At 35.2% G+C, this 57,564-nt stretch overlaps 2 protein-coding genes across 2 annotated transcripts; one reads left to right on the top strand and one right to left on the bottom strand.

Moving 5' to 3' along the window:
- Positions 1-2,135: 2,135 nt before the first annotated feature.
- LOC128558863 (ras GTPase-activating protein 1-like) lies at positions 2,136-29,889 on the bottom strand. Its single transcript, XM_053549090.1, has 12 exons — positions 29,832-29,889; positions 28,760-28,857; positions 28,073-28,311; positions 27,467-27,713; positions 25,350-25,506; positions 23,167-23,309; positions 19,393-19,508; positions 16,461-16,547; positions 13,834-13,901; positions 12,077-12,243; positions 10,795-10,917; positions 2,136-2,207 (listed from the first exon to the last, which is right to left on the bottom strand). Exons 1-12 carry the CDS (start codon positions 29,887-29,889, stop codon positions 2,136-2,138), a joined length of 1,575 nt encoding a protein of 524 aa, XP_053405065.1.
- Positions 29,890-41,747: 11,858 nt separating this feature from the next.
- On the top strand, positions 41,748-48,545 carry LOC123565432 (uncharacterized). Its single transcript, XM_053549091.1, is given in 7 exon segments — positions 41,748-41,910; positions 42,115-42,374; positions 42,819-42,940; positions 43,306-43,340; positions 43,343-43,414; positions 44,259-44,377; positions 45,255-48,545. Coding segments are annotated over 7 exon segments (1,542 nt in total). The 3' UTR covers positions 46,026-48,545.
- The last annotated feature ends 9,019 nt before the right edge of the window (positions 48,546-57,564 follow it).

The following is a 57,564-nucleotide window of genomic DNA, read 5'->3' on the forward strand; positions in this document are numbered from 1 at the left end:
TTTCGCAATTACCTAATAAAAACGAAGTATTGTACAATATACCAGAGAGCAATGTATCACTCCACAATCAAGTTTGAACCTTTTCCTTGGTAAAACAAAATTTAAGACTTCAGAGACGATTTAAGATTATTCTTCAATAATTCATTTTAACTAGTCTGATACATTTTTTCTTCTGAAAATCTCATAATACTTTTCAAGGAAAGTCTTCTCTCTCACCAGACACAACATCCAGCTCAGTCCATCAATCTCACTGATTTATAATATACCAGTCTGTCTTACTCACTGATTTATTGCAAACCAGTCTGTCATATTCACAGATTTATTGCAAACTAGTCTGATTTATAATAAACCAGTCTGTCATACTCACTGATTTATTACAAACTAGTCAGTCATACTCTCCTGTTATTTTACAAACTAGTCTGTCATACACACCAACTTTTCTATTCCAAACCAGTCTGTTATACTCATGACTAAATTCCAAACAGGTCTGTTATACTGACTTGTTCTACATCAGTCTGTCAAACATACTGACTTACTCCAAACCAGCCTGTTCTACTAAAAGATTACTCCAAACAAATCTGTCATACTTAGTGACTCTTTCCAAATCTGCCTGTCATATTCACGGACTTATTCCAAACCAGTATGTCATACTCACAGATTTATACTGCCTTTTTCCAACTAGTCTGTCATACTGACTTAATTTCAAACCTGTCTGTCATAACCTTGACTTATTTTATATAAGTCCGTAACACTGACTTACTCTAAATCAGTCAGTCATACTCAATGATTATTCCAAACAAGTCTGGAATACTCTGACTTAAAACCAGTCTACCATACTCATTGACTAATTCCAAACCTCCTTATCATATGAACAGACTTATTGCTTATCTATACAAATAATACACAATGTATCACTGAAACAATCACTAAACCATTATCAATACTCTTATCACAAAACAACTCACCATTTTTACTAAATCGGACACCAAACAACCACAATAAAGTCTCTAAAACACCAGATTACCAACACTCTGATCGCAGACACCAAACAATCACAACTTATTCACAAACAGAAATTCACCAATACCAACACAGACAACATATATACTACACAATCACAAAACTGAAATCACCAATACCAACCCGCAGACACCATGCAATCACAACTAAATCAAAAACACAAAATCATCAATACTAACACACAGAGACCATGCAATCACAACAAAATTACAAAACTGAAATCACCAATACCAACACAGACAACATATATACTACACAATCACAACTGCAACACAAAGGTATAACTGGATCAGAATAAACACAGATTCACAAATGCATCAAATACATGACTGAACCTCTAACACAACACAACTACACGAGAAAGCGCACAATCATGACTGGATTACAAACATCACAATCACAATGGAATTATTTATTTGATTTGACCTAATGACCTAGTTTTTGACCCCAGATAACCCATATTCAAATTTGACCTAAACTTCATCAATGCAATCATTCTGACCAAATTTCATGAAGATCAATTGAAAAATACAGCCTCTCTCACATACACAAGGTTTTTCTTTGATTTGACCTAGTGACCTAGTTTTTGACCCCAGATGACCCATTTTTAAACTCAAGGTAACCTAATGTTTGACCCCAGATGACCCATATTCGAACTTGACCTAGATCTAGGCAATCCTTCTAACCAAAATTCATGAAGATTAATTGAAAAATACAGCCTCTATCGTATATACAAGGTTTTTCTTTGATCTGACCTAGTGACCTAGTTTTTGACTCCAGATGACCCTTTTTCAAACCCGGCCTAGATTTCATCAAGGTAATCATTCTGACCAAAATTCATGAAGACTTATTGTAAAATACAGCCTCTATCGCATACACGAGGTTTTTCTTTGATTTGACCTAGTGACCTAGTTTTTGACCCCAGATGACCCATTTTTAAACTCAAGGTAATCATTCTCACAAAATTTGATGAAGATCAGTTAAAAAATACAGCCTCTATCGCTAAATGTTGACAGACAGACAGACAGACGACAGACGACGGACGCCGGACATCGAGCAATCACAAAAACTCACCTGAGCATTGCTCAGGTGAGCTAAAAACGGACAGGCAAATATCAAGTGTCGCCCATGTATTGCTTCTTGTGATTTGTCGCTATGTCAGTCACAGCAATAAGCCTCTTCAAAGCCTGAAAATAGAAAATATTTACCATGAAAACATTTAATTGTGCAACAAATTTTGCATTTAGTCTGCCAATATCTTGGGAAAATGTGACTTCTGATGGCATTTTTTGTTAATGCTCGGATATTAGTATAAAAGTAATCCTTAGGATCGAACATGAAATTTAAAAGGGGCTGTCGCCTTCTATGGTCCCTCATTTAAGTACAATGGGGTCAAAAGTCAAATAAGTGCATTTACAAATATACTATGCCGCTGTGCACTCGTTTCAATTTCATATACCATCTAAATTGGTTTAAATATTGTGTCTCAACGCCCTTTAGTATTTTATAAATAAAACTGATGATATATATATATATATATATATATATATATATATATATATATATATATAATATATACGAGTATAATATCATATAGAATAATATATAAATCTGGGGAAAATGGCATACGATGGCAAAGTGTGTTTTACTTGACATGTTTGCTAATCTTTATATGTGGATGAACTAGAGAGATATTTTGAAACTGTCGTATCCAAGGGTTATTTCAATGTAATTTTAAAGTCACAGACATGTCAAGGTCAAAACTGAACTTTTAAAAATGACTCTATGTTACTAAAGGTAGCAAAATGGTGCGTATATTAATAACATACACAACAAATTTTTTAACTCCACAACTGTTTTTTCCCTATATCGCCAAATTTTGACAGATTTGAATGAATGTTTTACATAATGTTAAATGATTATTTTATTATAATATAACATATAAACGATCATAGCCTGATGTAAATTCATTTAACTCTAAGGGTAACAATAAGGTAATCCTTTAATCAAAAGTCACATAAAAAGCAGATTCCAAATCACAGTAGTACACTTTGATCCTATTGATTCAATGAAATTCAAATAATTATTGTTCCTTCTCAAGGGTAGGAACACTTATGGTGAACATGTCACACTTGACTGAGCATGTAATGGATACAAGGGTATCGTCAAAGGATACCGATTTCCCGTAGGGCGCCGCCATCTTGGACTCATGCATATTCATTACAAATAGCCTCTAGCCCAGTATGTGTTTACGCATCTTTATTTCAGTCTTTAGTGCAATACAACTACGTAAAATAACAGAACAACAAGACACAATAATAAAGTTTAAATCATGTAACTCCTCAATTGAATATATCATAGGAAAGAATCGAGATCAATGAAATGAATATGCATCATCTAAAAATAGACTCCCGCCAAAAAAAAATTACGTAATGAAATTGTCCCTGGTCACGTGATTTTTTTTAGCTTCTAAGGTTATAACACACTAAATAGTTTTTGTTCTTTATTCTATATAAAATCAAAGAACTTATAGCTCTTTGATAAAATTGACCTATTTCCAATGGCCGCAGCACACACCAGGACCCATTATAAATGTCTGTAACCTACATTTTCTTGAAGAAAATTGTTAGTGCTAAAGAAAAATCAAAAGAAAAGTAGGGGTCATGTTTGATGCAAGAAAAATAATTTCAGTCAAGCACACAAACTACAAAATCAGCTAAAAAATGAGACCCCAAATTATACTAGTGGTGTATGATCTAAGTTTCCATGAAAAATTTTGTCATGTTGTTATTTCATTATGAAAATGCTACCTACAAGTCAGTCATAGATCTGTCATGTGATTTTAGCAAAAACATTGCAAAGAAAATAATGAAAATAGCTCTACAGAGCAAAGAAACTGAGGACTATTTGTGTCCGCCATTATGCGACTACCATTTTTTTTCGCGCCATTTGTCTATTTAGTGTCTGTATGCCTCTAACGTTTCAGATTTGCAAGTGCTTTCTCGTACTTTTTTACTCTTCCTGATTTGTTTTTCGACTCGTAAATGCATTATGAAATTTCTTTGTGTTAAGTGTGCAGGTACTCGCTGGTGTAGTCGCGTGATGAAAACATCCGGAATTGAAATACGGACTGCAAGACAAATGCTTCCAAATAGCATAATATGTACTGCACTTGCTTATATCTAAAAGGAAACAACTTTGGATTATGATAAAACTGTTTATACTCAGATTAGTTTTTAAATAGTTAAGTTTGCACCAAAATTGACAGAACATATTTTTCTCATTGCATTATTAAACATTTGTAACATTATGCTAAAACAATATCCATTAAAAAGAATATTTTATATGCGCTAGAAGGAACCTTTTGGTTAGCTAAATCTTGTATTTTGAATGTTCAACTCCGTTTATTTGAAATGGAACATTCGTCAATATTTTCAATATGAACATGTTAATTTTTTTCACAGGTTTGTGACGTCATTAATAACACCACATTAATGACAAAATTGATAAGCCCGCAGATGGCAGTACTTACGCATACATAGACCAGCACCAAGTTGCATTCATTTTGTTTATTCTTTATTTTTTTGGGGCGGGGGGGGGGGGGGGAGAGGGGACGGGGTACCTTATTTGATTTTTATTATATGGCACAACGAATGTGCGTACAATTGATATCTCTATTTAATTGAACTGGTCGGTCATTAAACAATGTGTCCAATTTTTATTCAAATCTGTCAAAATTTGGCAGAGATAAAAACAAATGTCTGGTGATGAGTTAGAAAAATTGTTGAGTAAATGATTATAAAATGACACTGCAAATGCATTTTTTTTTTTTGCATTTCAGGCAGCAATAAAATTTGAATTTAAGCTTTGAACTGACTATAAGAAGAATATTTACATATTGTACACCTTTTGAGAAATTTGTGCGATATTGAAAATATGATAGGTTTTGAGGAAGAAGACTACAGCGGAAATGAATTATATATAAATGTATACATGTACAATTCTCAGGTAAATAGTCAAAATCATTTTACTGTCATGTATACAAACAAGTATTTTTAGCTCAATCGGTAGAGCGCAGATCTAAGGGTCGCGGGGTCGTGAGTTAGATCCCGGGAGAGGTGAATGTTCTCCATGACGATTTGATAATAGAAATTGTCAAGTGTAATTTCGTCCTCCACTTCTGAATCATATGGAGAAGTTGGCAGTTACTTGCGGGGAAAAGGCTACTACTTGTAGCGACTCCAGAACACTGATTAGGTTAATTGACCGCCGTTAAAGACACTGATTCTGGTATGCAAGGTATGTGGCCTATGGTCTGCGTATTGGCAGTAAGAGCCAATATACAAGACTGGACGATTGATAGACTTGCTTCTGTTTATCATATTAAGCTACTGTATAGTTACTGTGCAGAACATAGATTGCATGTGATATTTTTCACTTTTATAGCAAACCAGTTCTCACTTTTATAACGTGTTTAGAAAGCCTGATTATATTGGGACTAAACAAAAAAAAAGTGATTCAATACAACAGCATATTTTTTTCCAGTTAATCAAGCTTTATAAACAATTATATCTCATTATTGCTTGATATTTTTAAAAAAATAAGAAAATGCATTCAGGCACATTTTTAAAAATAATGAATAATTCATCTATAAATAAATTATGTGTATTTTGAACAATGGTATCTGTTTATTGCTGGATTTTATCACTGGCGCCAGATCAGAAAGAAAATGCCTCTGTACATGTTATAGCCTACCCCTAAGTATTCTATAAGAACCATGGTCGTGAACGGGAAAATATACTAACCCATTTCAATCGCATATTTCATACCTAAAACACGCAGTTCAGTAAATGTGTACTATTTATATTAAACAAGTGGTAATTTATCTTCCATTGTGTACCGGTCACATTTCTTCAATACTTCTTATCTTAGAAAAACAACGTGTAGTTTACTGTTTTTCAACGTTACACAAAAAAAACTTGCTTGAACTTCCCTGGTGAAGTCCCGTTCTAGATTACAAAACCATTCTGATTGGCTGATGTGAAAATGTATATCAGTCGTCATTTTACTACACGTGTACGCTAAAATGTTTATATGCAGTATAAATGTGCAAAAAGAATTAAATAAACAGAATAGATGTATACTAATGTATGATTTCAAATTCAAAATCATATACAAGATGAATTTCATTCATCATCTCGAGTCTTATCGTAAAACTGTGAATATATTGCATTCTGTTCTTGTTTGTTTACATTTCGCTTAACATGTGCACACTGCCGCGACCTCTAGACCGGATGTTCATTAGGGGAGTTCACGCTGGTTTTTTCTGTAACGTTGACTAAAGCATAAAATATATGGAGCATCTCTGCAATATGGAATATTGAGACAATGTGACTGGTGCACGATGGAAGATAAATTATCGCTTGTTTAATATCAGTAGTACACATTTAATGAACTGCGTGTTTTAGGTATGAAATACGCCATTGAAATGGGTTAGTATATTTTTCCCGTTCACGACCATGGTTCTTATAGAATACCTAGGGGTAGGGTATAACATGTATAGAGGCATTTTCTTTCTGATCTGGCGCCAGTGGATTTTATCATGAAGGTTCATTTTTTTCATTTATTAATAATGCAACTGAGCGCTTGTTTCATTTCTAATAAAATCCAGCAATATTAAATTTTTCTGTTTTTATTTTGTTATTTAGATGAAAAGATCATAATAAGTTAATAATTGAAAATTTTTTTTTGTCATTTCTCTTATTGAGTTTTAAATAATTATTTCATTTTTCATTAAATAAAGGTGAGAGTTTTCTAAAATGGTGAGAATTGTCCTGATGTAAGTTTTATAATTTAATTTGCCAGGACATTACTCAACAAGAATGAGCAATTACAATTAGTATATTATCAATTAAAATAATTTTGTGTATAATCTTAAAAAAAGCTGCATTTCAATCAGTGAAATGAATAGCACTGAAAATAACCAACTATCTTTACATATCAATAAAATTTATGATCTTCTGACATGGACTGCATGTCAAGTCTACAGGGGTTTTATGGACCTTTACCAGACTGGACCAGACAGGATCCTGTTTATTGGGGATTGAAGTGTCTGGCTTTTATGGTGGAGGTGGGGGGGGGGGGGGTCACTTATATAGGAGATTTTCTTTGCCTTTAAATGACTGAAATACTGTTGAAAGTAACATATATAATATTATATGGAATCCTTCGCAAGCCCCTAAAGAAATGCTTTCAAATCTGATGATGATTCATTATATGATATATATTAATGTTAATTTGTCCACGCGGTGATGGTTAAATAGGACCTTTTTAGAAGAATAACTGAAATACTGGACACAACCTAGGTGTACACAGTACATGTACGGTAATAAACTAAACAGAACAGATTTGTAGGATTTCAACTAGTTAATCTATACACTATTCCCTTGATTTGCTGTATTATAGTTCTTTCTTTTTTACTGTCCGTCAGCCATTTATCGTCATATTTTATGTATGTGCAATTAAGTAGCAAATTTCAAGAACTAGATTTTCTATCACCGAAGCTCTTAATGCGATATTTGCATCATTTTATTCTGAAAGTTCAGTACGCTATTTCTGTTTCGATTCTTTTTGTCTTTGGCTTTGCTTCTGCACTCTCACTTCCTGTTCAAAACAAAAGATCATAACAATTTGTACATCTGACACTTGGTTTCAGACAGGATGTCCTTCAAAAACAAAGCTTGTGTCTTGACACTGAAACAGTAGTCCAGTAGTCATTCAGATCTTCTACAAATAAGAATGTAAAAATAAAGGTATAAAAACATCAGAAGGTTGATATAATTTTTTTCATAATAGTAACATTGAGGCTCATTCAGTGAAATATTGAAGTTATACCCTCCGATATTTTCATGATTACTGACAGATGATGGTTCAGCTAATCAAAATGATGAAATATGGTGGTTCGATAGTTACCAAGAGATATACAATGCGCAAAAATAACTTCCTGCAGGATGAGAAGAGCTTGAAGAAGAGATTTGAAATTCAAAACGATGGATTTATAATAAACAAATAATGCCGATTGAATATGTCAGGCTAAAACGTCTATAGCTTGAGAAGTGATATGGGGTTTATTCATTTTTTATAATAATTATAAGGGTAAGAAGTTATATCTATATAAGGGTAGTTCATTCTAGCATTCCGCACTGAATTTAATTGACAATATATTTATTTTTACACGTTTAAGGCTACAAAAGCGTAAGCTCACATTTGTTTATTTTATAACATCAGTAGATTCCTTCTTGATACATTGGTAAATTTGCTCTACTCGGTTCTATAACCAAGGAAAACAAAAATGCTTTGCCCCTATATTCACAGTCATAAAGATCATTCTAAAAACATTCGATATACTATCAAATTCACTAACAGTTATCAAGCCTTTTTGAAGTATAGACCAACATAAACAAATAGTTACAAAGTTGTAGATATTGAAAACACTTGAAGAGCGGTTACCAGTTCTTATTAGCTGATTCCAAAATATGAAAAGTACCATTCTCATGCTAATGGAATGAAAAGAAAAAAATATAAAAAAATAAACACACAAAAACATAACATTTGCGGTTATCTAATATTTCTATTTACATTTTGATATCGCTTGATTTTTATGCATAGGTAGTATTTCTAAACGCTCATACATTCATGAAATTGCTACAGCACAAGCGTAAACACCTGAAAAAGAGTTTTGATTGACAACATAGATCATTTTAGATAATGCTTGCGAGTAATTGCACAGTTCATACTATCTCACAAACAGACTTGATCAAACCGAGCTTGCTATTTTACGTCCTTGAGTTCTGTGCTTCCGAAGAATTCTTTAGATCTGTCAACAGTTAAAACAGTCAAACTATGTTCGCTGGAGCTCGACGAGACAAGTAAAATGTGTTCGAGATATAAGTAGTACAAGCCAACGTGAAGTATACATTATATAGACCTGACGCTGTTCGAGCCAAAAGTAGTAATTGGATAATCCGAATTCGGGCAAACGAAGTTAGACTGTACTAGTCTTTATAAAATACGCGCCTTAGATTATTTTTTACCTCTACTGTTTATACAGACAATCATACAGGTAACCAACCAGTCTTTATAGAAATTGTTAGCCTGAAAACTTTAGAAACATGAGAAAGATAACTTCCATAAATGAACAAAATATCAGAGCGTACGAAAAGTTAAGCTTATTCTATAGAAATAACTTTAGTCGTTTTGAAGTTTGCCAGTCTCAAATGCAATAAATCTATTTGAAGTAATTTAGTTTACTTCTCAGATTCATAATTATCACCGAAAAATTGAATGTTTGTAATTAGAATGTAGCAAATATGGCGAAAATCTGAAGTTTCGAACAAAACACATGCACTTATCGACCTTTGACCTTGTGCTGTGACCTTACTATGACCCATAGAAGGCGACAGCTCCCCTGAAAAGTTTCCAAGTTTTATAAAGTTAACAATGAATGTATCTGTCGGGCATTAACAAAAAATGCCATCAAAGGCAATTTCTTTTTTTTATATATAGGCAAACTAATTCTAACACACAATGTAAAATATATGGGGATATGAAGTTGTGATTTCGTATTTAAAACTGGAGATGCTTTTGAGAAAAGCGCATGTCTCCAACAACTGCCCCTATGAAAAATGTCGTTTTCCTGGACGGTCTAGATGAATGGATTCAAATAGATGGTCTGGACGAGTGGATCCAATCCGTAATTCTAGGGCCATAATTTAAAAGTGCATTGGCCGATTTGGCTAGTTGTCGACCTTGGCCGAGGTCTTATGGTCAAACACATTTTGTTCAAGTTTGGTGAAGATCGAAAGAGAAATATTCGACTTAGAGTGCGGGCAAGCTTTGTGACAGACACACAGACTGGAGTAAATCAATACGTCTTCCACACCACTGTGTGGTGGGAGACATAAATATGCACTATTACTGCAGATAGTTCATTTAGAGGTTACTATGTAGGACTGGTGTGTCTTAACCTTTATCCTGCTAAATTTCTAAAATGGACTGGTTTATCATTCAATTTGGGCAGTACCACTTATTATTCTAAGGGGTTTTGGGCAGTACCACTTCTTATTCTAAAGGGTGTTCACTGAAAATTTACTGGATGAAAAGCGAACAGTTCAGCAGCAGACCATGATCAGACTGAACATCCGTGGTCTACACTTGTCGCAAAGGCAGTATCCCTTGACAACAGCAGGCTAAAGGTTAACATTTTCATTGGGTATGTTCCACTCTATTGTTAAGGTAAAAAAGAAATTAAAATAATTCAACGTGGCAGTGTCATTGAATGTTCATGTAATGCGTGGGAGTGTTTACGCTGTCTGAAAACAATGACTTCATTCATGCTTTCTAGGAGCCGTACTTTCTTGTGTTAGCCTTGTTCAACCACATTAGAAGAGGAAGCTAGCAGAGTTATGTTAATTTACTATGCTTTCTTTTATAAAATAAATATTAGTTTGCATGACACCATGACAGTGGAAGTTTAAAATCTGGTTGTTTTGGTCACTTCCGAAAGAACATTTGTGTGAAATTATTTCAAATTATTTAGAGCAAAGTTTCAGCTCTATAAATACACTGTAGTTTCAAGGTAGTGTTCTGCTTAAATTTATGCATGCCTTTCAATTCCTCTTCCTAAACAATCACACAACATTTGCACGACCCAAAATTTATCACTCCATATTCCTTTAATCTAATTGCTCGAGATAAAGGCATTTAGCAGCAAACCTGTGAATCTGAGCGTTTCCTGAGCTCTTCAACATGTGTGGCACAAATCTGATGTATAGTGGCTAAATCACGAGACAGATCACTTATAGCATTATCATGGATTTCTATACACTCCGAAACATTCTGAAAAAGAAATAGTATTTGATATTATATTGATCATTATCTTGGATTTCTACACACTCAGACACATTCTGAAAATAAACAGTATGTAATATGTCAATTACCCTAGGCTAAATCAATTATCAGTATCTTGGATTTCTACACAGACAGACACATTCTGAAAATAAACAGTATGTAATATGTCAATTACACTGGGCTAAATCAATCATCAGTATCATGGATTTCTACACACTCCAACAAATTCTGAAGTAGAACAAGAGCTGTCTCACAAAGTTAAATGGATTTTCTAAGAACAGGTAGATCTATATTGTCCAAATTCTAGTAAGAGTTATTGGACTTGATGCTGAAATGATCTTGTTCAACTGCACCCAACAATTATGTGGAGTTACAACCAAGTACCTGCATTATTTTTGGAGATAAAGACAGATGAACAGACTGCAAGACAGCACTAAATCAATGTTGGAGACATGATTATGTAACTTTTTATTTACACTAGGCTTCATTTTAAGCCAGTTTACCTACAGCATAACCATGCATTTCCTAATTTTCTGAAACAGAAACATGTGGGAAGTTATTTACTATAATCATAAGAGAATTACAATGGATTTCTACACACTTCAGAAAATAAATGAAAACACAGCATATCTGTAACTCCTACACTAAGGTCAAGGGTGAGATTAGAGCAGCATATATAAAATACAATGTTTTTACATCTGCTAAGTGCTCTGTTCAGCATTTAAAGACACTTGCTGCAGTTTCTTATATGAGAGATGGGGCAAAAATTTCCCAAATAATAGTATTTGTTCAAACTTTGCATATGAACACAGTTTCATGTTGGAAATAGAGAAATGCAAAAAAACCTAAGAAAAACAATATCAATTATAGGTCACCTTGCTTGTTTAGGAGTTATCTGCCCTTAAAACTGAATTTTTCTTCAAACTTTCTTTAAAAAATCCTTCAATCATTCTTGAAGATGCAATTCAAGAAAAACAGGTTACAAATAAGGTGGAACAACCACTAGTTTATCTATTTACCTGGACAAACGATACGAAGTTGGGGTTTCTGGTTAACATATGGGCAGAACCACCTTATAAAAGGAGTCATCTCTTCAAATGAACATCAAAATACAAACCCAAATTGCAAAAAAAAGCAGACAACTTACAGACAGTTTATCTAGAAACTCCACCATTCTTGCCTTGTTGTTCTTAATGAACGGATTTACGCAAGTCATAAACTGTTCTTTCACACCAAACTCTACAAGGTTTGCCAGATTCTGTAAAGCTTTCGCAATCAACTTTAATGTTCGTACAGCTGTTTCTGACGGAGTTTCTGAAGAGAAAAACAATTTCCATCTTTTAAATTACAGACACTGCTGCATTCTTATAAATATAATCTTCTTTATCCTCTATCATAATTGAGCCACGTCATGAGAAAAACAACAAACTGGGGATGCGACCAACATGGATCCAGACCAGCCTGCCATATCTATAGTACCCTATATAGTTAACACTAGAAACTTCTAAGGGCCATAAGTCTGGTGTTACTTGAGCGATCTGACTGAAACTTGATAGGCCTCATAACCTCATAATGGTGAACAAGTATATGAAGTTTGTTTGAAAAAAAAATTAAAATAAGGAATGATTTATTTTTTTGTGGGGGGGGGGGGGGGGGGGGGGTGTGATCAAGGTAAGGGGGTGACATGCTTACAATAAATGTTCATGCAAAAGAATGAAAGAAATTTAATAAAATTCTACCAGATGGTAAATTCTTAAGTACAAATATGTGGATTTTTATACAATTAAAGGGCAATAACGCTTAATTTACAGAATAAATCAGAACGAAATTGTGTGTACACAACCACATTATGGAGATCTAAATTCTGTTTAAGTTTCATACTTGTATGTCAAATATATCAAAAATTGTGATGCAGAAATTGCCATATTTATAGTACCCTATACAGTTAATACTAGAAACCTCTAAGGACCATAACTCTTGTGTTACTAGGGCAATCTAACTGAAACTTGGCGGGCCGCAAAAACACATAGTGGTGAACATATATATGAAGTTTTATTTAAAAAGTTCTAACCATTTCCTAGCTGGCTCCGGACGGACGAGAAGACGGAAGGACAACGCCAAAACTATATCCCTCCGACTATCGTCGGGGGGTATAAAGGGGCATAACTTTGCCAAATTCAATGCAGAGTTACTGGACATGTATCTTTCACCATGTTTTTTTCAATATAAATAATTTGGATAATGTTTCAATTTAATATCTGCATTGACTTTGAAGAGAAATATTTCAATCTTGATTTTCGAAGTCCAAGAAGGGTTAAGTGTAAGAGACGGAGAAGAAGGGTTAATGTAAGATATGGGACTTGATGCTAGAATGTCGTGTTACTGGTTGGAAGACAAGTGTATAGTTTTAATATAATATCCGTACTGGTTAAAAACACAATATTTATTATTTGTATTATTTGAAAAACTTTATAATCAAAATTACTAAGTGAAAAAGTGGCATAACTCTGTAAATACTGCAGGCAGAGTTACACATCTTGTCTCACTAATGAAGAATTGTCACTATTAGCAAGTACAGCCATTAAGCTTCAATTGAAGAAGCAATGAAGAAGATACTGGACTCTATAAATCTTTAACTAAAATTCTAGATTAAAGGGGCATAACTCTGGACATTTTGCAGGTAGAGTTTAACAACCTGTCACAACAATCAAGTACAGCAAGCCTGAATAAAATATTTTAATGAAGAAGATATTGGACATCAGACAAAAAAAGAACTTGAGGACACAGATGCCAAGGCAAGTGCAATTGCTCTCATTCTTTGAAACAACCGAGCTAAAAATAGACTTTTTCAATCATTAAATTACAAAACAATACCATCTTTATTAAGCACGAGAACTAACTTACCAGTGATCAGATTAAAAGACTTTGGGTGTAAAATGGCAGGACAGAGAAGGCGTAGGAACACAAAACCGCTGAAACATAAAATTTCAATATTGCTTTAATATGTTTTTAAAACAATCTGAGCTGCACCATGAGAAAACCAACATAGTGCATTTGCGACCAGCATGGATCAAGACCAGCCTGCAGATCCATGCTGTTCCAAAATGGTTCCTCTTATTACAATAGGCTTTGAAGCCGAACAACATAGATCCTGACAAGACGGCGCAGATGCGCAGGCTGGTCTGGATTCATGTTGGTCGCAAACGTACTATGTTTGTATTCTCATGGTGCGGCTCATTTATACTTGACATAAAAAAACTCTAAATATGCTGACAGCAAGAAGATTATCACATTTTTAAAAATATTAGCACACAATTCTGGAACGTAACATGTCTAGTTTCTGTGTTATGTGCAATCTACAAAAATACTGTAAAATCAAAATTATTTGGGTGAGGACTAAATTACGTGGATTTCATGGATACGTTTATCCACAACATCAAATCCCAGCAAATACTACTGTTTGCAGATCAAATTGCCCCTTCAACTTTTATCAAATCGATAGAGTTGCATGTTTACGTCACAAAACTGTGAAGCTGAAGCTATTTTTGGAGTAATCCTGACAGGTTAACCCCACCTATTCATTCACCTTGTCGTGAAAGTTTTTTTTCTTTAATGATCTTGACGTCACACAAAGCGCGCGCTCTGTCTCTATCTTTGAAGTATTGCCATACTTGCATCAGGAATGTCTAATACGTATCAGTTGTTCCACCTTGCATACATTGTAAAGTGCAATGAGGTGATAATGGATATGTTATAAAAGTAGAATATAGAATTTTCAATTACTTTCAAATGAAAACAGCGTTTTTTGTTTGTTATAACAATTATTATCGACGAAATTTCCAACTACGCAAGGTAGGCCTATATATAGGCCTACAAGGTTTTACAGAAAGGTATCGATCATTGAACCTTCAAGCTACGTAACACTTGTAGATCTAATTGTCATATCCAAAAAAAAAAACTGATTTATTTGATATTCGAACTTTTGCAGAGTCTTCCGTAGCTTAACTACCGCAAATCTAACTCCATTATAGATCCAGTTTTTTTTAAAAATTTTATCTTTTAAGTGGGTTTACATACATACATGTGAATTTATCTACTATTTATTTGAATTTGTTTAAACACTATTTCAGTTATTCTCATACAGGCAGTTGATAAGCCTTGTCTTCGTTCATGGAAAGAACCATTTATAGACTCACATAAGTCAAAATAATTCGACGTTTAGTTTGTTTTAATATATTTGTGACGGTCACTCTAAAAGGACCAAAATAACTGAGGTTAAATAACAGCACACCGTCATGTAAAGTTATTGGTTTTATCACTTACACTTTATGTGTATCCGTTCGTTAATCCTGTCAAGGGAAATTATGATAACTTTTACATAAATTAATGAGGAATTGAATCCCGCTTTTGATTAGTCTAATATAAATAAGACCTCGGGTAGACCGATTTTACATTTTTGCATTTTGAAATTTTGCGTTGTCTCCCTAAAGGGGATATCGACCAGTCAAGAAATACTAGTATAGCGATATTTAACTCTTGAGTACAACTATTTGGAGTACCTTTTGATACATGAAAGTTTTATTTGAATTTATCTGTTTCCTAGGATCGCGCCAAATTAGTTAGACTAAGACTCACATATTCCGCAAGAAATTGCCGACTTTTTCCAACTAAAGAGGCATGGTCGGTTCCGGGAATCAAACTTATGCTCTTCAATCATTGATGAGCGAATTCAACAACTCGGGTCAGTCACGTTTTATAATTATTGTGAAAACTAAACACGAGATACATTATTTAAAAGAAAAGTCTGCAGCAAAAGGTACTGAAATTAAGGCAGAAATGGCCTATAATGTAGCGTCTTTTTTCACATCCACGCTACCTAAATGTAAAGTGTGCACTGTGGCAAGATTCATTTAAATTTAAAATTTTAAATGAAGATTAGATCTAGTACTTCTGTTACATTCCGGTTAAACACCGTTCGAACAGTATTTAAATCATCATTTCTCGGTCATACAGCCAATGTAAACAAGTTCATTCAGTATTTTTTTACTCGTATCGGAAAGGCGGAGTGACCTGTATAGTCAAGATCCAAAAATAGCTTCAGCATCGCTGCTTTTGTGACGTAAAGGTACAAGTCTATCGATTTAAGAAAAGGCGAAAGGGCAATTTGATCTGCAAACAATAGTAAGATTAACAAATCATTTTGTCTTCAAAAGTTGGATTCCAAAAATTCATATCCTAACAAAATACCCAGACTTGCAAACACCAAAAGATTTCATGCACACGAAATTAGAATAATTTTACAGTACTGTAAAAGCATATTATATTTTCATTGGGTAAAAAAATCGTGAATTTGAAATTTTGTGTATGTTTGCAATGTTTAATATTTACAAAATTGTAAAAAATGGTAGGTATCCTACTTAAATTTGAATTATACTAATATGCGAGGATTAATTTTCACGACATGTAGGGCCTCAAAAAATTAGCGAAATTTAAACCCCCGCGAAAATTTCTGATTTTAAAATATACAGTACCTGACTACTCTTGTTCTAACACTTTCATCTTCAGGCCACTTGGCAGAAACTGATTTTTGTAATCTGCCACATATATAACGTAAAACTCTGAAAATGAAAGAAATCATTTGTCAAGTCTTCTTTTGTGGTTTATGTGGATGGCATACTACTGTAGAAAACTTTATGTGGAAGTTATGACACAAAACTCTGAAATATGAAAGAGTCCTTTATGAGTGCCCTTATAAATTATGTCGATGAAATGTCAGCACATTTTATGTGGACATGATACCTTTCTACAACAGTTTCAGGATTAGTCACAACATGTAAGGCTTACTTCAGTTTGGGCCAGGTTCCCGAGAATAAAATACAATTTATGTGGACACGCATATCTGGTAAACTTTCTATCAATGAACTACAATTTACAGAGACACACTTAAATGCGACAATATTCTCATGCATAACTGCATCTAAAGTTGACACATTTACCTTAAGTACTTACTTAGATAACTTTCTGTGAATGAATTTTAATTTGTGTGGAAGTACAATGATTTTTCTATGAAAATGGACTTATAATTTATGCAGAACTACTAGCTTGGGACAACTTTCTGTGAATTAGTTACATGTATAATTTATGCAGAAATACTTACTTGAGACAACTTTCTGTAAATTAGTTACAATTTATGCAGAAATATTTACTCGGGACAACTTTCTGTGAATTAATTATAACTTTTGCAGAAATATTTACTGGGGACATCTTTCTGTGAATGGTCCATAATTCATGCAGCACTACTTACTTGGAGCAACTTTCTGTGAATTAGTTATAATTTATGCAGAAATACTTACTTGGGACAACCTTCTGTGAATTAATTATAATATATTTACTGGGGACATCTTTCTGTAAATGGTTCATAATTTATGCAGAACTACTTACTTGGGAAAACTTTCTGTGAATTAGTTATAATTCATGCAGAAATAATTACTTGGGACAACTTTTTGTGAATAAGTTATAATTCATGCAGAAATACTTGGAGCAACTTTCTGTGAACAACAGCTCGTAGAACACGAAATATCCCCACACCCCCTTGATGCATTGCATTCAGTAATTGCACAAGAAACAGAAATTATTTGCTCACTGTAAACGAAAGTTCTACTGTTCTGGTTCAATGTGACCTTGATCTTTGTCCTATTGGCCTCAAAATCAGCAGGGGTCATCTGCTAGTCATGAGCAACCTCCCTATTAAGTTTTGTGATCCTAGGCCCAATCGTTCTCAAGTTATTCGGGGTCACTGTGACCTTCATCTCTGACCTCAAAACCGATTGTTTTTTTGAGTCGGCTAAAGGCTGAAAGCCTTTTGACGAGTCCTTGCTATCCAAGAATTCTCTAAATGGACCAAATAACACAGTGAAGGGATGTAGTTCCATTAGATTTCTCAAACTTCAAACAGTTCACTGCATGAATGAAGTAAAAAATGTGTCAATTCCCTTTGCTATGACCAATATACGATGTAATCTGTCATATTTATGACTTTTAATTGTGCAATTTTCGAATGTAACTCATTAAGCATAAATGTGCATTTTAAGAATTGCGCAGGCTTACAAAGCTTGGGTAACATGCAGCGAAAGACAAAAAATAGTTCCACAGGGCTCCAGATAAGATGCGTATTAGCGTAAATTACGTATAGAAATAATGCTAATACGCATGTCTAATAATTTCTAAGAGTATAAAAACGTATATAAAATTACAGAAACGCACACAATGCTTTTTTAAAAACAAAATCTGAATCGTCTGGATGCGTTAGGTAACATAGCCGATCAGCCTTAATTCTCCCACATTGAATGTAAACACGCATCGTATGATTTCTTTAAACTTTGCGTGGGTTGAATTTTGCAGTCAGTAAACGGATAAATTATCGGAAGAAGAAGCTCTTACTGGTTTGTTTAGTTACTACTGATATTAAAAATGATTTTAATTCTTATTTTTCGAGAAATAAACAAATCGGCGAAACATTAAATTGTATTTTCTTGTAGTTTTTGAAATCGAAAGTAGATCGTCTATCGTCTAAACGAAATAACTTTTTTATGAAAAGATTTAAATAAGAGGTAATTTAACCGTAAACTTCAATGTCAGATACTGCCAATTGCTGCTAAATGTCTTCGTATCATCACAATTTGTAAAATATATTGTTCAAACTGGAGAAAAGTGTAATCGTATCCGGATATAATATTTTGGGTAAATATCGAGCTGTGTTATGAAATTTTAAGAAAAAAACTAAAAACAAACTGAAACTGGTAGACTATACTGTCAGTACATCAATCATTAGCCGACTCAGGCCATTCAGGCCTTTGATTTTTATTTAACGTCGCACCGACACATGATAGGTCATATGGCTACTTTCCAGCTTTAATGGTGGCGGAATACCCCAGGTGCCCCTCCGTGCATTACTTCATCACGAGCGGGCACCTGGGTAGAACCACCGATCTTTCGTAAGCCAGCTGGATGGCTTCCTCACATGAAGAATTCAACGCCCCGAGTGAGGCTCGAACCCACATTGAAAGTGATTTGAAGTCAGCGACCTTAACCACTCGGCCACAGAGACCCCCAGTTGGGGTCATCTGCTTGGTAGGGGTCATCTTCTGGTCATGAACAGCCTCCCTATCAACTTTCATGATCCTAGGCCCAAGCGTTCTCGAGTTATCACCCGGAAACCATTCAACTGCTCAAGGTCACTGTGACCTTGACCTTTAACAAACTGACTTCAAAATCAATAGGGGTCATCTACTGGTGATGAACAACCTCCCTATCAACTTCCATGATCCTAGGCCCAAGCAGTCTTGAGTTATCATCCGGAAACAAATTGGTCTACATACCGACTGACAGACATCTGCAAAACAATATACCCCTCCTTCTTCAAAGGGGGGCATAATTAGTTATAATTTATGCAGAAATACTTACTTGGGACAACTTTCTGTGGATTTAAAAATGGACTCGACCATTTCAGTGAGAAAGTCCACAAAATGATCTGTATTACTTGGCAATTCTGATGGATTATCCAGAAACTGTGAGTTTAACTGAAATAGAAATTTAAAATCCATAAATTTGTGTACACAGGACAAAACTATCACGTTTGAGAACAAACTTAAAAGGCATACTGCTTACCAAACTATATCTAACTCATAGTGCATGATGGCGGGCTAAAAATTTGTTTAGAAATCTTAGTTCCAACAACTTCCATGAATTACTTTAAAGCGGTGTTGTGGTAAATATTGCACCCCATTTAAACTGTGGTCAATGCTGTCTATGAAGCATAATTTGATATGTCACCAAATAGAATAATTTTCTTTCAAATTATGTTCATTATCTTTTCTTTCAAATTTGTTCTTTCTGCAAAACAAGTTGTTTACAGAACATTTTTCATTACGTTTTAGGTGAAATTCAAGTATTTTTTTTCCAAAATTTAAGGACTTTCTCAAAGACTAATATCAACTTAAAGGACTAGCTTCAAATGTAAGGACTTTTCAAGGTCCTACCACTTTCCAGCTTTTAATGGTGAAGAAAGACCTCAGAGGCTCCATCCATTATTTCCGACATGGGCGGGTATATGGGTATAGCCAGTGACCTTTTGTGGGCCCACTTCCTAACATGAAGACCCAAGCAAGAGTGGAATCTACAGGGGTGACAGGCACATTACCTTAAATGCTTGACCTCTGGGGCCCTTCCCTACTATAATCAGATCCCTCTGTGTGTTCACGATACATGTTCTAAAATGTTACAGAGCTTATATCTAAGACAGCAAAAACTTACATGATAAATCTCAGGACTTTCTCCCAAGAAAATTTGAAAATTTAAGCACATACTTGGGCATTTTTCGCAAAAAAAGAAGTGTCACAGAAGACAGCATGCTTGACTATTTTCATACAGGATAGTAAAACTGGGCACATCTGAGGAAGCTGGAGCTATTACTGGAGTGTGTAATGACTTCAATACAGATGAAGATATCGTAAAATAGCTTAAGTCTGTGTCAAAAGTATTATATAATAACAGGGATAAAGATAAAGATAAAGTGCAACAAAACATTAGATACATTTTGTAAGTATAAATGGGACATAATTTATGAAAACTTTCTCTGCAACATTAATGCACCATGTATCATATCATGTGACTAATAATATGGAATAACTATCTTGAATTGGAATCAAATCTAGACAGTAATACCTTGAGATAGAGCAAAAGTGTTTCACAACTTGAACCTGAAATTCTAAGTAAAAAGAGGGCCTAGCTCATAATATTGGTGCTAGCATTATGGAAATTGTGTCATATCATGTGGTTGATGATGTGGAACAACCCTTTGAAGTTTAAATCAATTCCATCTAGTAAGAACAAAGGTATGGTGAAAAAACATCAATATTAAACTAAAATTCTAGGCAGAAATGGAGTATAATTCATAAAATATTGTGCAAGAGTTACGGCCCTTGTTTTATATGATGTCTGTGACGATGTTGAACAATTATCTTAAGTCTGAACCAAATACATTTGGTAATAATATAGCTGGACTGAAAGTGCACCAAAACTTTAAACCTTAAATTTAAAGTGAAAAGGGGGGAAAATCAATAAAATATTGGTGCCAGAGTTTTGACCCTTGTCTCAATGATGTGGGTGATAATGTGGAACATTATTTTACTTTCAAATCAGATCCATTTAGTAATTTATAAATGAAATAAAGAATAACTGGTGCCAGAGTTACAGAACTTGTGACATATGGTGTGCGTGATGATGTGAAACAACTATTTCAAGTTTGAATCAAATCCATTTTAGTAATAACTGAGATTGAACTAAGCAAAAATGCATCAAAACTTAAACCTGAAATTCTACGTAAAAAGGAGGATAATTCATAAATAATGGGATGAGAGTTATGGCCCTTGTGTCATATCATGTGGTGATGATGAACTATTTTAAGATTAAGAGAAATTGCATCAAAACTCCAACCAAGGTGAGGACGTGGGCAGACGCCGACGCCGATGCCAGGTCAAGAAGGATAGCTCTCCATGCTTTGCATAGTTGAGCTAAACTAGAATGTGTCTGTAGGACACAGGGTGTGCCCCCACTGGTACATTTGTCACAAATAAGGGGAAATAATTCAAATGTTTGCAGCCTTAATGGGGTATAGCCTCAAGAAACATTTTATGAAAAGAATTCATTATTCTAGGCTATATACTTTTGAGCTATGAGCATCACAAACAAAAAGTCCACTATTTTGGCTATTTCAAGGGCCATAACTTTGTAATAAATGCTCAGATTCTCAGGAAGAATGCCAAGTGTGCAAGGACACATCATGATAAAGACCCAAAAATACTTTTTCAGCTAGGCACATAATTAGGTGAAATTGTGCAGTTTTGTTTACCATTTCAGGGGACATAACTTTAAAAATAGGGGGTGGAGCCAGCCAAAAAATAAGAGGTGTGCAGTTTATATCATGATAAAGACTTAATAAATGCAAGTTTTCAATCATTTATATTAAATACTTTTTGAACTAGGTGCATCACAAGGTGAAAATGTGCATTTCTGACTATTTCAGGTGCCATAACACTGAAAATAGGGGGCGGACAGAAATGAAAAATAGGAGGTGCTCAAGTTCATATCATGATTAAGACTCATGCGAGGTTTCATGAATCTATATCAAACACTTTTTGAGCTAGACATGTCACAATGTGAAAATGTGCATTTTTGACTATTTCAGGGGCCATAACTCTGAAAATAGGGGGCGGAGCCAGACTCATGCAAGGTTTCATCAATTTATATCAAATACATTTTGAGCTAAGCGCGTCACAAGGTGAAAATGTGCTTTTTTTACTAATTCAGGGGCCATAACTCTGAAAATAGGGGGCGGAGACAGAAAATAGGAGGTGCGCAAGTTCATATCATGATAAAGACTCATGCAAGGTTTCATCAATTTATATCAAATACTTTTTGAGATAGGCGCGTCACGAACTTCGGACGGACGGACAGACGCCCATACGATTTAGGTATTAGGTGGTCATTCCATTGTTTGAAAACAATAGAATGACCGCATAAGGAACAAAAGAATTTAGTGGTTACGGAATGAATATAAAGGATTGTCCTAGGCCACACCTCCTACCGCCTAAGGTACCAATCGTGTGCTCGAACAGATGCACGGACAAGACCAAATCTATATGCCCCCACCACTCATGGTAATAGTTTGATGAAAATACTACAGTTAAGAACAAACTTGTTCACTAATGACATTACTTTGTGTTCCCAATAATTCACCCAGTACAGATGAACAAATGTATCAACAATGCCACACCTCTTCAAATTAACAAATCTGCATGTCAGACGGTAATTTTAAGAAACTTTAATTATTATTTACAGCCAGTGTTTCGAGACTAATGTGGACACAACTACGTAAATGGGCTGGAATAGTCAGTCAGACATATCTAATTATTGTAATGGTTTGCTATAAAGTAACATCCCTATCCCACATATCTAATTATTATGGCAGACAGAATTTTCTTTCAAGAACGAGGTGACATTCGAGCAGATTTTCTTTTTTTATTCTACTTATCAGTTTTTTTTTTACCAAATTTCAGTCATTTTCACAGCAGTGAGGGGTAAGTGACTGAAAATTGGCATCCTCAACTATTTGGCAGTGGAGGCTCCAACATGGTTGGGAAAGGTGATAAAATCACATACTGTTCGTGAATAGTTTACCTCACAGCTCTGCTTGCTTTCACATATTTTGCAAACAGGTCCTTTGATGGCTGCATGAACAAACTCAGTACCAATCATTTTCATGTACTGGTCCATTAATGTTGTTGCCAATGTAGATCCTCGAAATAATGTTGATACTTCATCTGTAAATACCAAAATTATCATTAAAGGAGATCCATACCTCCTCCACTACGAGCACTGTTTGATTACTTTATAACTTTATAATGGTGTAAAAACAACTTATTGTATCCTTTAAATTACTACTCACTATACCTTTCATGTTCGATGTGACAGATCTAGTAGTATGGAATTAGTCCAGTAGGGTAACAAAAATGGTAGAATTGAATAAGGGAAGCGAAACATTCTAACATTTACTAGTAAAGTTCTTAAACCACAGCAACAAAATTCAGTTCATTTTGGAAACTTTCCAGCTTTTAATATTTACATTTGCCCTATTCTTTTCATTTAGAATTATGACGTTCATTTTGTATGAACAGCAAAAGGAAAGGTGCCAAAGATATAAGAAGACTGCTTAGTGATAACAGACCTCTGTTTTTGCATCGTCTAGGTATAGTCAGGGAGAACGTTTCTTAGATGATGTTACAAATGTTCAGTCAGGAGACCAAAATGGCCAGGCAACTGATTTTAATGTTAAATGCAACAAAATGTGTTAAATTTATAATTATTTAACCTTGTTTACAAATGGAAAGGAAATGTAATGTAAATAAAAGAAGAGCTGTCCGTAAGACAGCCAAGCTCGACTATTCGAAATATTGTCCCAGACGCAGGAATATATTACCCAAAATGTTAAATATCAAAAGGGTTTAAAGTTCAAAAGGGGACATAATTTGACCAAAATGCATATCAGAGTTATGGGACTTGCTAGTTTTATAACCCCGAAGGCACATGTGAAGTTTCAATTCAATATCTGCATTAGTTTTGGAGATAGTAACTTGCATGTTAAACTTTAACCAGAATTTTCTAAGTCCAAAAGGGGGCATAATTTGCCAAAAATACATGTCAGAGTTATGGTACTTGACCAAGTGAGGATGGTAATTGATCTAGAAAAAGAAGCTCTAAATCTGTATGCCTTTATGTTATAGCTGCATGTACTTGCACGCAAAATTTATAAGGATTTTCTAAGTCCAAAGGGGGCATAATTTGGCCAAAATGCAAGTCAGAGTTATGGGACTTGATGCTATTAACTAGTTCTATAACCCCGAAGACACGTGAAGTTTCATATCAATATCTGCATTAGTAAAGGAGATAGTAACTAGCATGTAAAACTTTAACCAGCATTTTCTAAGTCCTAAAGGGGGCATAATTTGCCCAAAATACATGTCAGAGATATGGGACTTGGCCCTGTGAGGTTGGTAATTGATCTAGAAAATGAAAAAATAAGTTTCAAATCTATATGCCTTTAAATGATAGATGTAAGTACTTGCACGCAAACCTTTAACCAGTATTTTCTAAGTCCAAATGGGGCATAATTTGGCTAAAGTGCAGGTCAAAGTTATGGGACTTGATGTTATCAACTAGTTTTATAACCCCGAAGACACATGTTAAGTTTCAATTCGATATCTGCATTAGTTTTGGAGATAGTTACTTGCATGTAAAACTTTAACCAGAATGTTCTAAGTCCTAATGGGGGCATAGTTTGCTCAAAAGACATGTCAGAGTTATGGAACTTGACCCAGTGAAGTTGGTAATTGAGCTAGAAAAAGAAAAAAAAAGTTTTAAAGCTATTCGCCTTTAAATGATAGCTGTATGTACTTGCATGCAAAACCTTAACCAAGGTGTGACGCCGACGCCGACACCAGTAGAATAGCTTCGAATAGTCGAGACATTTTCTTTGAATAGTCGAGCTAAAAAGGAATTAATTTCTTTAAGAGTTTCATGGGTTTGCCGATCCGATTCTTTAGTTCATTTTTTATGAACTCAGAAAAAAAAATCATTTCTTAAATGGTAAAGCAATGATTTTTTTGAGCTTCGAATGAATAAAAGAATCCTTAAGGATTTTCAGTCTAAAAAACTTGGAGACTGAAAAACTCGTTTTAATTCCTTCAAAATGTCTGCTGTAGTCCTGTGAGCAGTAAGAAAGAGGGGATTCTTGTGTACTGTGAAATAGTGACTGTTAACCTACAAATGTACATAACATGTAGCAATTCAAAAGCTAAGCTCACCTTCTTTGGCTATATAGTAATCATTGATGTTCTTCAACAGCACCTGTACCTGTCTCTCGTGTCTGAACAAATTCAGCAAAGCTTTAGCCAGTGACACTCGGTGATTCCCACACACTTCAGCTAGCGTGATAATGTTTCCAAAGTCATTCAGTATTAACTGAAATTTAAACTCAAAGTTTGTTTGATATATTAACCTTTAGCTTACTGGCGGCAAGTGATTCTGCCTTTCCGGCCAGTAGAGACCAAGATCAGCCTACACATCCATACAGGCTGATCATGGTCTGCACTGTTTGCTAATCAGTCAGTAAGTTTTCAGTGAACACTTCTTTGATAAAACAAGCGGAGTTCCAAATTGAATGATAGACCAATCCATTTTAGAAATTTAGCACGGTAAAGGTTAAAACACCTGACTGCTTTAAGTCACAAGGAAATAAGCAAAATGGCTGATTTATACAGGGCTTTCAGAGATCTGAACATAAACGAACGTAAAAACGTCAGCAGAATGGTTGGATGTCCATACGTTTGTTTGTTTTGGGTTGGGTTTAATGTTGTTCAATATTTCATTTATGTACCAACAATCAATGAACGTAACCAGAGTTCCAGGATTCTTACAATGGATATTAATGGATTATGCTGAAACAAGAGTGCCAGAATGTTTGTTTTTCTAAATCCACATAAAAACTCCTTACCAGGTAGAGATACATTAAAATACACCTAAAATTTGAAAGTAACATCTATGTTGTACCACAGAAAAGTTGTCTTGGAAAAAAAATGTAAGTCCACACAAATATCCTTACCAGGTAGAGATTGGTCAAAATACACCTCAAAATTGGATGTAACATGCATGTTGTACTACAGAAAAGCGGTCTCGACTTTTCCCTACGACTAGTAATGAAAAAGTTACAATATAAGCTATTTATAATACCAAAAAAGGGAAGTAATTCTAAAGAAGGGACCTGCGCATGACACTTCGTCTCATGATAGATGACCTTAGACCTAGGGACCTGGTTTTTGCGCATGACACTCCGTCTCATAATGGTAAACAATTGTTTCATCAAAATCCCTCCATGCATGAAGAAGATATGCTCCGGACAAAGTCATTCTTGAGTTTGACCTTTGACCTCTTAGTGTGACCTTGACCTTAGACCTAGGGACCTGGTTCATGCGCAGGACACTCCGTCTCATGATGATAAACAACTGTGCAAAGTTTCAATAAAATCCCTTCATGCATGAAGAAGATATGCTCCGGACAAAGTCTGTGGACGCCGCCCACCCGGGTGTATAATTAAACCTTGCGTCATTAGACTTTCTTCTTTTATTTTGCAAAATTTTAGTCATACAGTATTCTGGCATACCAGTAATGAGTATGGTGGCCAGTTTACCTAACGCAAGATCCTTGATTCTGTACCATCACGGACAGTTAACCTAACCCATGATCCTTGATTCTGTACCATCACGGACAGTTAACCTAACCTATGATCCTTGATTCTGTACCAACACGGCTAGCAAACCTAACCCATGATCCTTGATTCTGTACCAGCACGGCCAGTTAACCTGACCCATGATCGTTGATTCTGTACCAGCACGGACAGTTAACCTAACCCGTGATCGTTGATTCTGTACCAGCACGGACAGTTAACCTAACCCGTGATCGTTGATTCTGTACCAGCACGGCCAGTTAACCTAACCCATGATCGTTGATTCTGTACCAGCACGGACAGTTAACCTAACCCCTGATCGTTGATTCTGTACCAACACGGCCTGTAAACCTAACCCATGATCCTTGATTCTGTACTAGCACAAACAGTTAACATAACCCATGATCGTTGATTCTGTACCAGCACGACCAGTTAACCTGGCCCATATTCCTTGATTCTGTACCAGCACAGACTGTTAACCTAACCCATGATCCTTGATTCTGTACCAGCACGGACAGTTAACCTAACTCATGATCCTTGATTCTGTACCAGCACGGACTGTTAATCTGACGCATGTTCCTTGTTTCTCGCTAATGCAGTTTAGAATTTAACTGGCAATGGAGCCTGATACTGGAATAAATCAAAATGATGTCACTTTGAAAATTTTCCAAATATATCACTGTACAACATGACACTTACATCTTTGAGACTATTATACTGTTCTTCCGGCATAATGACCTGGTGAATGTAGCGTGTGCGTAGTCGAATGGACCCCATATCACATCGTACAACAGCATGCGGTTGTAGTGTATACCACTTGTCAATGAGCTCTGCGTTATCAAACTCTACGAGTGGTATCGTCACATGGGCGACTTCTGTATCTTTGGACCGTTTGCTGTGATTGAATATCTTCACTGATATATATCTAACATTACCGGGTATATCACTGCAAAAGACAGACATCACTTAAAGACATTTATTTAGTACACTTTTACTGTACGGATGAATTCTTTTATGTAAGGATGAAGTTCTTATAATACAGTGAGAATGGGATTCTTTCATAGAGAGGATGACATTTTTATATGATAAGGACAACATTTTATTACGGTAAGGATGAAGTTCTCATTTGCACTTTTATGATAAGGATGAATTTCTCGTTTACACTTCTGGTAAGAATAAAATTATTTTGAGTTAAATATGTTGTTACTTGAGAAAGTGCATCAAAACTTTATCCAAAGTGCGGACGCAGGGTCTAGTAGCACAGCTCTCCATACTTCGTATAGTCGAGCTAAAAAGGGAACTTACTCAAGTGTGAAAACCTCTTGCCAGAATAGATTTGTGGTATCCACATCGCGAGTGCGGCAAACTTTCACGCTGTTCAGGGTTATAACACAGAATGGATGAGACAGGTATTTCATAGGGATATTTCGACATTCTATCACCTCCACTGAAAGACTACGTAGCTCTATGAGAACAGTTGACCTCTTCTGTATCCGCGTCACCTGTGTGTTCACACAGTGCTCCTTCAGTACGTTTATCCAACTCTGCAAGTTAACAAATTTATTTTTCAACTACATTTGTATTAATATAGTTTAACCGCGTATTCTTAGCCGTGAAGGAATGATACACTTTTTCATTTGGTTTATATCGGTATTCGGTCCATACTTAGCTGAAAAATCTCTATAGAGTAAGCTGATATGTATGTTTTGTTTACCATGCACATGATTATATCGCAGGCGCAATTGGTAGAGCGTTAGAACTCAAAACGCCGAGGTGCAAGTACAAGCCAAGATGACGGCCATATTTTTTTTCTCGTATTCATTTCTTTATTATTTTAATAAAGAATCTTTGAACATCCTTTTAAAAAAAGCAATTTATATATTTCAATGATAATGTTTGACTTATCTTTGTTTCATTCTTTCTATATTTTCAATATATTTTGCTAGTTTTATTTCAATGTAATTCATGTCACATAATTTCATCTTCTCTCGCTGTGTCTGTTGACGACCCTTCAGCTGTGTCAGTCTCTGAGTCAGATGATGTATCGGAATCCGAGTTAAGCTCGATGATCACAGGTGCTGGAAGATCGTCTATAGCAATGTCTTACTACCAGTATTTCTGTTCAACTGACAGTACATGGTCAATACACCTATTAGCATTTAGGAGTGACCTGTCGCTTTTATTTTTAGATTTGGATTTTCCAGACTGGTCTATTTATTAGATAAGGGTTTGAATGATATTTGACTTATTTAAAACTATAAATATATTTTCAATAATGCACAGAACGAAATTGCCACGGTAGCTCAGTTGGTAGAATTGAGTATCTTGCTAGTGATTTAACTTTTGCGATTAGGAGGCTGAGGGTTCGAGTCCCACACAGGGCGATTTGTTTTATGATTGAAATTGTTTTATTTATATTTTTCATGTTTATATTTATTTCATTTTATTTCATCATTTAAGTTTCATTTTTGATTTCATTCATACAATTTCAATACATTCAATACATTTCGAAAACACACGTCCAATAGAGCATCCTCACAATCAAAAAGATATTTGAACAACCTATGTTATACGCGAAAATAGCAAAATGATACAAGTAATGCAATTCAAATACATATTTAACATTATCATCATTTTAAAATGTATGTTAGCAAAATATAAAATGAATTTTTTTTTATCTCCGTTGGAATTCGAACTCACAAAAGTAAGATTCTAGAGCCGTCGCGCTTACCACTGCACCACGGCGTCTAATTGTCGGAGGAGGCAGTCATTTAAATATTTATTATAAAAATAAGTTATAAAAAAGGTAGGGTACCCATTTACTGAAGTGGTTTATTCCAGTAACCTTTCAAATCTATTAATAAAAGCGACAGGTCACTCCTAAATGCTAGTAGACCAATTTGAAGATGAAACTGTTTATAGACCCTCCATGATAAGGTGACATGACATGACATGCGCCATCTTAAACGTCATTAACCAATCGAATCAATGAACTGCACAATTTTCTCGTTCAACGTATATTGAAACAAACGATAAAAAAAAACAACTAAAACTGTGAACTTACCAAGGCTCGAACCTCGAATAGCAAGTTTCTTACGCCAACGCCATATCCTTTGAGCCATGCATTCGCTTAGAATAAACGTAAACTTATACTGCTTTACTATGTAATACACGTATGGTGGCATATTTCTGCCAACCACATATCCACTTATTTATCTCGAAAATGTTTGTAAAAATGTCACTTATTCAGTTATTATCTGGTTAGTGACAAAAACTACTTGTTATCCACTTAAATATCTCAACAAAACAAAACTGCCTGTTAGTGCCCACTACTGCCATCCACATATTCACTAACTAGGTATCTTGATTTTTGTCATTAGTCAGTTATGATTGGCAATATCCCGTAATCGTTCCCTATCATTACCACAAACTATAAACGACTGTACCCCCCCCCCCCCTCTTCCTCTTGCGAGTGATCAAAACAATCAACTAACAGCTTAAAGTTGAAAAACATCATTTTAAAGTGACTGATTTGCTTTGAAGGTACGTATATTTATATTTTATTTGAAGCTGAACATGATTTGTTTCTTTACATAATGTGTCAGTCTGATTACAGATAGAATTGTAGCAAAAAACTCGGTTGATCACTGATTTTGTCCATAAATTGTACATTGTCTGCGTCAAAAGTACACATTTTCTTGCTTAAAGAATGACCAGCATGTCAATTCCACTGTTTCATGGATAAAGAAAAAATACTAGTTTGGTAAAATAAAATAAAATCATTGCTAAAATCTCCAATTTGTTTATAACCGTCAATGAAAGAAGATTCGGTGTGATTACCTGACTGTATGCATGCTTGCTTTAGTACCGTGCAAGTGCTTGCGACTTTCGGAAAAAGACTGTATGCCTGTTTGCGACTGACTTACGTATAAAATATCGATGTTTCCTAAGCTCCTGTAGTCTTTCTTCATAATTATAACCGGCAAACAAAGTTTGAAGGAAGGTGGTATATAGGATAATAGGTAAGGGTAGATTTCTCGGAAGCACAGAACACCTAATACACAGCCTCAGAGCCACGCATTAGCAAAGTAGGCCCACAACAAAAAGAAGCCGAATGGAAAAATATTACAGACGGGTTGCTTTTCAAACATCTAACAAGTACATATTACTTTATGTGAAATATAGATAGAGGGGGAGGAAGTGGTAAAATGGTGGGGTGGGACGGGGTGGGGGGGGGGGGGGGAATTTGAAGGGGAAAGAAAAACAAGGATGAAAATACAAAGGGAATGCTACGTTCCTTAATAACAGTCACACCACAACGTAAACGACAAAAGCGCGGGCACTCATTTATCAAAATCAAACACACAACTATACCAAACTAAGTAACATAGTAAACAGCAGGGCACCATCTTAGACTCACAATCACACAAACCCACCCATATAAGCAGGAAAATAACGATTGTGTACCCCCTTAGGATTCCGTCAGCCTGAAAAAAGTTGAGCCACGAAAACTAATTCAAAGTAAAGAGGAGGGATGCAAGAAGTAGCGCCAATGCAAGGGGAAAAGAGGGGGCAATAGGGGGAGTAAGGAGGAGGAATAAACGCATACAACAAACAAGAAAACATACGCAATAGACAATACAAGACAGACAGAAAAATCAGTTGAAAATAGGGGCATCGTCTTGGAACGGTCAGTAACCTATATAAAGGAAACTGGGGTGTTTAAATGCGTTTAGGGCATGCCAACCTCGCACTTACCCTATTTTCAACAAGATAGAGAACACAATGTAAATAAAATACCCGCTGAGAAAGGCTCTAACATTACCGCAAAAATAACAGATTAATAAAGTAAAACATAAAATTAAGGTAAATCTAAGGTATAATTAGGCCAATGTACTCAACAACTTGTCTGAAGTCAGAGCACCAAGAGCCTAACTTTTACAGGCAGGACTAAGAAAACTGCTAAAGTGAAAATCAACTCTCACCGTCCATTGTATGCAGGGTTCAGGAGAAAAGCATCATGGAGTCATTGCACCATCAAATATGAAAGCGTAGCGATTAACTGTAGAGGGGCCAATCACTAAACATACACTGTGCTTCACGATTTCCGCATCGTATCCTCTTTTGGTCAACTTCTTAACCAATTTTACAAATATTTGATTAAAATAAGCACTATTTTTAATTTTCCAAATGTTATATAAAGTACATCTCCATAATATTCCGGGTGTGTAAGTCCAAGTTTTAGAAGTGTTTTTAGGTTCGTATTGTATTTTTCTAACAATTGCGACGACCTGTAGTAAAATTTACCTAAAGCTTTCCGTAGCTTATGATAACGGTAACCCTGTTGTAACAATTCCTTGGTGATATGAAGAATCCTGTCATTAAAATCATCTATCTTTGAGCAAGCTCTTGCAAAACGAATAAGGAGTCACCATGCGGTCTGTCTGTTCGGTCTGTTTGTATATGTGTCCTCATAAATCTGGTCGTGCAATTACTTCAATATTTTTACACCTACCTCTCTCAAGGTTTACACACAAATATCGGCAATATCTACTTAATGTCCGTCTTATTCATTTCCTTTTCTTTTTAAAGTGACACTTAAAGGTGAAACAGGGTGTGTTTTGCGTGTCCGTGCCATAACTTCGTTATGCATCAGAAGATTCTGAAATAACTTGGCACAAATGTTCACCATCATGAGACCATGAGACGAGGTGTCGCACACAAGACCATATTTTTTAGAATTTCAACCCATTGAATTAATAAGCTTTGAAAATATGAACAGTAAATGGGATGATTTGTAGTGAAACAGCGCCAGATTTAATCAACTAACCCTTTGTGGATCGCTTTCTTGACAGAGTCGCACAGTAAACAACTCTATTTTAGTTTTGTCATTGTATTTGCCATAAACACACGAAATTTAACATGAAACTATTAGTCCCCTTCTGTCTCATCTCATCGATATTTTGAAATCGTCAGGTAACATTTCTTTGCGTGATTTCCATAGGGAATCGACGGATAATTTCTTGCATGACATAGTAGGGACCCTGTGTATACTTTCAGTTTCTAATTCTGTACTTTATGATGGTATATGTGTGTAAAACCAACACGGAATACTTGCATGTAAACGATGCTGAAGCATTCAATTCATTACATAATTAAGTAGGATAGCGAGTCACAGACCCTCCACCCCCACCTCCAATGGATTAATACAAGCATAGCACGAGGGGTTCGACATTAAATGACAATATATACATGACGACTGATCAATAGAGACAATTTTGTATGCATTTTTATTTCATTTACGCCTTTAAAGGACATAAATCGCCTACTGTAGTCGCAAAATGGAATACAGTATCACTCGCAAATACGGATAAAAAAATTGGCAAGTCGGCATACAGTGAATGTTTTTTGACCGACTAGATAAAAATTATTTTCATTCAAAATCGCAACAGATATGAAACATCTTATTTACATAATTATATTTATCAAGTATGCATGCTTATATCAGAAAACATCATGGATTATTGGATTACAAATCAATTTGACGTGTTATTCATCAGTTTCGTGACTTGGTCGAGTGAATTTTCATGCAATGAGTGTGATCAGTCAACATTTTGGCAGCATTTTGTAAACATTACCTGTCAGTTTCATCTAATATATCACCATATACACATGTTTATGTTAGACTTATCGTTAAACTTAAATACACATACAATGTAAAGCAAAATAATTAATCTCAAGACAATTTCTTACCGTCCGCGCGTCTGTTTATTGTTTTGATCACTCGCAAGAGGAAGAGGGGGAATACAGTCGTTTATAGGGTGTGATTACGGAACAAATGAAAATACATAAAGGGGCATAACAATTATGCAAATTTATAATTCCAAATCCTATCTATAGGCATAAATCATTAGGAGTGGTGGTAGGGGATAAGGTGGTTATACACTCATTCATTCTGTCTAAGGGTGAGAAAAATGTAAAGGCAGACCGAGACTCGAACCCGGGGCCTCGGAATACCGTTCCGGTAATCTACCGACTAAACTACCCGACCGCCTACACGTTTTCTCCCTGTTTCAATATTCAAGTTCTATACCGTGACATATTTCCCCACCATTATGAAATTCGTCCTCGAATTTCAGCAGGTACTGTGTAAATCAAGCTATCACAGGCGTCGGAAACTAACAAGTGTAATGCCGTCACGATCCCATGTTGGGCGTCAAATGTCACAGGATAAGGAAAATGTGCAGCCAGACCGGGACTCGAACCAGAGGCCCCGGAATACCTTTCCAAAGCTCTACCGACTGAGCTACCGGGCCGCCTATATATTTTCTGCCCGTTTCAATATTCTATACCGTGACAATTCCGTGTAGGGGACGAAAAGTCTAACCGTTAATCGCCAATTTGGATACGAATATTAATTGGATATCATAAAAACTTTCACAATAACCACTTAGTTATGTGAACATGTTGATGGCAGAAGTGGGCACTAACAGGCAGTTTTGTCCTGTTAACTTAATTATCTGGATAACACACAATTTTGCCACTTGCCAGATAATAACTGGATATGTGACATTTTTAGAGAAAACTGTCTGCATAAATAAGTGGATATGTGGTTTGCAGAAATATGCCACCATATACACGTATACGTTCCTACCCTTTTGGTGAATCAACATGTAAATAAACAATCGGTACTTAGCAATCTCTTTTAAAACAAAAGATAGTGGAAATAAGATCAATAGTTGGCTTGATGGCGCAGTAGGTTCAGTGGGCGAACGAGTAATTATTTTGTAGTGATACATCCGTCGTTTCTTATTTTTATTTATTGATTTATTTATTTTGAATTTAATGTATATACTTTGTGTAAGTTTGTTTTTCTCTTGTTTCTAATTCATTCTCGAAAGCCTTAAAACATGAGATCATAATTTAGATGAAGCGAATCTAAACACGATTATACGTGTGACAGTAAAACAGTGGCATTTAAGTTAGTGAACAAGTCAGTATTAGATTAAAAACTTGTGTTGTTTTCTATGATTCGTATGAATGAAAAAAAATAAATTAAATACACTTTTCAAAATACTATTTTACGGGTCCGGGATTCGAACTCCCGACGAAAAACGGATACCGTTACCGCTCAGCCAACAAGGAATTACTATTTATGGCGTAAACGGTGTGTTTTGACTTAAATTTATGCTATTTATTTTGTTTGTTCACATTTCAAAGCGCCTTATTACTGTGCGATACCTATAGTCTTCTGACATGTATACTATAATTTACATCTGTATTTTCTTATAATTCATGTTCACTTTGCTATTGACTGGAGTTTTAATCTACTCTCTTGAGAAAGGCTTTGAATGGAATTAATGATATATTGTTTAATATTAACCATTCAAGTCTCAGAAATGTATCTTTCAGCTGCTCTGCAGGAAAATGTCACAACTTGGAAGTATTCCTATAATTATTCTGGCAATTTGTCTGAACACGTATTCCTTGTATTCTATTTTGCCATGTTTTAGCTATATCAGTCGCAGGCTTTTTTCAGAACAACTAGATAATGCTAAAATCACAAATGGAGTTTATGTAATGACACGGAAAATGCTGTCTATCATTATAGGTGACGGTCGTGAAGGGTAGACGTGTTTATCTTTGCTCACGTTATTTATGGACATAATGTAGTTGTTTCAATAAGTAAAAGTTTGGGGAACTTACTAACACTGGAAACTTAAAGATGGTGTTAACAAATTTATAATGGATTTCCCCTAAATGTGATTTAAGGACTATGCTATTTTGAAATTATGAATTAGGTGGGTGGGGTACAAGATATGATTTCTGAGGAATTTCGAAGTAACTGTAAAACAAACTTTTTTCCAATGTGACAATACATTAAAACCATGAAGTGCTGAACTGTTACTTTAATTAAAAGACTAAAGTGGGAAAAGTTATCAGTATATTCGTGTCACAATTTTCGGTGACATATTCTATGTCATCATGCATAACTACGAACATCTATAACATAGTCCGAACTATAGGTATGGTGTGCGAAAAGGGCCTGAGCGCTTACGTAGTGCGCATTTACAGGGGTTACAGATATAAGTCCGCAAAGTGCAACAAAAGAAATATCAGTATTAATTATGTAATGATATTATATATTTACAAGGTATGTCTGACAAATGACATCGAGAATTCTTCCTGACCTTTTAGAAAGCTGCATTTTCATTTACCTGATATTTTCCACTTTGGTTAAAAAAACATTTTTACAATAAATAACTGACTATAGAAGGTAATAAAAAACCTTGATCTAGAGAATGCTACAACCTACTTAACTTCAAAGTTTAAGTAAAAAAAATCACTGAACACGTTTGCTTTAATTTAAGGTGAAAATTAAACTAGAACTCTATGATAATCAAAGCGCTGAAAGCACAGAAAGGTTGAAACCGTTAACAAACTATAATCTGAAGAAATACATGTTATTCTGCGAAGAAGTGTGTATGTAGCCTTCACTTTCAAAGGAACCTGTATTAAACGAATGAAGGTAGTTATTCGCCGGATATGCCACCGTGGTCTACTCAATTGTAGTCCATATTAATATACAGTGCAATTTTCCCGTCTAGTAAAGGCTATTTGCATGACAGATATCAGCTGTATTGATGCTCGATTGTAAAGAATTCTGCTGCTGTTTTTAAGCTACGCTATATGCTTCAAAAAGTTGAAGCTGTTTGGTAAAATGAAAGTAAAAGTATGTATTTCCTGATGTCTACCTATACAATATTAGTGTTTCCATCACGTGTATCAGTCACGTGATCATGACTTGACTCCCATAGGTAGTTATGTGCATCTCCTCAGATCTTTTTCTACACAAAAGAGCTAGGTTTAACATGTAATAAAGTAGTAAAATATATCTCCGATCTAGAATCTGAGCAGACGATGTAATGAGAAAAATGGAGGGTAACCTGGGTACGTCAATGTCTGTGCACCATGAACAATGAGAACAATGGAGAGTAGGTCAACGCAGCCTAACCAAAGGCACTGGTGACGGACTCTCTTAGGTATGACTTAATCAGTAGCAGACGATGTTTTCTAAATCCATGTTTATTCAACAGTAACTACAAAATCACTGTGTACGTAAATGCGCTCCCGGTGTTCCCAAACTGCGCATATGTATTTTATACTTCTTTGATACAATGTATTGATGTCACGACTTAATCATGACACCAATACATTAAAAGTGTTGCAGCCCTACTTCTTTAATTCATTGACTGTAGCCTTTAAACTCCGCTACCTTGTTAAAAGAAGTTTCTACAAACGACCGACCCTGCTAAAACAACAGTAGAAGTCAGTGGGACCCACCAAACGGGAAACTATAAACCTACCTACCCCAAAATCCTGCTGTTCTTACTTCAGATAAATAAGGAACTGTACACATGAAACTCGTGTTATGAATGTTTCGACAATTAAGGAATACGGACCTTTTTCTCTTTTTTTCAGAAGATATATCTTGAACTTATATAGCTGCAAGTCACTAAGCGAAGCGCTGGCGGGACACATGAATGGAATTCCCAAATCAAATTGCATTAAAATATTTACAGAAAACATTCCTTCCTTTATGGTAATCTACACCTCAAGCTTGTTCATCTGTAAAATTTGAAGCAAATCAGGCTAATTGTCTAGGAGGAGTTGGGCACACATTTTTTTCTCTAGATTCTATATAGCAAAAACTATCAAGGTAAAAATAATCACAGAACAATTCCTTCCTTTACGGTGAACTACACATCAAGCTTGTTGATTTGTGAAATTATGAAGCAAATCAGGCTAAATAGTGTGGGAGGAGTTGGACACAAGATTTCGGACGGACGTACGTACGGACAGCAGCAACGCTACATGCCCCTCACATAAATGTGTGGGGGCATACAAAAATGAGATTGAAAACGAAAACGGTCTTGGTCAAATGGAAAGAAACACTCCAAAAGAGTGTCATGCTGATAAAATGTTGGTCGGTTTTCCGAAACTAGATCCATATACTAGTTTATTTCTAATTTGTGCGACAAGTAATATTATATGATTTATTGTATTTTGATGATAAAGAAACATTTTACAAATTCGACTTTTTCCCGGTTTTATCCCGGTGGATACACTTGTAGCGATCGATTTAGATCACGATGTGTCATTTAATACTGTACTGTGCCAAATACATTTCCTGTATTTATAGCTGTTTTTTATGTGATATACTTTTTTGATCAGTTGAAAATTATTAACATAGCTCAGCGAAACAATAAATCTTATCAAAGTGGAATTTAGTGTTACTTGTTTGCATGAATCTATTTCATTTGTTCATTATTATTATGATGATAGTGACATGCACATATTGATTAAAGCTAATTGCATTTTTAGCTAAGACCTCCGTCTTTTTTGCCATTGCTATCAAATCCTCAACCCGTACAAAGGTATCGAAAATACAGGAAGAACCCAAACGAAAATCGTTTGTTTTAACTATCTTAGTGTCAAATGTATGTACGCATTGCATGATGTAACCGTTAGTTTGAATTAAAACAAATTAAGTGACTATAAATTTTTGTATTTGTATTTTAGCAAATTAATAGATCTATGATACTATTGTTCAATGTATCAATATCTACATTTTTACCGTCTCCTGGTTTTTTTATTACAGCTGCATTTGAAAAGCTTTGCCTGGTTTGCGTAAAAATTCTGATAATCAGTAGAAACTGAAATTGTTAGAAATATGTATAACTCAACGGGTGTCTTTATGACGTAATCGTTTTGGGACCGTTTCTGGTTTCTCTTTGGAAGTAGCATACAGTTGTTCAATGTTTCCTCTACCTTTTCAAAACAACTACTCTGTTGCTACATCTGGAAAAGAACAAAAATTAAGATCATGCTGTTATTTAAGTAGCAACTTATACTGTTTTGTTTCGGAGGTTGAGGTTATAAACTTCTTTTATTATAAGTATCTGGAAGTATTTGAAGATTTAACATTTAATACGAGTAATTTATACTATTATTAGACGATACAATAAACTCCCTATATTATAAATACAAAATCTGTACTGAAATTCAAGATTTTATAACCGGAACGTTAACTTAAGACATTATATTTTATTGGAGAGGTTTTCATTTCATACATGAACTGGTATAATTACATGCTGAATTTCATTCTTTACTTCAATAAGGACCTCGAGCGAAACATAAAAGCTAGTCGTTCAAAATGTCATTGAAGATCCTAAATCTGAAATTATACACGCGAATATTCCAGTGTAACAAACAGTTTGATAAACGTTTCGGACAATTTTATCAGACACTTATCTACACGGTCACGTCTCCCACTAATATCTCTTAAAATATTTGATGCAAAAGCATTTAAAACATATAACACGTAATTGAGAAGTTCCTTTATTTTATTTGGAAGGAATTGTTTTTGAAACATTTATATTTCAAACAACTATACTAAATCCCAAGGCAAAGGTCTACTAAGAACAAGAGAGTATGTTAAACAAATATCCACATTTTAGTGACTACATACCAAATAACTTGTTTTCGCATTTCTTTAAAAAAACATTATTCCGAGTATTTATATTTTCCCTTAACAGCTTACACCGGATAATCGGCTATCCTAACGCCCGAAAGACAAATAACCTCGCTGTAAATGAGTAGGTAGTATTTTCCATTTATTTCTATTGTTACGAAGTCTATCCCTGCAATTCAACTGGACATTTTGTTAAGGAGTGAACACGGCTTACATTACAACTTCTGGTCTGAAAACGATCGTTATATGTTCAAAGATTCCCTACAATTTCACACTGGTTAACCGGGTATCCTGACGTATAGTGGAAAAATATACACCGCTGGAAAAAGAACTCCACTGTAAATGGGTAGGTAGAATATTTATTGATTAATGTCCGGGATTTTGAACTCACAAGTAATCATCATAACAACTTTCTTGTGTGCAGATCTGAGTGTTGAAATCTCTTCGTAGGTGCTGGACAAGTATTCATCGTCCACATGATCAGGTGGCCTGTAATTTGCACCAATGACCATCTGCTTTTCTAAGAAGCTGGAGGGTTCCGGAGATAAATTCAAAATTACTGCTTGAGGTAACATTAGAGAATTCAAAATTGTTCTTCACCGCCATTAGTACACCACCATGTGCGTCCAATTTACGGCCCTTCTATAAACATTGTAACCCAACGTGGGGCTTGTGTTTACGCCATGTCTAAGTGAGTGACTTGGTGTGGAGCATGTCTTCTCAGTGTCAGTGTTTTGTATTACAAAAGCGTAGTTAAAACTATGCCACTGAAGTCTTGGCTAGATGATCGAAATCTTTGGTGGTCAACCAAAAACTTAACTTGTGGGTCCACTGGTAACATGCATTGCAGGTAATGGCACGTTGACCGAAGTCCTCAACCTTACAGTCACAAATTTCACCTGGAGGCAGTCCAGAGTTTGAGTCTAATCCAGCAATAAGGAGGAGGGCAAGTCGATGTGTTGCACATGTAACTCGAGTGATGTAATATGGCAAATCATACAGAACCATACAGACTTGTAGAAATAACAATTTGCATGAAGACTGTGGAGGGGGAGTGTCGACTGTATAGTTGCTATTACAGGGATTGTCTGTTAAACCATCCTTGACCTCTGAAGGCAGGCAATAATTAAGAGACAACAGCAGATGATGGTAAACATCATTGTTAACATCCAGTAGTAGTAGTAGTTGTTGTTGTTGTAGGTCACTCAGGTACAGACAAGTGTTTTCAAGATTTTTGTATGGTGTACATAAATGAAAATAACACAGCTGCATCTAAGCGCCAGGTGGCCAGCTATATTGCCTTAATTACAAATACTTAAAGCTATTTTTATCCCACTGTTACTAAACAGAATATTTCGTGTTTGAAACTTGACCAACCTTATTTTTGAAACATGGTGAAGGTTTTGTTTGAAAAGATGCCATTGGAGAGGCAAGAAACGCTTCGGTTTAGCTGGTGATTATTTTTACATCGAAGTAGACATAAAGAAGAATGTCTGCTGTGCACAAATGTCGATGGATATTAGATTTGAAAGTAAAAATCTCGAAATGTAGAAATGTAGACCGATATCACTCTCAACGCCGATTCTTACATGATGGGATAATGGACCACGTGTAATACCGATCCAAGCGAATTGGTACCTGAAAATTGTTCTTATTCCATTTAAAGATACAAGTTTTAAAGGGTACAGGCTCGTTTAGATGTGTACATGCGGTATAAGTAAATGTTGTACTGCAACAGCTGCTTGGATAGGTGTATGCGGTACCAGTAAATGTTGTACTGCAACAGCTGCTTAGATGTGTGTATGTGGTATCAGTAAATGTTGTACTTCAACAGCTGTTAGATGTATGTATGTGGTATCAGTAAATGTTGTACTGCAACAGCTGCTTAGATGTGTGTATGCGGTACCAGTAAATGTTGTACTGCAACAGCTGCTTAGATGTGTATGTGGTACCAGTAAATGTTGTACTGAAATAGCTGCTTAGATATGTGTATGTGGTACCAGTAAATGCTGTACTGCAACAGCTGCTTAGATGTATGTATATGGTATCAGTAAATGTTGTACTTCAACAGCTGCTTAAATGTGTGTATGTGGTACCAGTAAATGTTGTTCTTCAACAGCTGCTTTGATGTGTGTATGTGGTATCAGTAAATGTAGTACTGCAACAGCTGCTTAGATGTGTATATATGGTATCAGTAAATGCTGTACTTCAATGTACTTCAACAGCTGCTTAGATGTGTGTATGTGGTATCAGTAAATGCTGTACTTCAATGTACTGCAACAGCTGCTTGGATGTGTATATTTGGTATCAGTAAATGTTGTACTTCAACAGCTGCTTGGATGTGTGTATGTGGTATCAGTAAATGTTGTTCTTCAACAGCTGCTTTGATGTGTGTATGTGGTATCAGTAAATGTAGTACTGCAACAGCTGCTTAGATGTGTATATATGGTATCAGTAAATGCTGTACTTCAATGTACTGCAACAGCTGCTTGGATGTGTATATTTGGTATCAGTAAATGTTGTACTTCAACAGCTGCTTGGATGTGTGTATGTGGTATCAGTAAATGTTGTACTGCAACAGCTGCTTGGATGTGTGTATGCGGTATCAGTAAATGTTGTACTTCAACAGCTGCTTAGATGTGTGTATGCGGTATCAGTAAATGTTATACTGCAACAGCTGCTTAGATGTGAGTATATGGTACCAGTTTATGTTGTACTGCAATAGTTGCTGAGCTGCGCTTATAAGGTATCAGTAGATGCTGTATTTCAACAGCTTCTGATCTTAATTTTAAATCTTGAATTTATATTGCAGAAGATGTTGTGGAAGATGAAGAATTTGAATATCCTTCACCTCCCCCGATATTTCTCAGCTATCAGTGGGGAGTTCAAAATGAGGTGAAACTCTTGAAGCAACACCTAAACATGGCGTGGTATGAATGTTGGATGGATATTGGTCAGATGAGAGGCGGTGACAAACTATTCAACAAAATTGACAGTGGTATCAGAGCTGCTAAAGTTATCATTTGTTGCACGACGGAGAAAAATGCACAGTCACCAAACTGCAACAGGGAGGTAGAACTTTCACTTGATACCATTCGAGAATACTTTTGACATTTGGCCTTTGCCTCCATTTTCAGACATTGTTTGTTAACCTAGTAGACCCACAATCAGCAAATTATGTATTTCCGTTTGTGATTTCGGCATTCTCCGGTTTTTACCGGAAACAATATGTACGTCCAAAGAATGTCCCATTGACTGAAATGAAAACGTTATCATGTTATTACGGGTCCTCTACATTAACTATAAAGAAGGAACAAATTAGTATCTATCATTAGAAAACTACAATACTGTTACAAACTGACAATTATCCAAATACCAACAGACTTGATAAATCCTTATAATAATACAAACTTAACTACAAAAGAGAAATTTTTCAACTATTAGGGGTATTAATTGCTTAAGTGAAAAAAACGCAGTAGGATTGTCAAGGTAGTAAAGTGTTTAATGTATATACAGGTAAACCTATCAGTAAACCTAGGAAAGCCAATTATACCATTACTGATGGAAAAGATGGCTTGGCCACCAAAAGGATCTATGGGACCAATCTTCAGCGAATATTTATTTATCCGGTTCTTTCAGTAACAAGCGTCACTTTTCATTAGAATGTTAGACATGTCTAATTGCTATTTTTGTTATTACAATAGAGGTTTTTGATGAAATAAACACATCAGACATAGGTAACTTTATCAACAGGCAACATTGCTGTATAGATGTTACTTTAAATCTAAACGTGGGAACAGTTTAGGTTAGATAGTCATTTTCATTGGGTTTGTAAAACAGCAGTGTTAAGTTTCTTTTTAAGTCTAAATTTTAGGTGGTTCTTGTTCAAATATATATAAAAACATGTCGGTCGAACATGATACTAGTATATTTGCTGTTAATACATAGTTTAATTTTTTCCCAAACATATGACATTTGTGGCATACGGTTGCTTCTCATACAGGAATGGTTAGGAAACAGATGACCAGAGGTACTGGCCGTTGCTAAATTCCAGGAACTGTTGATGCAAATGAACTTTTATGCAGTTCCTGATCCGAAACTGATCAAACCAGGTCTGAATTTGTTGAAAGCAAATTTTATTAACATTAAATATGTCATGTTAACAACGTTAAAATACGATTCATTGAATAAATGGTGGTGTTGTTGTTACATATATTACAAATTCAGCTCTTTCTTTACAAGAGAAATGTGAGTTTTTAGGGTTGCATGCACTTATTAGTTTGTTGCGTTTACAACTTTAAAAATGATATTTCATACTTACAAACAATTCGAACGTTTAAGGCTTTAATCACTGAATGTTAAACAATTTTGAGTACCTTGTCTGTCATATCGTGTTTTTTTTTTTATTTTAAATTAAACGATACTTATTTATTTCAAATTTTAACTGTATTATTATTATTCTTCATCCAATTGTGGAATGCAGCTTTCTTTCAACACTATTGTATCAACGGAATTTAATTACTCCAGTCATATTCATAGGTAATTTAAGACATAGGTCAATTTAAACAGATTTTCCATGGTCTTAATACTAAATAATAACCAAGGAACCTGTTAAATTACTTCCTAAGACATGGTTAAAGACATTTAGTTATTCACGTTTGACTATTTGGAACGCCCTTCAAAAGTACATACAAAATGCTGTGTCCGTAAAAACCCTACCTTACACCTACAATGGCGCACATTTTCTGGTAGCCAGCAGCTCTTGAGATAAATTCTTTTCTTAGGGATAAATTGTTTAATTTTGTAATATATTTTGTGTTAATGTATGCAATTTTTAGCACCTCGTAGAAGACTTGCTTCTTCAAATGTGTTCCCTCGTTAAATAATGTTTATCATTATTACGTTTATTATCATTTCTTCTAAGTCTCTATGGTGATAGGGTTTTATTCATTTCAGTTTATTCGAATTGGTGGAATCCAATTGTAGAAGATATCAAAATTGACAAAAACAAAAATGCCAGCGGTACTAAGAACACAACGAGCAACAACACAGCCGCGTTAATAAACGTTATCGATGTAAATTACGAAGTCCGTTTGCAGTCAAGTTTCCTGATAATTCTAACATGGCTCGATTTGATTTCAAGTGAAACAAATAATTAAAGCAAGCTCTGTATATTCTGTGATAAACAACGGTTGACGCGCGGACCGGTAAGAGAGCATAATGACGTCAATTATGAGGTCGTATTGCCGCTTGACGTCCGGTACATTACTTCTCGGGTAAATGAAGTCCAGCATAATATTTTTTAAAATATGTCAATGAGCATGTCAGAATGAAAACAATCAAGACCTTCTTGTGATTTATTGTTTGATTTACCACGATTCATCGTTCAGATGATTCAGTATTTAATCACTCGGGCTAACGCCCTCCTGGTTCAATTCCTACGTATTTGAACTCTGAACCGTGGTAAACTAGACGATAAACCACTCGAGGGCCTTGATTATTTGTTAAGTATTGTTAAGCATAAACAAGAGGAAATTTAAAACACTGGATCATTAAACATAGGCGTAGAGAATGGAAGGTCAGGGTGGGGCTCATTTTGAGTGTGGGGTGCAACCATATGCTTCTTATTTTCTTAGCAACAGTAGTAGATAAAGAAAAACAAGTCAATTTTAGAGTGCATGTAGAGCTGATAGGGATTTGATATAATTTCTGAAGAACGTCTTTTGTTGTTCAGAAATGTTCTAAGTAGGTTTAGCTGGCCGCTCCGCCGTAACCGCCCCCTCCCAACACTTTGAGATCGCTCATTTGCTAATGTTAAAGTACAGCCATCAAAATATTAAATATACGTTACATAGATAAGGAAACTTAACATTTGAAGAATTTCCACTATATGCAAAGAAAATGATAATGGCGATAGATTCATTGATATAATATTTTCTTTATTTTCATCAGAATGAGCCAAGCACTGATGTTTCGCCACTGATTTTCCTGTCCTACCAGTGGGGGAGACAACCACAGGTTAAAGTATTGTATGAGCGCTTGGTTTCCCTTGGTCACACCGTCTGGATGGACATCTTTCAGATGGGTGGGGGAGATTCTCTGTACGATAAAATAGATCGTGGAATGAGAGGATGTAAAGTAGTTGTGTCGTGTGTTACACCGAAGTACGCCCTGTCAGCAAATTGTAGACGAGAAGTGAGCCTGGCTGATGCGTTGAAGAGGCCGATTATACCTCTGTTACTAGAACAAATGACGTGGCCCCCAGACGGTCCAATGAGCATAATTTTCACGGAACTGCTTTACATCAATGTCTACCGCGACGCAGACATTCAAACGAAGTGGACTGGACCAAAGGTCGAAGAATTGATTGGAAAATTGAAGATATATATACCAGATAAAATGGACGAAGGGTCTAAACAATCCAAAGAGAACGGTACAGGTAAAAGCAATGTATCTGGAAAACCAGGAACTGGCAAACCTAAAGCATTATCCGCGACTGCAAAAGCAAAAGAAAATGAAACAAGTAAACCAAAATCTGAAGCGAATTCAACCAGCAATCAGAGCACTGAAAAAGCAAAAGAACAGGAGACAGCTAAACCGGAAGCTGAAAAATCTGCCACGCAGTCTGAAAATGTCAAAAATACTAAAACTGATAACGAACAAAAGACAGAACCTAAGGAAATGGAAACCAAGAAAACGTCAAAATCATGCGTTTTACTGTAGGATAACTATAGTAAATATTGCTTTATCCGTGATTAAAGCATAAGTTAGATCATTGATTGACCAGAAATGATAACCTTTTCTTCTTTGTTTGTTATAGAAAAACGTTACAAAGTAGGGAGATGTACTGTTAGGTGATTTCTAACTTAAATAGACTTCAATTGTATATCATTTCAGTGAGTTCATGTTCAACTTGGTCTTTGTATTTATAGTCTTACGATTTTTATCTGTAATAAATCAAGGAGCATAGTATTTTATGACGATAAAACAACCTGCTGCAGTGAAATTCGAACCCAGGTCGCTCGGGGGCTAGTCCAGTGCTCTAACCTTTGAGCCAAAAAGTAGATCCCTGACGCTGTTGTCAGAGATTGGCTTTAAATCTGCAGGATAGCGTAAGCGACAGTAACAGTAGAATAATAAAAAATTGATCCACAGCTCTCTGTCATTTTAAAAATTAGAATATTTAACATGCACTATTGTGCATAAATGACTTATTTTGGAGAGAAAAGCAGAGCAAATATGAAGGATTTTTGAAATTATATAAAACATAAAATAATGTTTTTACTAATAAGTTGACATGTTTTACTCACACCTTTTAATTTATATTTCATTATTATCATTCTGGAAAAGGATTATTATAGCTTATTGTTGAAACAATTTTTGATTGTAACTACTAGTTCCAGTGGTTAGCAGTTCTAAGTAGAAATACTTTTAAACTTCTTTCCATAAATGTTAACATGTTTTCTTTACAATTTCGCTGAGATTTTATACATGTACTTAGTAGAAAATATAGTTACAGCTGAAAAGTTTGCTTCGTAGCTTTAAGTGATATTCCTGGTATATGATTTAATCATTTGTTGATTTTTTGCTATATTAGATTATCAGCCTAATGTCTTGAACTGCGTTTGGATAGTGCTAAATAGCTACTGAAAGAAGTATTCAATACTTAAAAATAAATTAGACACGGATACACCAACATACTGTGCAATCTTCTATATAGCAAACTGTGTCAAAGGGTCATAACTGCAGTAAAACTATTCAGAGAAAAATTTCCTTTCTTTATGGTTATCTGCACATCAATCTTGTGCACCTGTGAAAGTGTGAAGCAAATCAGTCTAATAGTCTGGGAGGAGTTGGTCACACATTTTTTTTCTCTTTATTGCATATTATCAAAAACTATCAAGGTAAAATAGTCACTGAAAAATTCCATCCTTTTTGGTAAACTAAACCTCAAGCTTGTTCATCTGTGAAAGTTTAAAGCAAATCAGGCTAATACTATGGTAGGAGTTTGACACGAAAGATTTTTCTCTATATTCTATATAGCAAAAACTCTCAAAGGGCCATAACTGTGGTAAAATAGTCACAGAAAAAATCTATCTTTATGATCTGTGAAATTCTGAAGCAAATCAGGCTGATATTGTTGGTGGATTTGAACACACATAATTTCGGACGGACGTACGTACGTACGGACAGCAGCAACGCTATATGTCCCCATAGATGTGTGTGGAGCATAAAAATGAGATTGAAAACGAAAACTGTCTTTTGTGAAGAAGTGGGGAAAACACCTAAAGTAGAGACTTACCCTAAGCCATCTTTACACAAGGGACACACTCTGTTTAAATAGTGAAATTGTTTAGCGAACACCGTTTGTTAATCCTAATCCTGTTCATGTTATAGAAATAGTAGAGATTGTTCTCTTTCCAGCAGTAGCCTTTTCAACAAATTTTACCTTGTGAAATTCAATGAGTTTTGACTTTTTCAAAAAAATCGTCTGTTTGTTGACAAATATCACCGCAGAAAATATCACTCTTTCCCCAGGACATTAACTTTTTTGATCTTTACACAGTTTTCTATTCAGATTGCTAATATGTGTGGCAATTATGCATGCCTTTTACCTGCACAGAGGAAAAGTGTGTAGTTTGCATGGGGTACTAGGCCAATAGCCACCAAAGCCTACATTTACATCTAAGTCATAGCGGAGTTGTCTCCATTTTTTTCAAATATTTTACCCGGGATCATTTTTTTTTTTCAGCTCAAATAACATTTTTTCTAAAAATGATATTTAAAATTTTTTTAGTCTACATACTTTGATGCAGTTAGGTACACATATATCTAAGATAGATACTTCATACTAGAAGTTTGTATTTTTTGTTACACTGCCTGCCTAAAGAGTGTCAAACTGATCACGTGTTGGTCAGTTTTCCGAAACTAGATCCATATACTAGTTCATTTCTAAATAGATTTTCGATTTTATTCAATAAGAGATAGTATATGATTTATTGTATATTGATGAAAAAAACTCTACAAATTCGACTTCCTCCCGGTTTTATCCCGGTGGATACACTTGTAGCGATCGATTTAGCTGCTTATGAAATGTCACGATATGTCATTTAATAATGTACCGTGCCAAATGCATTTCCTGTATTTCTAGTTATTTTTTATGTTTTTGTGTGATACACTGTTTTCATCAATTTCAAATTATTAACATAGCTCAGTGAAACATAAAATTTTATCAAAGTTGAATTTATTGTTTCTTGTTTGTATGAATTTCTTTCATTTTTTTCAGCCCATTATAATGATGATAGTGACAGACACGTATTGATTAAAGCGTAAATTGCGTATTTAGCCAAGACCTTCGTCATTTTTGCCATGATTGCTATCAAATTCTCATCCCGTATAAAGGTATCAAAATAAAGGAAGAACCCCAAAAGAACATTGTTTGTTTTAACTAGTTTTAACTTAGTGTCAAATATTCGTTTTGAATGATGTTACGGTTAGTTTGAATTACAACAAATTCAGTAAATTTTTGTATTTGTATTTTAGCAAATTAATAATTCCATGTTACTTTTGATTCAATGAATCAATATCTGCAATTTTATACCTATGACGTCTCTCAGTTTCTAGTTTCCCTTTGAAAGTAGCGTCCAGTCGTTCAATTTTGCTCTCTACCTTTTCAAAACAACTACTTTTTTGCTTCATTTGGAAAAGAACAACAATTAAGATCATGCTGTTATTTAAGCAGCAACTTATACTGTTTTGTTTCGGAGGTTGAGCTTATAAACTTCTTTGATTATAAGTATCTGGAAGTATTTGAAGATTTAGCATTTAATACGAGTAATTTATACTATAAATAGCCGATAAAATAAACTCTCTATATTATAAATACAAAGTCTGTACTGAAATTCAAGATTTTAAAACCGGAACGTTATCTTAAGACATTATATTTTATTGGAGAGGTTTTCATTTCATACATGAACTGGTATAGTTACATGTTCAATTTAAATATTTACTTCAATAAGGAAACACAAAAGTTAGTCGTTCAAAATGTCATTGAAGATCCTAAATCTGAAATTCTACACGCGAATATTCAAGTGTAACAAACAGTTTGATAAACGTTTCGGACAATTTTATCAGACACTTATCTACACGGCACGTCTCCCACTAATAGCTCTTAAAATATTTGATGCAAAAGCATTTAAAATATATAACACGTAATGGAGAAGTTCCCTTATTTTATTTGGAAGGAATTGTTTTTGAAACATTTATATTTCAAACAACTATACTAAATCCCAAGGCAAAGGGCTGCTAGAACAAGAGAGTATGTTAAACAAATATCCACATTTTAGTGACTACATACCAAATAAGTTGTTTTCGCATTTCTTTAAAAAAAAAAAAACAACATTATTTCGAGTATTTATATTTTAACTTTACAGCTTACACCTGATAATCGGCTATCCTGACGCTCGAAAGACAAATAACCACACTGTAAATGGGTTGGTAGTATTTTTCATTTATTTCTATTGTTATGAAGCCTATCCCTGCAATTCAATTGGACATTCTGTTAAGGAATGAACACGGCTTACATTACAACTTCTGGTCTGAAAACGATCGTTATATGTTCAAAGATTCCCTACAATATCACACTGGATAACCGGTTATCCTGACGCATAGTGGAAAAATAACACCGCTGGAAAAAGAACTCCACTGTAAATGGCTAGGTAGAATTTTTATTTTTGATTAATGTCCGGGAACTCACCAGTAATCATCATAACAGCTTTCTTGTGTGCAGATCTGAGTGTTGAAATCTCTTCATAGGTGCTGGACAAGTATTCATCATCCACATGATCAGGTGGCTGTAATTTGCACCAATGACCATCTGCTTTTCTTAGAAGCTGGAGGGTTCCGGAGATAAATTCAAAATTACTGCTTGAGATATTATTAGAGAATTCCGAATTGTTTTTCACCCCTGCTAGTACACCACCATGTGCGTCCAATTTACGGCCGTTCCTATAATCATTGTAACCCAACGTGGGGCTGAAGAATTTCGATGAGCTGATGCCGCAGGTCAGCTATGTTTCAGTACCAAAAATCAGGGGACACAGACTCTATTTAAACATAAATATTTTACCTTGCTTGTGGATGCTCTGAAAATTCAATTACAATACGGAATTATATTTCATCTTTACGCTTATTTGCTATTGTTTGTTTTGGAGACGAGGCAGCTGCCGGACAGCCAGTAGAAGGAAATGTGGAGTAAAAATGCATGTCGCTTATGTTTACGCCATGTCTAGGTGAGTGACTTGGTGTGGAGCATGTCTTTTTAGTGTCAGTGTTTTGTATTACAAAAGCGTAGTTAAAACTATGCCACTGAAGTCATGGCTAGATGATCGAAATCGTTGGTGGTCAACCATTAACTTAACTTGTGGGTCCACTGGTAACATGCATTGCAGGTAATGACACGTTGGCCGAAATCCTCAACCTTTACAGTCACAAATTTCACATGGATGCAGTCCAGAGTTTGAGTCTTATCCAACAATAAGGAGGAGGGCAAGTCGATGTGTTGCACATGTAACTCGAGTGATGTAATATGGCAAATCATACAGAATCATACAGACTTGTAGAAACAACAATTTGCATGAAGACTGTGGAGGGAGAGTGTCGACTGTATATTTGCTATTACAGGGACTGTCTGTTAAGTCATCCTTGACCTCTGAAGGCAGGCAATAATTAAGAGACAACAGCAGATGATGGTAAACATCATTGTTAACATCCAGTAGTAGTAGTTGTTGTTGTTGTAGGTCACTCAGGTACAGACAAGCGTTTTCAAGATTTTTGTATGGTGTACATAAATGAAAATAACACAGCTGCATCTAAGCGCCAGGTGGCCAGCTATATTGCCTTAATTACAAATACTTATAGCTATTTTTATCCCACTGTTACTAAACAGAATAGGTTTTGTTTGAAAAGATGCCATATGAGAGGCAAGAAACGCTTCGGTTTAGCTGGTGATTATTTTTACATCAAAGCAGACATAAAGAAGAATGTCTGCTGTGCACAAATGTCGATGGATATTAGATTTGAAAGTAAAAATCTCGAAATGTAGAAATGTAGACCGATATCACTCTCAACGCCGATTCTTACATGATGGGATAATGAACCACGTGTAATACCGATCCAAGCGAATTGGTACCTGAAAATTGTTCTTATTCCATTTAAAGATACACGTTTTAAAGGGTACAGGCTCGGTTAGATGTGTACATGCGGTATCAGTAAATGTTGTACTGCAACAGCTGCTTGGATAGGTGTATGCGGTATCAGTAAATGTTGTACTGCAACAGCTGCTTAGATGTGTGTATGTGGTAACAGCAAATGTTGTACTTCAACAGCTGTTAGATGTATGTATGTGGTATCAGTAAATGTTGTACTGCAAAGCTGCTTAGATGTGTGTATGCGGTACCAGTAAATGTTGTACTGCAACAGCTGCTTAGATGTGTATGTGGTACCAGTAAATGTTGTACTGCAATAGCTGCTTAGATATGTGTATGTGGTACCAGTAAACGCTGTACTGCAACAACTGCTTAGATGTGTGTATGTGGTACCAATAAATGCTGTACTGCAACAGCTGCTTAGATGTATGTATATGGTATCAGTAAATGTTGTACTTCAACAGCTGCTTAAATGTGTGTATGTGGTACCAGTAAATGTTGTTCTTCAACAGCTGCTTTGATGTGTGTATGTGGTATCAGTAAATGTTGTACTGCAACAGCTGCTTAGATGTGTATATATGGTATCAGTAAATGCTGTACTTCAATGTACTTCAACAGCTGCTTAGATGTGTATATATGGTATCAGTAAATGTTGTACTTCAACAACTGCTTAGATGTGTGTATGTGGTATCAGTAAATGTTGTACTGCAACAGCTGCTAAGATGTGTATATATGGTATCAGTAAATGCTGTACTTCAATGTACTTCAACAGCTGTTTAGATGTGTATATATGGTATCAGTAAATGTTGTGCTTCAACAGCTGCTTAGATGTGTGTATGTGGTATCAGTAAATGTTGTACTTCAACAGCTGCTTAGGTGTGTATGTGGTATCAGTAAATGTTGTACTTCAACAGCTGCTTAGATGTGTGTATGCGGTATCAGTAAATGTTGTACTGCAACAGCTGCTTAGATGTGAGTATATGGTACCAGTTTATGTTGTACTGCAATAGTTGCTGAGCTGCACTTATAAGGTATCAGTAGATGCTGTATTTCAACAGCTTCTGATCTTAATTTTAAATCTTGAATTTATATTGCAGAAGATGTTATGGAAGATGAAGAATTTGAATATCTTTCACCTCCCCCGATATTTCTCAGCTATCAGTGGGGAGTTCAAAATGAGGTGAAACTCTTGAAGCAACACCTAAACATGGCGGGGTATGAATGTTGGATGGATATTGGTCAGATGAGAGGCGGTGACAAACTATTCAACAAAATTGACAGTGGTATCAGAGCTGCTAAAGTTATCTTTTGTTGCACGACGGAGAAATATGCACAGTCACCAAACTGCAACAGGGAGGTAGAACTTTCACGTGATACCATTCGAGAATACTTTTGACATTTGGCCTTTGCCTCCATTTTCAGACATTGTTTGTTAACCTAGTAGACCCGCAATCAGCAAATTATGTATTTTCCGTTTGTGATTTCGGCATTCTCCGGTTTTTACCGAAAACAATATGTACGTCCAAAGAATGTCCCATTGACTGAAATGAAAACGTTTTTATGTTATTACGGGTCCTCTACATTAACTATAAAGAAGGAACAAATTAGTATCTATCATTAGAAAGCTACAATACTGTTACAAACTGACAATTATCCAAATACCAACAGACTGGATAAATCCTTATAATAATACAAACTAAACTACAAAAGAGAAATTTTTCAACTATTGGGGGTATTAATTGCTTAAGTGAAAAAAACGCAGTAGGATTGTCAAGGTAGTAAAGTGTTTAATGTATATACAGGTAAACCTATCAGTAAACCTAGGAAAGCCAATTATACCATTACTGATGGAAAAGATGGCTTGGCCACCAAAAGGATCTATGAGACCAATCTTCAGCGAATATTTATTTATCCGGTTCTTTCAGAGGTAAACAAGCGTCACTTTTCATTAGAATGTTAGACATGTCTAATTGCTATTTTTGCTATTACAATAGAGGTTTTTGATGAAAGAAGCACATCAAACATAGGTAACTTTATCAACAGGCAATATTGCTGTATAGATGTTACTTTAAATCTAAACGTGGGAACAGTTTAGGTTAGATAGTCATTTTCACTGGGTTTGTAAAACAGCAGTGTTAAGTTTCTTTTTAAGTCTAAAATTTAGGTGGTTCTTGTTCAAATATATATAAAAACATGTCGGTCGAACATGATAAATTTGCTGTTAATACATAGTTTTTTTCCCAAACATATGACATTTGTGGCATACGGTTGCTTCCCTTACAGGAATGGTGAGGAAACAGACGACCAGAGGTACTGGCCGATTGCTAAATTCCAGGAACTGTTGATGCAAATGAACTTTTATGCACTTCCTGATCCGAAACTGATCAAACCAGGTCTGAATTTGTTGAAAGCTCATTTTATTAACATTAAATATGATATATTAACAACGTTAAAATACGATTCATTGAATAAATGGTGCTGTTGTTGTTGTATTTAGTTAATGCAACTAAAATAATATATTACAAATTCAATTCTGTCTTTACAAAAGAAATGTATGTTTTTGAGGTTGCAAGCACTTATTAGTTTGTTGCCTTTACAACTTTAAAAATTGTATTTCATACTTACAAACAAATCGAACATTTAAGTCTTTAATCACTAAATGTTAAACATTTTTGTGTACTTAATCTGTAATAGGATGTTTTGTTCATATAAAATTGAACTATTTGTTGTTGATTTCAAATTGAAATATGAATATCTTAATAAAATATAACTTTATTATTATTATTATTATTTATCAAATGCAGCTTTCTTTCAACACTATTATATCAACTGAATTTAATTACTTTAACCATATTCATAAGTAATTCAAGTAATAGGTCAATTTAAACAGCTTGTTCCATGGTTTAAATAATAAATAATAAACACGAAACCTGTGATATTACTTCCTAAGATTTGGTTAAAAACATTTAGTTAAATTACTCAGGTTTGATTATTTGGAATGCCCTTCAAAAGTAAACACACAAAATGCAGTTTCCGTAAAACCTTACCTTACACCTACAATGGCGCACATTTTCTGGTAGCTAGCAGCTCTTGAGATAAATTCTTTTCTTAGTGATAAATTGTTTATTTTCGTAATATATTTTGTGTGAATGTATGCAATTGTTTAGCACCTCACGGAAGACTGGTTTCTTCAAATGTGTTCCCTCGTTAAATAGTGTTTATTATTATTACTTTTATTATCATTTCTTCTAAGTCTCTATCGTGATAGGTTGTTTATTCATTTCAGTTTATTCGAATTGGTGGAATCCAGTTGTAAAAGATATCAAAATTGCCAGCGGTACTAAGAACACAACGGGCAACAAAGGAGACACGGTAATAAACGTTACCGATGTAAATTGTTATTTTAACGGAAGTCCTTTTGCAGTCAAGTTTACTGATAAGTATGATTAATGAATAAACAAGAGGCGTAGAGAATGGAGGGCCAGAGTGGGGGGTTAGGGTTGGGTTTGCGGGTAGGGTGCAACCATATGCTTGTTATTTTTCTTAGAAACAGCAGTAGATAAAGAAAAAAAGCCAGTTTTAGAGAGCATGTAGAAGAACTGATAGGGATTTGATATGATTCTGAAGAACGTCTTTTGTTGTTCAGAAATGTTCTAGGTAGGTTTAGCTGGCCGCTCCGCCGTAACCGCCCCCAACTTTGAGATCGCTCATTCGCTAATGTTAAAGCACAGCCATCAAAATATTCAAAATACTTTACATAAATTAGGAAACTTAACATTTGGAGAATTTACACTATAGACAAAGAAAATGATAATGGCGATAGATTCATTGATATAATAGTTTCTTTATTTTCATCAGAATGAGCCAAGCACTGATGTTTCGCCACTGATCTTCCTGTCCTACCAGTGGGAGAGACAACCACAGGTTAAAGCATTGTATGAAAGATTGGTTTCCCTTGGTTACACAGTTTGGATGGACATCTTTCAGATGGGTGGGGGAGACTCTCTGTACGATAAAATAGATCGTGGAATGAGAGGATGTAAAGTTGTTGTGTCGTGTGTTACACCGAAGTACGCCCTGTCAGCAAATTGTAGACGAGAAGTGAGCCTGGCTGATGTGTTGAAGAGACCGATTATACCTCTGTTACTAGAACAAATGACGTGGCCCCCAGACGGTCCAATGAGCATGATTTTCACGGAACTGCTTTACATCAATGTCTACCGCGACGCAGATATTCAGACAAAATGGAATGGACCAAAAGTCGAAGAATTGATCGGAAAATTGAAGATATATATACCAGATAAAATGGACGAAGGTCCTAAACAGCCAAAAGAGAACGGTACAGGTAAAAGCAATAAATCTGGAAAACCAGGATCTGACAAACCTAAAGCATTATCCGCGACTGCGAAAGCAAAAGAAAATGAAACAAGTAAACCAAAATCTGAAGCGAATTCAACTAGCAATCAGAGCAACAAAATAGCAGAAGACGTTAAAGGTCATCAGAGCAAAGAAAAAGAAGAAAGTAAGCAATCAGAAAAATCAGGATCAGGTAAACCTGAAGCATTGACCGGCACTGAAAAAGCAAAGGAACAGGAGACAGCTAAACCGAAGTCTGAAAATGTCGAAAGTACTAAAACTGATAATAAACAAAAGGTGGAACCTAAGGAAATGGAAACCAAGAAAACGTCAAAATCATGCGTTTTACTGTAGGATAACTCTAGCAAAACCTGCTTTATCCATGATTTAAAGCTTAAGTCAAGCCATTGATTGATCAGAATCAATAACCTTTTCTTGTTTGTTTGTTATAGAAAAACGTTACAAAGTAGGGAGATGTACTGTTAGGTGATTTCTAACTGAAATAGGCTTCAATTGTATATTATTTCGGTGCGTTCATGTTCAACCTGGACTATGTATTTAAAATTCTTAGCCGTAATAAATCAAAGAGCATTGCATTTTATGACGATAAAACCATGCCTGCGGTGAGATTCGAACCTGGGTCGCTCGGGAGCTAGTGCAATGCTCTAGCCTCTGAGCCAAAGAGTGGACTCCCTGACGCTGTTGTCAGAGATTGGCTTTAAATATGCAGGCTAGCGTAAGCGACAGTGACAGTAGAATAATAAAAATTTGATCCACAGCTCTCTGTCATTTTACGGATTAGGATATTTAACATACACTATTGTGCATGAATGAATTATTAATGGAAAGAAAGGCAGTGAAATAATACGAAGGTTTTTTGAAATTATATGAAACATAAAATAATGTTTGCACTAATAAAGTGATATGTTTTACTAAAGTTTTTAATTTATATTCTAATTTTTATTGATAACATTTCGGAAAGGGATTATAGCTTATTATTGAAACAATGTTTTGATTGTAACAAATAGTTTCTGTGGTGAGTAGTTCTAAGTAGAAATACATTTTTCCATAAAGGTTAACATGTTTTCTTTACAATTTCGCTGAGATATTATGCATTTATTTAATAGAAAATATAGTTACAGCTGAAAAGTTTGCTTCTTAGCTTTAAGTGATATTCCTAGTATATGATTGAATCATTTGTTAATTTTGTGCTTGTGTTTAACTTTGTCTTATCATAAATATTCGATCATCAGCCTAACGTCTTGAATTGCTTTTGGATAGTGCTAAATAGCTATTGAAGGAAGTATTCAATTTTTAAAAATAAACTAGAAATTGTGTCTGTAGGAAACTGATACCACAACATACTGTGCAATCCTCTATATAGAAAAATATTAATGACCTTAATTTATACATGGGCTGTAAAAAACAATATAAAGCATTATGTAAGGAAAAGAAAAAATGTATACAAAACAGTGTCTATATGAACTTCCTGTCAAAAATTCTAAATTGTTTTCGAATAAGCTCAGGAGTAATGTAGGTAGTGGGAGTCATACTCCAAATATTACTTCTAGTCAGTGGTTTGAACATTTCAAACAAGCGTTTAGCTGTGATCAAGAAAAAATGATGTTAATGCAGAGATATTTTCGGAAATATAATTATGGATGAAGTAGAAGCTATACTGTTTAATAACGATATAACTG

This window comes from Mercenaria mercenaria, chromosome 8 (genome assembly GCF_021730395.1).
Source record: "Mercenaria mercenaria strain notata chromosome 8, MADL_Memer_1, whole genome shotgun sequence".
Lineage (NCBI taxonomy): Eukaryota > Metazoa > Mollusca > Bivalvia > Venerida > Veneridae > Mercenaria > Mercenaria mercenaria.

Excerpts from the sequence above, each read along its gene's own strand:
- LOC128558863 (XM_053549090.1), bottom strand. The coding sequence starts at position 29,889 with ATGGCTCAAAGGATATGGCGTTGGCGTAAGAAACTTGCTATTCGAGGT. Across the intron at positions 27,714-28,072 it reads CAAGAGGTTTTCACACTTGA|TGATATACCCGGTAATGTTA; the intron begins GTAAGTTCCCTT and ends TGTCTTTTGCAG. Across the intron at positions 12,244-13,833 it reads GTCTTTTAATCTGATCACTG|AAACTCCGTCAGAAACAGCT; the intron begins GTAAGTTAGTTC and ends TTTTCTCTTCAG.